General features: G+C 38.0%; 2 protein-coding genes across 9 annotated transcripts in view; both read left to right on the forward strand.

Moving 5' to 3' along the window:
* Positions 1–3,686, forward strand: part of NUDT12 (nudix hydrolase 12) — a 10,214-nt gene extending 6,528 nt beyond the window's left edge. For all 4 annotated transcript variants that reach the window (XM_058828054.1, XM_058828053.1, XM_058828056.1 and 1 more), the window contains 3 exons: positions 499–612; positions 1,983–2,182; positions 3,550–3,686. In XM_058828054.1, coding sequence (XP_058684037.1) covers positions 499–612; positions 1,983–2,182; positions 3,550–3,660 — 425 coding nt within the window. In that variant the 3' untranslated portion in view covers positions 3,661–3,686. The remainder of the gene's footprint in view (positions 1–498; positions 613–1,982; positions 2,183–3,549) is intronic.
* Positions 3,687–6,877: 3,191 nt separating this feature from the next.
* On the forward strand, positions 6,878–46,590 carry LOC131573793 (uncharacterized). Of its 5 annotated transcripts, none has more exons than XM_058828052.1 (15): positions 6,878–6,960; positions 7,325–7,434; positions 14,170–14,211; positions 14,817–14,908; positions 15,904–17,658; positions 20,856–21,038; positions 24,250–24,417; positions 26,110–26,211; positions 28,971–29,081; positions 30,660–30,838; positions 38,853–39,010; positions 40,236–40,278; positions 42,905–43,091; positions 44,946–45,081; positions 45,881–46,587. In XM_058828052.1, exons 2-15 carry the CDS (start codon positions 7,346–7,348, stop codon positions 45,978–45,980), a joined length of 3,345 nt encoding a protein of 1,114 aa, XP_058684035.1. In that variant the 5' UTR covers positions 6,878–6,960; positions 7,325–7,345; the 3' UTR covers positions 45,981–46,587. The 5 variants fall into 5 exon arrangements, with proteins under 5 accessions (XP_058684035.1, XP_058684031.1, XP_058684033.1 ...); XM_058828048.1 differs by having other exon boundaries at positions 15,904–18,411; positions 45,881–46,586; XM_058828050.1 differs by lacking the exon at positions 14,170–14,211 and adding an exon at positions 13,739–13,824 and having other exon boundaries at positions 15,904–18,411; positions 45,881–46,584.
* The last annotated feature ends 25,499 nt before the right edge of the window (positions 46,591–72,089 follow it).

The following is a 72,089-nucleotide window of genomic DNA, read 5'->3' on the forward strand; positions in this document are numbered from 1 at the left end:
AAGTCAAAGGTGGAAAGTAGTTAGTATTTAGTCAGTGTTTGCATTGTCAGCAAAGTGTCTCCTTATTTGGTGTTTAGTCAAAAATACATTCTTCAGACCTCTGTGGTGAAGAGAATGCTCTAATAAATGAGTTTGCTGCAGAAACTGCTGGTTTATCCTGGATGCAAAGCTAGGTCAGTACTGCTGATAATCTTAGTAGATTGTGTGCTTTGGTTACAGATAATTTCTGTCCTGCATTTCAAACCTTGGTTAGTAAACTGCTTCTACTAGGGTTGTATGTTGCACAACCAAATAAAGAAGTATCTTGCATGGAGAGAAACCCCAAAGTGAAATGAAATAATCAACGTGAATGAAATAATGTTTGCTCTGTGCATGCACACAATTATGATTTCAGTATAATTTTTGTCTTTATATGCATTGGCATGGAATAGACTGGAAGTTTTTACTGCATTGAAGTCCCTCAAATGTTGAAATACATTTGCTTCATGTTCTTTGCAGATCCAGTTGTGATAATGCAAGTCATCCATCCAGATGGGAACCACTGCCTTTTAGGTAGGCAGAAGAGGTTTCCCCCAGGAATGTTTTCCTGCCTTGCTGGATTTGTAGAACCTGGTGAGTAATTAAATTTTTCTTTATCAAATGTATTTTCTCAATAACAGTATCATGCCTTTACAATTACAGAGAAATATCTTTTATGTTGTCTCAAATTGAAGTTTTTTGCTTCCTGAGAAAGGAGTTGTTATAATAAATATGCTTATTCTGTACTTTGCAGCTGCTGATTTATAGAAAAAGAAACAACTTGAGTAAATAAAAATATTAAATAGTTTTCACATCATCAAATCACTATTTAAATGGAAAAAAATAATTAAAAAAAATGTCACATTGGCTGATGATACTGAGTAAAGGATTTTAGCATAGGAAAAGTAAGTATTAAAGTGTAAGTTAAAATTACCATGAAGTTAAGCATATGCTTATGTTTACAGTCTGATTAATTCTATGGAATATGAGTAGAAATTAAAAAATTCTGAAAGAAAGACAAACAGATATTTCAATAACTATGTCAAGCAATAATAGTTGAAATTAGTTACAATTATAAGTACCTGCTGAACAACTTGTAAAACTTATATTGGGAATAGATCTTTATCACCAGTGAAAACATAGTGAATAAATATATTCAGTAAATGAGTGCAAGTTGACATACAGTGACAGCATAAACAAGTTTATTCAGGTATCATTCAAAAGAAGTCAAGATATTTATTTCTGATGATATACTTGTCCTTTAATTAGCCTTTAATCAGTGGTTACAGCACAGTGCACGTGTGCATATGTAGGCCAGTGACCATCAGCATTCCAAGCACATACATCCATACATCCACAGTTTTTTGTGGATCTGGAAGCAAAGCTTTCCATTGCAGTTTCAATTTAGTATTGTCTGCATGTGTTAAGACAACGAAGAATGAGTCAGGCAAAGGGAATTGTACAACAGAGAAATGTGAGCAAGTATTCTAAATCTCTGTTTTCTTACTATTGTAATTCTAAATACTGATTTTTCAAGTTGTAGTACATGCTGTTGCAATCATACTGAAAATCCAGAAATTAACACTAGTTAATTTCTAGCACTAGCTACAATGAACAGATCAATGTTTCAATAATTATAGGAATAATGCATTTTCTGCCTAATATTTGACATTTTAGGTATAGTGATAATGGTTTGTGTGTATGGTGAGTTATCAATTCAGGAAATAAATACTATTATGGAGAAATTACTACATTTTCTTTTCAAAGTTTCATTTTGCTTTGGTGGCTGTTTTACCTTATTAGACTTCTGTGTCATGTGCTGACGTCTTTGCCCTGTTCCATGAACTAGATCTTTATAAATAATTGCCTTGGGCAGTTTCAAATCTTTTGAGTCAGTTCAAAGTACAGCATGTGATGTTTGGAGTATTTTAATGAGCTGCTTGTTCTTTGCCCTTTTTGATTAGGCGAAACCATAGGAGATGCTGTTAGAAGAGAAGTAGAGGAGGAGACTGGAGTCAAAGTTTCCCATGTTCAGTATGTCTCTTGTCAGCCATGGCCAATGCCCTCCTCCCTAATGATTGGCTGCTTAGCTGTTGCAGTGTCTACAGAAATTGAAGTCGACAAAAATGAAATAGAGGATGCCCGCTGGTTCACTAGAGAACAGGTAAAGTTCAATTTCATTTTCTTCTTCTATTGATTAGTCTGTGCCTATATTGGTTCTGGCATACAATAGATACTTGCTTTTTCAGCAAGTGAAATGAGCATGTGTACTCTTTGTTTTATCATACTACAGTTGCATTATATTGTGTTTGTAGTTAAGACACAATCAGAGAAAGACAGCTATTCTATTTTGGGGGTACAAACACATAGCTAATTTGTTGGCTAATGTGAAAGGTATTCAGAAACCTAGTTTTTTGTCAAATTATGTGAAAGAATATGAAAATTATTTTGGCATGACACTTCAGGCATTACTCAGTAATGCCTGAGTTACTTGCAAGTTCATTTTATAATATTTTTGCCAGTTTGCTCTTCACCTTTCCCTTCTGTGAGAGAGCCAAATTATTTTAACCCATTTCCATAGCAAGCCTCTGCTTTTCATGCAGAAGTAGTATTTAATAGCAGCATTCATCACAGTTTCTCCAAACAAGCATGCTACCAGTGTGAGGGTGGAAGTTAAAGTAAAGACACTGGGAATTCATTAGACTGAACAACTATTTTCATGCAGTACTATTTTAATATTCTGATATTAAATGCAGCTTACTGTGCATTAATAAGAAATCCTGCACTTAGCTTCCATCAGTAGTTAAAATATAGTTAAATAAAAGAGAGGCAGAAAAGACTTTCACAGAAGTATGCCAATTCATGAGTAGAAGAAAAGATTGTTTCACAGGTTTTCCCATAGGCAACTTAGGAGTTAAGCTTTTAATAGCACTGGACATCTGCCTAGCACAGTTCCAAGTGTTTTGACTGTACGTTACCTTGAAGGCAAAGTACCTACAATCTCAGTGTGTTTCTGTTAACACTGCGAACATTATTTTAAATGAATATCAGTTCTGAATACAACTAGTCACATGCAGATTGGTGTACAGCCAGAAATAAATATACTTCAAAAATGTACTTAAAGTATATTCTCATAATACTTGCAACTGCTTCAGAAGACAATGAAAACACGTCGCCTTTGGCACTACATATAAAAACTAAAATTATTTTTGTCACAGTGTAGAGCACCATCTGGTGGTCCTTGCCATAAAAAGGCTTCACGAAAACCTTAAACAGTATACTAGCAGTCTCCACAGTTCTGTTAGGAAGAAGGTTTCCTTTGGGGCACATTAAGCTCAAAAAGTCATAATTTGCACAACGTGGGCTTTCTCTGTATCTACCTTGGAGAATCTCTTAGTATCTCTTTAATAGATACAGCAATGGTAGACTGATGGATCATTACAGGAAGTTAATTTCTGCATTAATACAGTGTCAGATTTTATATAGTTTATAATGCTATCTTCTAAAGATAAAAATCTGTTTTTATTGCAGGTTGTGGAAGTTCTCATTAAAGGAAACCAGCATTCTTTCTTTGTACCACCAAGCCGAGCTATTGCACACCAGTTGATAAAACATTGGATTGGAATGAATGCTAATCTTTAATTAAAATAATTGATTTATTGAAGTTACTTCTTCTATTATGAATTATGAATAATTATGAATAAATTAGAACTGTTTGTCTAGTGAATATGTAACCAAGTAGTTTTCTGAGCCTTTACACTGCTTCCAGAGCTAAACTATGCAAATCTTTGTATGTGTTTCAGACCTAAATTGGATTTGGACAAAACCAAATAATTATCCCAAGCAAGCAAGCAACAACTAAGTAGAACTGGTACCTTGTTAAGTACAGGCTATGGTTTTTGTTCTAGAATGAAATGATTATGCCTTTTGCTGCTATACTTTTTATGTTTGATTTGGTCTTCCCCCACTGGAAGGAGTCACAGCATTACAAAGAGGGCTGTCTGACTTTGACTGCTGTTTGAATTCTCACATCCTCCTATTTGGCCTTAATTATATCTTTCTAATTTTTGCCTATCTCCATTCTTTAATTTTGACATGTCACAAAAGTCTACATTCAGTGCTAAAAGCCTTACCTGCTATGGTTATTTTAAAGTTAATAGCATACGTAAATAGTGAATATATGGTACTTATATCTTTTACATTAACAACCTAATTTATATTAATGCTCTAGGCAGAGCATTTACTTGTCCATTCTGACTTGGCCTGCACTTCCCCAGTTGTATGTCAGCCTGAATTTAAAGGTATAACACAATGCTTTGTTTTGGAAAAAGGTGTTGGAGAACCATTCCCAAAAGCCTAAGTATTAGTGTTTTTATAAGATTATGATTTACTTATTGATGCTAGGCAGTGAGTCATTTCATTCTCTGATAACTAGAAATGAAATTTTAAAGTAATGGATAAGGAAGAACAAGACATATCTCAAAATATGCACAAAATTATTTAGTGAAATAGAGATGCTGAGATTGTTACTGCTATTAAGAATCTTACAGTTGAAAGAAGTATATTAACTGCAGCTATAAGACTGGGATAGCAATGTTAGTTTAAATATTTATGTGTTTTTAATGCCACAGTTCAGATTTGTGCCTTAATTTATCAAGTTATTGAAGATAATGGTGATATTCTAAAAAGAAAAGTATACTAGTTTGTTATTAATTTCATTATGTAATGGTTCGTAGTCTATCATTCTGCAGTCATTGCAATGAAACCAAAAGAAACGCAAATGACCTGAGGAAAATGCAGTTATAGTGGCAAATGTAAACTTAATATTATGTGTTTATTTGAAGTAACTTAAATTGTTTTGAACAGTGAATGGTGTAATATTTTTTCCAAAATTCTCAGCAACCTGGAATCTGTAAAACTGTTGTACAAAACCTGATTGTTCTTTTTTTTTCCCCATCCATGTCATATGATCAGCAGTTTTCATGTTTATTTGGTAGGGCAGTACCTAAGAAACTTTAAAGCAAGAAGCATTCCTGACAGACTTGGATTATTTGACATATTATGTTGCTTCATTCTCTCCCTTGTTTCAGCCATTCATACAAATAAAGACAATTAGGTTATCTCTTGAGTAGTCTGGCAAGGAGAAGGAAACAGTAACACTGCTTCCCTTAAAATATACTTTTACAGAGAAGGCAAGTTGTGGAAAGCTGTCATAGGCAACATGTACCAGCAGGACTGCAGGGTAACAATGGCAGTAGTTGCAGATTGCTCATAGAGTAAAGGAGAATATTGGAGAGTATACAAAAAGTTGTGGAAGCTAAGCAATGCAAGGAAGTTTCAACCAGTACTGTGGTGATTACGTTTAGAGAAATGAACAACAAAGGAGTGAGGAGCAGACGGAAGAGGGAGAATAAAGCATAGAGCAAATATAGGTAGCATAAAAGTAAGTAGTTTATCACTTTGAGCTAACTAAATGCAGATGACTAAGACCCATTGGAATACTATTTTTTTGAGTAGAAAATTATGGTGAGTTGCTATAGAGATGTTCTTCTAAGAGTGAAATTCCAAACACAGTTTCCCTGATCAATACTGATGTTAATAATCTGCCTAATTTTTTTGAAAATCTGTATAACAGTACGTATTTGCAATTACAATGCTAATAAGTAAATTGAAAATTTTCACTTTCCTGCATGAAGAAAAACAGAAAAATAATTGTATGACAAAGGGAACAACCCTTAAAAAAAATCTCTGCTTTTGAGAGTAATATTTTAATGATCTTTCAAATCTAATAACTCCAGTGTGTCAATAATTTTTATTCTTTATATATTTTCAAAATCTAAGACAGCCTTTTGAAAAAGCTTTTGAAGCTTTCATTTCCTTTTCCCCTCACCAACAGAAGAACCATTCACAGGGAAGAAGGCAAATCTTTATTGCTTAAGAAAACTACTTAGATAAATTTAATCTATTTATTGAAAGGTTTTTCCTGGCTTTTTATTGCCCTTAATTTGCCTTGTTTGTAGGTCAGGGTTCGAATTTTAATTTGAAAATACCTATACATTTTCTGAATGACAGTTACTGTTTGCAGTTTAAAAAGGAAATATCAAATTGAAGAGCCAAATGCTGTGGTTGTCTGTCAACTACAGCATTTTAGGAAAGTACCAAATTAAATGTAGAAGCAATTGAACAGAGTGTAGTGATTCTGACTGGAGTATTGTATGGGCAATACCTCCAGAAGATCTCAGTAGTTCAACTTACCCAAAAGAGGGCAGCAGCTTTGGAAGCAGGCTGTTTCTTGCCTCAGAGTAAATGCGGTACATTAAGAGAATAGTGTTACTTAAAAAACTAAAAAGAGTGTTTTTTTTCTGTGCTGTAGATAACGATCTCTCTCTTTACTCCCTTGCTTGTACAAGAGTATCAGACCAAAAGGAGTACACATGACATCAGATAGTACAAGGCAGATAATTCCGGAGGTGTCTTTTTATCCCAGTTTGCCTAAAGAGAATTACCTTCTATTCAGTACATAATTTGAAAATATTACATATTCTACCTATTTTTATAATGACTTACAGATAATAGAAATAGTAGCTTAATAAAGCAGAAAAATATAATTATATTATGTATTAATAATTAATAATTAGAGAACAGACCAAAATTTATACTTCTACTGAAACTGTAATTTCATGCAATATAACGACATTTTATGTAAATATAACGCTGGTTATGATATTTTTACTTTGCATTTGTCTCAATAAACATACTTCTTTTAACTCACTTTTCATTCTGGATATATGTAAATGTGTGAAAAGTAGAATCATTCCAGTGTTGATTCTATAATTTGAACATTATATTTGCTCTAGGAATGTTGGCAAGTCAGTAAATGATTACGTTGAAGTCTGGAACATGTGAGGGAAAAATGGGTGGATGTCAACAGGCTGATTAAAGGTAGACCAGTCATGATGCCTCATGGAATTAAATATACTAATCAGATTCTGAGCTTAGCAGACAGAAATAGAAAACGAAGTGGAATAAGACTGTGAACATTGCTCCCTCTTTTATCTTTAATTTTAATTAGGTAATCTAATTCATTAAGACTTTTCAGACAAAGCTGACATTTTGTATCCGCTGGGTAATTTAGTTGTTATTTTTATTATCTGCTTTAGCTCTGAAGAGTAATAAACTGGTAGTCCTTTATTGCTTTAGTGATTTGAAGAATATGTATATACGGCATATAGTTGCTGACTGAATTTGATAGTACAGAAGGCGGTAAGTCTAAAGAAAAAAAAAATTAACTTTTTATCCTATTAAGCCTTAGCAAGACAACCAACCCATGCTTCATGCGCTTAGAAAAGCAAACTGTTCACAGACAGTCCATAACAGCAAGCATCTGAGGAAAATGAATATTGGCTCATGGCAGTGGTAAGTATAAAACTTTTTTCTTTAAATTAGACTCTATTAGGTAATATTCTGTAGCTACTAATTGTTACAATTCATCATGGTTTTTATAAAATATGGGAATTCTGGAGATTTTTTTCACAGTGAGAAAATATGATTGTTTTCCTAAATGATAGATTTTTAAGATGGATATTTGATTCCTAAGACTGTATTGATTATCTTATTTTAGCATATAAATACTATACCTTTAGTGGTATATAATTTTGGAAATTACAGCCTACCTGAATGAACTTCTCTTTGTTAGAAATATTGCCTTTCAGCAACCAGTATTTCACATTTGAATATGAGGAGTGCTATGATGAGACAACAGAATTAGTAGTCAAGAATAAATATTACATGTTGTTGAGTAGAGAAGCTTACTTTTTCATTTTTCATCACTTAAATAAGCCTGGATATTAATTTTTTTCCTTCTACCATGTCATCATCCTACAAACTAAGCTAGCTTTGTTAAAGTACATTCTTATTTCTTTATAAGGAGAGAAGCATTCTAACATTCAGCTGTAGATATTTTCTCAAGACCTCTGCCAAAGCTAAAAAGGAGTACATGAAATAAGCATCTCAAATTCTTTTGTCATTCTAAATCTAAATTATTCCTTACTTATTTGGTGTAAATTGCTCCTCTGGAGAAAGTGACCCTGGAAACTGTGTGATCAGAAAACACCGTGTCTTAGTTTTCCCACTTTAAATGCCAGAAATCAAATCCTAGAAGTTAGGGTGACAGATTTTGCCCTTATTGTATTCTATGAACAATGGAAGATTTTCCATGCATAATTGTAATTTATATTTTATAGTCACAGATATTTTGAAAACAAAAAAACTACCTAATTTTCAAAGAAAATTTTTATAGTGTAACTACTGTGCAGGGTTTTTTTGGTGGGCTGAGTTTCAAGTATAAGCAAATACTTGGAATTTACCTGATTTATGTTGAGATGGATGAGCAGTTCTGAAACTCAAATAAATCAGAGTAATTCAGAGACTGAGAAAGAATTATAGTATTATGCTGACAGTAAAATATTTGACTATAGAAACTACATTTCATTATTGGAAATGGTTGTTAATGTATGTTATAGTGAGATTTCTACTAATTTCATGATAAATTGCTGCAAAATATTGGGAGGGTATTTCCCATACCTGCTGTCATTTTTGGTACTGAGAAAGCATGAATTCCATAGATAGCACTCTAAATATCAGATGACAGACTCACTGACATGAACAGGCTAATCCAGCTGATACTCAGTTTAGGAGGTTTTCCTTTGGTCTGTAAAATAGGAATAGCAGAGGTCCAACAATGTAAACAGAAATGACAATTTATGTGATTTTTGAAACATTTTCAGAGCTTTTGATGAAGAAAAGTTATTTTATGCAGTAGAAAAGAGATGTCATACCCAACAAATTCTGTTCTCTATTTATAAATATGTTTTTACTTATATAATAATTAAATACATGAACATCCATTGTAATAAATTTGAATTATTCATTATTTAGTAATTGTGGTAAAATCATGATGGAATGTTTTATGGATCATTTACAGCACAAAGGCTACCTACTAGTCTTTTGCAGTGTAAGGCAGTGCACATTTTTAAATGAAAGTAAAAATGAAAAATGTTGGCGCAGAAATTAAATTTTTCCAACATCTAAAATAAATGCTTATCTTTATTTTTACATTTATTTTGTCTTTTATTGCAAAAGCTGAAAATAATTGGCCAAAAAGTAAGATTACTTAATAAGTAGACAGCTTTAAAGGAAATGAGTTTTACATATGATTTTGCAGAATTTAAGAGCTGAAACCTGTTAACTTCTCCCTAAAAAGGTAGAAATGGCTGTGTATATACAGCTCATGATTTCTGATCTGTATTTCACTACAACTTTGCTGGCACTTGCATTCTCAGTGCTGAGTTAAAACAGTCTTGAAAACATTTGACTGACTGCTATTTTAGTAACATTTTCTAAATCTTAAGTGAAGAGAACCCTACCTGCAGGGAGTCAGCTTTAATGTATTGGAAAGAATAATATACCTGTTATTTCTTTTCTAAAGATTGGTCAAAATCTATTTAACACTTCCTGTTGTGTCAATTTCTGCTTGTAGAAAAGTCAAAAATAATGCAAAATCTAATTACATGGGTTTCGGGCTTCCTAAATATGCTGATTTATGGCTTATGTGATGTTCTTAGTTGTTTAGACAGTAACCTTCCTTCTGAATCAGAATTGAAGAAATACTGATTGGTGTTTGCAATATTTTTGTGGTCTGAAAAAAGAGGATCCTGATTTGATGTGCTCTTTAAAAGTGCCACAGCACAATTCATGAAATTAAATGGTCGATCAGTGAGTCCCAGTACATCACCTGTTGCAGATTGATTTCACAGACCCATGCTTTTTCTGTTTCATTTGGATGTTCAGAGTTAAATGGATACTGCCGTATATCCACTGACTTCATTTGATTTGAATCTGATTATTTGTAGACATAGAGTTCACGTTTTTATTGATTTTGCAAAGTGCTATATGGTACTGTTACAGTCCCTGTAAATGACTGCCTGCTTCGTTTTTTTCTAGACATTTTGTAGACACCTTTTTAAAGACCAGTCTTTTCAGGAAAATTTATAGGTGGACCTGTAAGCAAGTGAAAATAGCATCCATTCCAGCTGAGGAAGAGTTTCAGAAACACTGCTAATACAGGCATTTTTGATGACATATTTTGTATGTGTTTGACATAAAAAACATTCTTTGACATGAAATATGTTCTTCAGTTATTCAGAAATGTGTGTTAAGAAATTATTCAAATAAAATCATAGTGGCAGCTTGATAAGGAGAAAAGGGCAAAAACTAGAAGGTACTTCAGTAAGATGTACTTCAATGAGATAAGTAAAAGGTAAATCAGTGATGAGCCCTTTTTGCCTGCTGTCTGTGGAACTCAAGGTTCTCCCAATACAACTCATACTAATGACATTGTAAATTATCTGTGGGGCATCTACCCCAGTGTATGAAGTCTAAAGTAGGAAATATGCCACCAACCACAGTCAGTACAGAGAATAAAAAGAAGAAATCAAGCAGTAAACTTTAGCATTTGCCTAGAGATATTTGAGAATCTGAGATGGTTTTGGATAATTCTATTTGAGTCTCTATGGTTCTAACTGGGTCAGTTGTTTCACTGTGAGGCACTGAAACAGGTCATTCAGAGAAGCTGGAGATGCCCCATTCCTGGAGGTGTTCAAGGCCAAGCTGGATGGAGCTTTGAGCAACCTGGTCTAGTGGAAAGTGTCCCTGTCCATCGCAGGGGTGTTGGGATGAGATCATATTTAAGCTGTCTTCCAGCCTAAACCATTCTATGACTGTATAATTCACATGGAAAATTCAAACTTTCATGATTAGAGGAGAGGACTGGACCACACATAGCTTGTAACTTGAGAAGCAAAGTCAAAGCAATGATAAGTATGAAATACAAGCATATTGTGAAATACAAAGAGACACAATGGAAATAAACAAGAATAAAATTCAATGTAATTAAGTTCATCTAGGAAAATGGGGACAAAAAGTAGTATTCTGAATCAAAAGATCAACAGATCAGAATGATTTAATATTGAAACACAGAAGGCAAGAGAAGTAAAATAATCTTGCTTGAGAAAGGCTTGTTTTGGTATTTTGTGACAACATTGTTCTGTGGACTGTGAGCACTGTAGAATTCAGTAGGGAAGTATTCAGTAAGGTACCACTGAATATGTTCATAGCAAAACCTTCTACAGCATAGGATACTGAATTGTAAGTAGACTTACAGTCTAAAAGGATAGTTTATATTATCCTGATAGAACTTAAAATATTTTACAAAGTTATTGTGTCATCACACCATTCCAATTCAGCAGCAGCAAATATATTCTCCATATTTTCCTTTCCTATTTTTTTTTTCCTTTGTCTTTTCTGACAGTCTTGTCTTTATAGGTTCACTGAACATGTTGGTTGTTTTTTTTTTATTTTCACATAAAGTCTCCACAATTTAAGTATATAAACATAAAGTAAAATAACTCCTGTATTTTCAAATTTATGTCCAGTCAGTGTTTTTAGGGCAGCTTTTCCTACATAACAAGATGAACTCAAAGGCATTCATTACAAAAGTGTTTTGGGGTTTTTTTTGCTTTTATTGTCACAGAGCTTGTCATCATCTGGATGAACCTGAAGGAAACAGCATTACAGATGTTACCCACAATGAGAATAAACACATTCTAGACTCAGTGCTTTACCTGTATTTACAGTGTGATATAAATCGGAACATTTCTAGTGTGATCTTTTACTCAAAATTAGGATATTGTTATTCTGAGCTAACCAGAGCACTAATCTATGTAGTAAGAATAACCTGTCATGTAAGGAACTATGTCAACAGACCTTGGCTTCCATCCAAGCAAATGCTGAATGCCTCTATTCCCAGCTAAGCTAATTTGGCTCATATTCATCTAAGTGTCCAGCAGTGGACAAAATAGTTCCTAAGGCAAGTTTTATCATGCAGTCCTGATTCTTACAACTAATCCTTGCTCAAGTCAATTGGTGTGCTTCTGAGTAAGACTGAAGGTGATGAGATTCCTAATTCTCTTATTGCATGTCAGCCCCAGGACCAATGAAACAAGAGTAGACAAAGACAATGTATGGGTAACATAAACAAAAAAGCAAATAACTGGTGCCTCTTCTGATATGGTAGACCTTAGAGAAGAAAGGATAAATTAACATGTGTAAATGTTAGGCATTTACATATGGGCAGCAAAACTATTTGCATCATTAAGTTGTTTCCAATGCTTTTTGAAATTTAAGGTATCAACAATTAGACACACTGCAGGTACAATAAAAGTAATATGTAAATACTATAATTAATATCCAAGAGCTGATAAACTTAATCATGAAAACATTAGAGCTGGTAAAATTAATCACAAGTGGACAACACGAATAATAATTATAATTTTAATCTACTTACTACCAATTACAGAAATTATTTTTAAAAATGCAGCCCAATCATCCTGTTAAACTATATTGTAAATCTCACCTTCTTCAATTAAGCAAAATCTGTAACCCTACCTCTGTAAACAACTGTGACCTGTGGCTATTTCTACTGATGGTTTCATAGCTGCTTGCTCAGGGTTTTAAATTTTAGACGGTATTAGATCATTTCCCAAAACCCTGTCATGCAGAGAATCAACACTATCTACCTTCAGTACTTTCAGTGTCCCATGATACCAAGTACACATAAATTTGAATAGTAATAGAACTATTGATCATCTCAGACACAGAATTCCTTCTGCAAAGTCAAGTTATATTCTACCATTAAGAAACCTGACGATACTGGTCATTTCAACTGTGAAGAGAAACTGAAATTAATATGGTTTTCTTTATAACTGATCTACAATCCTTTCTATCTCCTTAATATTCAAGCATCTTTCTTGCAGTAATTCTTTCTGGTATTTTAGGTACTTTTTTATTCTTCAATCTATCTTCAACCAAGCAAACCTTATCCCCAAAGCCATCATAATTCAAATCCACTGCTAACTGATTACAGATATGCCTATTATTCTTTCCTAAAAGTTAGGCTTTAAACACTTAATGTAAAAAATGTGTCTCTGGCCTTATCCTGCATTCAGTAAAATTCGGAATTTGTTTAAAGAGTATTCTGTGGTGCATACAACCTTAAAAGTAACCATCAAATGTAAAGAGAAACTAAAGTAAAACAGGCAGCTGTTCTTGATCTGCAGATAGTTTTTAACGGCATTTTAGCAGTGACAATTTGAAATCATATTTCCTATATTGAGGTTAACAATTTAATTACTGACTACAGAATAGGGGGGAAAAAAACATGAAAATGGAATTCCCAGAGAATAATTAAAAGCAGTATAGCTAATGCAAGTATTTTGGAAATACAACATGAAGGTCAGGAAGGTGAAGGGAAGGAATTGAATGTATAGCATCTTCCTTAAGCTGAATTGAGGGAATTCCTAGAAGTAAAAGCATTTTCTCAGTTGCACCTTAGTGAAATATAACTGAAACCTCAACTGTAACAGTCACATTAGGGTTCTCTTAGTTCCTAAAGTCATGAATACCTGCATCAATCTGCAGACCTTATATATGACACCTGAAATATGAGGTTGCTACTCATGGCATACTTGCATACGTAACTCTTTAAGAGAATATTGACCTTTATCTGGAACTGATGGGCCCTCCCTCATTCCCTACACTACAAATAGGTACCAGTCCTAGTACTTGCCTCTGTGTCCTTTAAAACCTTGTATTTCATTTTAAGCTCATTCTTCCTACTGAAAAAAGAGTTCAGTTGGTGGGCTTGGCTGTCTGTCAAGCTTTGACTGAAGCCTCCTGGAAAAAGTAGAAGTATATCTTCATACTGAAACTGAGAGTGTAAACATTCCAAAATTCCTGCTATGAAATAAGTACATGAATTTCCCAGTCTCCCTGTAGTGTCTTCCAAAAAGACAGAGGAGAATTGCCTGCATTTTGCAACCAGATAGTGAATGTACACTGGCATATTCATTCAGGCCTCAAAGGAAAAAAAAATTCAGACACAGAAATTACTGTGTCTTGAAAAAATTTCTTCCCAGTTGTTTGGCATGTATGTATCATGTATCATCTGTCATGTACGTATCATGTATCTATGTATCATGGCATACAGCAATGTGTAATATTAGTCTTAAAATGTCAATACAATTATTTTAACAGCTTTATCCTTATAACAAGGTTCACATATCCTCATCATACCAGGTAAGTTTGTGGCCTTAAAAATTCACTCACACTCCTTCCACAGTGATATATTTCATGTTCTGATAAACACACATCAGAAGACTATTACGACAAATAACACTTGTAATTAGTTGATTTTTCCCAGCAATAACTCTATTGATCTCCAAGACCATGCCTGTAATGTATTAGGTGTTCCAATAGTTCTCACTTCAAAGAATCCTGTCTGAGGAGAAAAAAACTATTATTATTAAGTATTTTATTACACATATAAATAAGACTGAATATAAAATTAATGCTTAAAGTATTCATCTCTAAAAATCTGAATCAGATAAAATCATAGACTGTAAAAGGTCACCCACCACTCAAAGCTTCCATAGACTTTAAAGGGTTTTAGTTCAGGCCCTATAACTGAGACCATGAGATCTTGATTTGAAGCTATTTTTTAAAAATCTTTAGAAGTTGTTCCTAAACAACCAAAGGAAGAAATAAATGCATTAGTACCTGCTCTAGAACTTTTTCATTTTTTATTATAACAAGTTATAATAAAACAAGTGGGGAAACCTGACAGAGAGCAAAACTATTCCAGAGAAGCTTTCTCATTATCCAATGTTTTCTCTTCCACACAGAAAACTAGAACACCGATGCCCTCGGTTCTTAGAAATGAGTAGAAAGAAAAGAAAAAGCTGCAAGAGCAGAAAGAGCTCTGATTCCAGAGAATGTAAGTTTACAGAAATATTTAATACAAAGTAAAATCAACAGAAACATATGTGGCTGTCCTTAACTTACTCATCAAGATAGAAATTCACCTTTGTGCTCAAAGCTGTTTGTCAGATTGGAAATATTTACACTTAAGTGTGGGTACATTTAGGCAATGTCTTGTTTTTTTATTTTAGTTGAGCTGCTATCCTGGCTATTTCTGGTAAAGGCTTTCTGAATATATTATTGTTATATTGCTTCAAAATCTCATCTTTCTTGGTGTAAATCCCAGTGTTGTCTTAGTTTAATAGTTTGTTCTAATCCTGTTTATGCAGATGTCATTATGAAACTGTTACCCTGTAATGCACATGACCTGTGATAAAAAATGAACGAAGCAAGACAGAATTTTACAAAATCTTGTCTAGTACAGCCAGGAAACATTTTATTCCACTTAGATCAGGTAGCTGTGAATCACATCTCCTGGAAATGTGCCACTGACCTGCTGTGTGATTGTGATCATATTAATTAATCCCTTTGTTTGCTCATCTGTGAAGGGATTATAAAAGTCAACTTGGGTAGAATTTACCCAAATTGCAAGGAGGCAGTGGGATGTTAATTGATCCAGTGTGTTCACCTAAACAAAGTAAATACTAGGAGAGGTAATACAATTTAAAATGTAGTTCTTATTATAAGCAAATAGAATACCTTATGCCCTAAAAAAAGCAAAAATTTATTTTTAAAAAGTACAAATATATTGAATTTCTCAAACCAGAGTGAATTCATGTGGCCCTCCTTGTTTATCTGATTTCACATTACTTAGCAGATCACTTGATACATCAGATGACTTGACAAAGCAAGTTAATACTGAAATTAAAAAAAATAATGTGGAAAATACACTAGATCTTAAAGATAGTATAGGCATTTTCTATGAAAACTGTCTCAAAGTTAATCACACATTTATGAAACTGCATACCAAATCACAGGAAATTTTTTTCTTCTTTTTTTACCTTAAATTAGGTGCACAGTTGTCACCCATTTGTAAATGCCAACAAAGTGTAGGAAGCCTTGAAAATAAAGCACATGAGGCTCTTTCTCACTGCACAGAGCCACTGGATATAAAGGGTGCTGAAGAAGATGGAAAAGATAATGAAAACAAGAATCAGAGTAGCTCAGATGTTTCTGAAAATAGACACCTTGATAATGTATCAGACAGTGAAAGAGAAGGGAAGAAGAAGAACTGCCCTCCTAAAATTTTCTCACCTCAGCAAGAGGAAATCCTAGCTACAGTAACTTTTAGTGAGTCAGACAGCTCATCCAAAGGAAAAATTACACTGTGGGGCAAGCCAGATTCTTCAGATGCCATCAGCTTTGCCACTGGAAAAATTTCTGCAGAAGTAAGACATGGCTCTTTTAATGTGAAAGTAGAGATTAAGAATATTTCTTTGTTTGATTCTGGAACAAAAGTTGTGGATAAAAAAAGGAAAAGTTCAAAGAACAAGAAATGTCATGAAAGACAATGCCAGAAAAGTCAGTGTTCAAAATGTTCAAAATACCAGTGCCCTTCAAGTGATCACTCAGCAGAACACAGTGGGAAATATAAGGCATCGTCTAAGCATAAAATTCAAACTGCCATCAATGAAAGTGTCTCCCTGGAAATGAACATTGAAACAAAGGACATTCAGGTGGAATATACCAGCAGAAAGAAAAATATGAAGGTTAACCTCAAAGCTGGTGAGCAGGCACAGAGTAAACCACTCAACAGGGAACAGGAAGATATGTATTGGAGTGAAACAGATTATTCTTTAACAGAGGCACTGTGTAATACAGACTGTAAGTCATCATTTAGCTATCGTGAAGAAGCAGATTATGCATTCCCAGATGGATATACGCTTCTCCCTCCACCTAAAGAATTTGCTGACTGTGACAAAATGCACCTGGATACAATTGCAGAAGGCGTATCTTTGTACCCTGTTAACAGCAGAAAGGAATCTGACGATCTCACTACAGCATTGAGTATTTGGGGGAAAGAAAGTTATTTCTGTAAACTTAACACAGAGGACTATGAAGACCACACCAATGAAAAGGAAGATTTTTCAAAGGATAAAATACTTTTCTCAAAAATAAATAATACTAATTGTCTTGTAGCTATTAATACCTTGCATAATCTAAACAATGGGAAAGAATGTGTTAGCAATGTGTTAGGTCAAGAAAGAGATAACTGTGACAAACACAGAGACATGGGGCCAAAAACAGCAAGAAGGAAGTCTTTCCCGGATACTACCCTGGAGGTACCATCACCAGTTCACCCTAGAAGGGATTCTGGCTTTTACTCACTGCCATCCTTAAACGTATTGCTTAAGGAGACCAAAGCAGATGTCCATAACAGGAACTCACATATTCCTGCCAAATGTAAGGAACTTTGTAAGTGTCCTGACTTGACCTCCTCTCTGACAGAGCTTTGCAAGTCTCCCAACTTGACCTCCTCACTAAGAAATTTGAGAAGTCTTAAGTCTTCATATCAGTATGCTTTCACATCATTTGACCGTAATATTACCATTTATCCATCCGAGCCTGAAGATGTCTGTCTAGATGGAACTTTTTTACTGAATGACTATGCAGACTGTGTGGGAGAAGATGAAGAAACAGAAGAAACGTTAATGGAAAGTCTTAATTCCAGTGGTACTATATATGACAAAAAAGAAAATGGCCATGAAGAGCCTCTGGGAAACCTATCCATGTGGGAAGAAGATTTTGAGTCTACTGAAGCTTTAGGTAAAGAGAAGTCAGAGTATAACTCTGTAGAAAAACATGTTGTTTGGCAAAACAAAGCTCGCCTGGTACGAGCCTCTCCACTTTCTACAAGCCCTTCAGTTGAATTTGTTAATGACAAAGAAAGTACTAATTATGCCTCTACAGAAAGCATCCCAAAACAAAGTTCAGTTTTACAGTTAAATGTTCACCCACCTTATGCAGAGTCTGAGGTAACATATAAAAGGAGAGAGTCAGTACTGACTGACCCTCCACTGATAACTGGAGAAGTAGAAGGAAGACTTGTCCAAGGTGACACTACATTCATACCTGAATGTTTTGGCTCTGCAGTAAGGAGAGAACCTAACCTTACTTGCAGTGTACAAGAAAGATCCTTTCTGTCATCCTCGTTGTTAGATCACAAAGAGCATGACATGAATAAAACATTGGAAAGCCTTTCTGAGGTACAGGACATATCTGGAGATGTCTTTGTTGAATCTGATTCCCATAACAATTCGGCACTGCCTTCCATATTATCTACCCCTTCAGTACGCACAGAAAAGAAAGAGAATTTGACAGAACATTCAAACATTAAGCAAAGATTGGAGAACTTTTGCAGTAAACAGTCAGTTGATGACGGTTTAAGGAGAGAGCCTGGAGCAAATCAACTATCTCTGTTAGTCAAGTCCAATTTTGAAGAAATTGAGTCAAATTTTGAAATGAAAGATTATTATGAGAATGCAGATATCTCATCATCAGTAAAACAGATTAGTAAAGGTAGGTGCTACAAGACTTTTCAAGTTAATATCACACACCTTTTGCATTGGAGTTTTTGTGACATCTGTTTCCTTGAAAAATAAATGTATATTGAAAGTTTACAATGATGTTGGTGATACATATTTGCCCGTGAGGTTATGCATATAACTCCATATGCAGTTATTCTGCTGAGAATTCTAGGGACCATCTTGCAGAGCCAAGAAACCTAAATTTGAAAAAATAATAATAAATTAATGCAGCTTTGATCAAGAAGCAGTTTTACATTAAACTCTCCATCTGTCCTATACATCTAGTGAGAGAAGCAACTACCATTGCAGGAAGTAATAGTAAAAGCAGTTGCCATGTGATATGAACTCAGAGCACTCAAATATGAACTGAAAGTCAGTGTTTAAAACCACATGGCTTTCAAATCCATTATCAATATGAATACTGAATATATATGAATACTAAGTACATCTCAGTCTTAATTCTGGCTGAATATTTTCATGGAATGACCATAAAGGATCCTTTAACCTGCTTTTCTCCTCTCCCTTATATGTTTGAAAAAACTGCATACAAAAAAGGCTTATTTTTAATAGCTAATATTTTACAAAATTTCTTGTCTTCCTTTTTATAATCTATCTACCTGTATGCATAACCGGTCATTTAAAATGAGTGTTTTGAACTATAAAATTATTAAGCTATCCTGCGACATACAATGTGAGCCTTTTACATTATGAGTATGTACACACATATATGTTGTTGTAATATCATTCCAAACACTTTAATTTTATTTTTATAATATTAATCTGTTTATATGCAAATATATCTCAGATTTACCTCTCCAGGAGATTTGGAGGTTAAGAGGTTTATACTGTTGAAAAATATGCATTTTATTATGGAAAATAGCTTATATAATCCCAGTTCAAAACAGCTGAAGTTTTTTAGTTCTTGTAGTTCACCATACCTGCAAAAAAGACTGGTATGACCTCTGTGGCTGTCTTGTTTGGCATTGGTAATGGAAATTTTAAAAAATAATTAGTCTATATAAACTACATAGATATACTACATAGATAAATATTGCTATATAGACCAATATCTCAATATCAGTATCTCAATACCAATATCTCAGTATCAATATATAAAATAGAGAATTGATGAAATGGAAATCTCTATAAAATGAGGTATAGAACTAAGATACTAAAGATATTTTGCATGCCAAAATCCTTGACTTCCTGGACATTAGACCTAAATGGCTAAGGACACAGAACAGAAGTAAGGTGTAGCTATGTCTTTCATCTTTATTTTATTTTCTCTTATTTTATTCTCTCTTGCCTTTTGCCTCTTGGTAAGAATTATCTGTGTGGGTTCTTTCTCATACCTATCATCTCACTTTGGCCCTCTTTTGGTCCAGGGTCATATTTTGATTTTTCTTCATTCCTAGCAATGCTGTGGAGGTCCTACATTAAACGAATAAATGTGTACATCAAGAATAAATTTTACTCATTAATATGAATTTAAATCCACTTTTAGTTTGAGACTAGCAGCCTACTTTGCCAAGACACTGGGCAGTGTAGGATTTCTGGAGTTTAGTAATCCAGTGACACTTGAAAGGAAATGCGTCATTTTTCAGCAAAGAGTGAGAATATCTAGAGCAGGGGAGAAGAGACGCCTCTATGATAAACAGAATGGGGGAAAGGTGATCAAGAAGTCTCTTGGTGTTCTGAGGGCTTCATAATTGTACCAGAGAGAAAAGGACCCATGCAAAGGGCGTTACAAGGGCACTGCAAGAGATAGGTTTCCTAACTCTCAGCAATGGTCTGGAATAGTGCCCTGGAATGCCCTTGCCCATTCCAGATGTCTGTGATGAATATCTGGCTGAAGCCAGAAAAGGGCTGTACAGTCGTGAGTGTACAATCATCGCAATCCTCCAGTGAGCCTGTGAAGGTTGGACTTTCTCCATGTCTGCCCTTGCCAGTGGCTACAGTCACATTTTCAGAACAGAATATAACACAAGATCTGTTTTACAATTGTATATTAAATAATAATACAACAAGTAAGTTTATTCTGCCTTAACTAGAAGGAAATCTAAACCACAAAAATATTCATGCATGTCTTGCAAGATTATTAGTGTTCAAATAGGAGTTTGTATATCTACTGGCCACTTCAAAAACGTAAGATGTTAAACAAGATCCATGAGTAATTTACAAGTTTCTGCATTAAAATAGTGATGTACAAATGACTACATAGGTATTAAACTAGAGATACTTCTACTTCTTGCTGCATAAAGGCCTTAAGCAGTCTAAAATATATACTTTCTGAATATTTTCAGTATTATTTGGTATTTTCATATATGTGTTGGTTAGATTATTCTTGTATTTAGAATGTAGAAATATTAAACAGTAAAATTACTTGTACAAGTCGGGTTGCATATTTCTCACAAACAACATCTGGTTATTACTTAGACTTGAAATCAGAAATTAATAAAACCAGAAAGTTACCTTTGAAGAAAGATACCAGAGCAAGTGACAGTTCCCAGGAAGATGCAATAGACCAGTGGGCCAGAAGACGGAAGCAGTTCAAAGACAGCAAAAAATGCAGTTCAACTGGAGGAAGCTCCATAAACAGCACAATCACTGAGGGATCAAGTGAGTACTTTATTATTACACTTGGGATCTTTCCCCTTTTTGTGATTGACACTATGGCAAGGTTTTCAACTAAGGAAATTAGCTCCAGTTTACTATCTGAGTGTTTGTGTTAGTCATTATCATGAGTAACATGAAGCATCCTTTCCCCTTGGTTAAGCAAACAATCTGACTAAAAAAACCCACTTGATTCCACCCTGCATGTTCATGGTAGAACATGCTCAAATAATATGCTCAGATAATATTAAGACAAACTCTAGGCACAAACATGTAATCACATGGCAGCAGGTTTGAGGTTGTAACAAAAATTGTAATCCTGATATCTACTTATGTCGAACCTGTGCTGAGCTGGGAGTCTTTTCTCTCCTCACAAAGGTAACCACCTGCTCCAACTTTAATCTAGGCTTGTTGCCTGGATTGTTATTCACTGTGACTCATAACTGTCTCTAAGAAATCTGTCACCTTGCCACATGCAAATTCATCAGCTTAAACTTAATGGGAAGGAAATCTAAGACGATCTTCTCAGTGAATTTACATTTCATGCAGGTGGAGCCATCAAGCAAACATTGCACAGCCTAGGGGGAGCATTTGTAGTACTTCTTGACACTGCCTCACCTCTTGTTTTGTTATTTTAGTAATACAAGACCTACTTTGTAGTGATGAAGAAATGTGCACTTCCCTGTGGAAATATTTTGTGTTACAATGACTACTTTTGGTACAGGAAATTTTATTTGTAGATATATAACTTCGTCTTTGAAGAAGAGAAAATACAGCCTATAGAAGACTCTGAACTCTAAGACTTCAGTGCAGGTCCAATAGATGATAAACTATAACTATGTCCCATGCCTGTACCAAAGAGGTAAATCCTACATCAACAGAGCCTCAGTTCACTGCCCAAACGCAGATTTCAGTTGCCAGCTGGGATACCAAGAGGGGCCTGAGATATGTGAACCAACAGGGAAGCCAAGCCTTTTTGAAGTATTAATTGAACAGCAAGCAGGATACCCTGAGGTGTCTGATATGGTACAGACTGCCTATGTTCAGGTAACTGAGCCAGTTCCTAAAGTTTAAGTGCCTATTACCAAAGAAGCAGGCATGACTGACATTTCACATGAAAATAAAGATCTTTATTGGTAGCAGTTTTCATTACTTGTCCCTGAAACAGATTCTAGGCCATTGCATAAGGACTAGAAAGTTACCATGTCAAACCACCTGAGCACAAAAAAACCTACCAGAAGCTATACACACCACAGTAAACTGTTCCTTGATTTCAACAGTAATGTCTCTTGAATATAAAGCTGGACCATAAATTTTACTAAGTCAGGCACATATTGGTTTCATAGAGAAAGAATATATATATATATATATTCAAGAAATCAAAGAAGTCAAAAAAGAGCAAGTTACAAGAGTTAGAATTGCTTTCCTTGAGACAAAGTTTTGGGTGGCACAATGCATAAACCCAGGGTGGTGTCCAGAACAGGTGACTGAGCAGACAATTCTGTGACAGATTCTTACATTTTGGATACTATGCTGTAGGACTGAGACTTTTGTCCCTTTTGGTTTATTAGCTTGACTGTTCCACTGTGTTGGCAGACCCGAGAAAACTCTGACATATGGAAGAAGCAGCTCCTTACATTCTTACTTCCAGCATCTGGGGGGGAAGAATTTAAATGCACTTGTTTTTGACACACCAGTTTGACGTCCGTTCTGAAAATTCAAGGAGAAAAGATAAATGTTTTGGCATAATTCCATAATGTCAGTATGTCAGTGTGTATATTTTGCCCATTTGTCACATTTTAACCTACTCTAACTCTATTACAATTATAAAAAATCAGCATTAAACTGGCAAAATACTGTGCTGTACTGAGTTGTTTGGTGCTAGTCTAGGTTTTAATTTATGCATTCATGGTAGCAAGGTAAAATGAGCTTTAAACATATCAGCATAGTAATATTTATTTATTTGTCTGCTAGTAGCTCTTATACAGTTAAGCATGTCATCTCATATTTTCTACATAAGGGAGCAGCCAGTGGATGTGGAGTATTTGTCTAGATAGACACAACTGAGCACATTTTCTAAGTGATGAAAGGATTGCCACTTAGATGTGTTCAGGAAGTGACTTCCCAAACAAATATAACTTTAAATAAAGGCAAATTTTTATCTTCTCGGTTTTTAAACTGGAAATAATTTTACATCAAACAAAGGATAAACAAAGCAAACAGATCCTTCCTCCAGCTGCATTAAATCTAGCTGCATTATACCAGGCATTTCATACTGAAATTTCATACTGAAATGTGGTTTTTCCACTCAGAAAACTTATCTTTTCAGTCTATTTGTTAGCACAGCATCTGATGATGTATTCTTATATATGACTTTCACCATCTAGTCTTAACTTTGAAGTTCCAACTTCTGATCTACTTGGGATGTTATCAGACTATTACACCACCTTTTCATTCACATTCAACTTGCTGTTTATAATCTGTCACAGGCCACAGCTGCCTGACATCCTATTGCCTTGATAGCCTCAACTTTAGCAGAGAACTAGAACTGTCATCCATCTCCATGTGAACTCATTCCAAGACACTATGAATATAAATTATTATAAAAGATGAATCTGAAAATCCTCATAACACATAACACATCATATAAATATTCAGCAGCCTATGAAGAAACTAACAAAGAGTTCTATGGTAAAAGGAAAAAAAAACATTACCACCAAACTGTTATTTCCTCAACTTCTTTTTTTGAAAAAAAGGTCTTAGGTCTGAAAGAGCTAAGATTAAGCAAACATAAAATATGGTCATCAATGCCCCCATCATGGAAGATACTTTTCATCTTCTCTTTTGTCTTCTGATATGCACTGAATTCATACTAAATTTCTAGAAGATTTGTTTGATTTCCTAATCAAATGGGTCACATAAGATAGCTTAAGAACTAACTAAAGCCAGATTTGTCCTAAAGAGTTGCAGCTCCTGTTTTGACTTCACTTCTTACTCAAGTCCAACATGCATTAGCCTCCAGTATTGTGATATTATATTTGGAAATCCTTGCAGACTTATCCTTTAACAGCAGCAAAATTGAGGAACTCTATAAAAACATTACCAACAGTACATTAAGAAGTTTGTGGCACTTCTTCATGCTGGGTGTCTCAGGTCTCTTATTCTTCATAAATTTTCTCTCCTGACATAACTTTTACTTGTTTTATCATCATGACAGTAAATTCAGAGGATGCTCGATCAGTAGATCTGGGACTATATTCTGAAAATGAGGACAGAGGTTTTTATACAGAAAACTTTCATTCTGCTTCCTGGGTTTTCAGAGGAGATGATGTCTCTCCAGATAACAGTCCTAGATGTCTCAGCAAAAGACCTAGACCAGTGGCAAGTAAGTTGGCTAAAGCAACAGGTAATAAATGGTATAAAAATGGGCACTCTGAGGATTTCAGGAGAACAACATTTTGGAGAAGATACTGGTCACTTATGCTAAAAATGGGAAAAGGAGCAACCCAAGAATCTAAAAGAGTATAAAAAATGAATAGTTCTTATTTAGCTATTGTCTTGCAAAATACCATCATTACTTGATAAACTGGTAAAGGTACATAACTAAACCTCATGAGATAAGGGTAGAGGCAATGTAATTCCATGACTTCTTATATTCTTCTTCATAGAGATATTTATGGTCAAAAAGTGGATATAAAATCTGTTTTACATCAAACTTTCAGAAGTAGTTGATCCAGAAAGTAGTTATTCGTTATGAGTATGGAGGGTTGTTCTATTCATAGTTTAAATCTGTGCAAACAGATATAGTGAGCAACTTTTTCTGGGGGATGGGAGATTTCTCAGAGGTTAAGTTACTCAAAAGTAACACAGTTCAAAGAACTAAGACAAATACCTCTATAGCTACCCCTATAGCTTTCTAGGGAATTGTTCATTATTGGAGCTTATAAATCATTCAGAATATGAAAGAAAACAAATGTCTTCTATAAATCTTCTGATATGAAAAATTTCTTTCTGACTGAAAAATTTCATCTTAACACACATGAGAATATTCTGGAAAACCATTTTGGTTGCTTCTTCTCCCAGGGGCAAGCTCAGAACTACAGCAAGATAATGAAAGTCAGTATTGAAGTATCTCTTTTGGACAGGTAGCATCAATTGGCCTGCTAGTAAAATAACCTTTAAAGCATTTTCTGTCTTCCAAATATTACACAATCTGAAGACAAAATAGTTGTCATAAATTACTATTGAATTGGCCTCCATTAAAAAAACAAAAAAAAACCAAAAACTATGCAGTAAGGTAGTCAAATTATCAAAACCAGATGCTCCAAGAAATCAAATTTACACTGAAGCTCTTCTCAAGCATAATATTTGCTAAAGAACCAGGACATTTAAGTCAGAATAATAATACTATTGGACTCTAAGAAAAAGATGGAAGTAGGCAATTAGACCCTATTCTTCCTTTTTACTGGGGCTGATCCCTTTAAGTGTTAAATTCTGCTGAGTTGAAAGAGAATTCAGCCCCACCTTGGCAGAAGATGCCACTGTGGCTGGGGAGTTTGGACTACAGGAATGGAAGGCAGTGTGGGAGTGTGGAGTGGCAGGATAAACAAAAGAAGAAACTATCCAAAAGATAGAGGCATTTTGAAATATAAAAAGAATGAAACTACAATAAACAGATTTAAACCCATATGAGAAATTAGAGTATATTTTGTATTTTCAGCATAGAGGCACAGAGACCACAAGGGTTTTTCTCTCCCAGAATACCGTCAGTAGAGTGGAATACCTGAATACTTCAGCTTTTCATTACAAGGTCCAGCAGCTTAATTTAAACTGCTGTCTGCCTATGCCCTAACATGAATGATATTTGATCTGTTGCAGTGTGAAGGGTGTCTGTGTCTGAGGACCAGCACTAAATAGCCAGGAGTGATACTGAAAGACCCCAACCATTTGTAGAATCAGTACACTGATCCGTTACACTGGGTAACACTCAGTGCCTACAAAAAGTTTTAAAAACAGACTGCAGCATATTAAATTGAATGTGTAGAGGAAAAAAAGGTATCTTTCTTCCTATCTCCAGTTCGAGAAAGAACAGTGAAGATTGCTAAAGGAACTGGCAGTTACCCCTGGGGTTTCAGGATTCAGTTCTCCAAGCCTATCCTTGTGACTGAAGTTGACACAAGTAAGTTAACAACTGGTTAATTTCTCCTGTGGAAATATATACAAAATGAATGCATAATGTTATGATATACACTGATATAATTATATATATGTGTACATTATATACTATTATCTAAATAGTACAGAACATGTGTTTTATAATAATTTATAATATAGATGTACACAATAACTTCCATAATTCCTGGGTGCAAGGTGTTTAATAGCATGAAATGCTCATGAACAAGTGTCTTAGAGCCCCACTATCCCTAGGGGTAAATCAGACTCCACTGCCCTGTCTTCTTCCATGTCAATTCATACCTTGTGGAAGTGCTTGCATTCAGTTTCCCTTGAGATGCAAAGTCTAAAACTTTTGTAGGCTGACATCCATGAATGGCAATAAGCCTTTAGAAATGAAAATGAGGATGCAGTGATCCTTCTAATATTTCTAAAAATCTTATTGGCTAGGGACGCTTCTGATTGGATCCATTTAGCCACCTGTCAGTCTTGACAGGTGGGGTGTTAACTTATTCCAGGAATTATGGTAATTGTAAGGAACCCCAAAAGAAAGTCCAAAATCCAAGTGACTGAGCAAAAAATGGAAGATGGTTTTCAGCAAAAAGGAAATGTAAGATACTGCCTCTAGAAAAGAATGAGCTAGTTGAACTGTGCCTTAATAATAGTTGGCACTGTTCACTCAGGAATGACATCTTGGGAGTCACCAATGAAAAGTCTGAAATTGTTGGCTCTGTGAATTACGCTATCTTAGAAATCTGGCTAAAAGCTGAATCAGTCAGTAACACCAGAGAGAATGAGACACAGTCTGTCATTTTACTGCTGCCTATGACCTTGGCTCATCCAAATTTAGAGCACTGCTTGCTCTACTGCTCTGCATCTCAGGACAGGCATAGTAGAATTAGAAAAAGAGGAGAAGGTACAGGAGGCTGGGATAGATTCTTACTAAAAAAAGCAGATACTGTGAAAAATGTCATTCCACACAGAGAAGGCTAGTGCATGCCTTCTGGCATGGCGTCTGAGAATAGCTGTCACTATTACCAGCCTTAGGTATTAGATTGTACATCATTCTGACAACACTTGGAAAGCCTGTGAATTCAGCAGCCTGTGAGTTCATAAGTTCTTCATGTAAGTACAAATAAAATCATACATCATGCATACAATAGCTGACACTTATCAATTTATCTCAACTAGTTAAAATTAAGTATATTTAATACATATTAAGTACATTTTATATCACATTTTTCTTTGTAGTTTTCAAATGCAGTTGCTTTAAAACAATGACAACATAAAAAAAAATGGGGTTATTTTCAGACAAGCTTGTTATTGTATTTTATCAAAATATAACTTATTTCATTGGGAAGAAATTCTTTCCTGTGAGAGTGGTGAGGCACTGGCACAGGTTATCCAGGCAGTGTGTGGATGCCCCATGCCTTCAAAAGCTCAAAGCAGAGTTAAATGAGGCTTTGAGCAACCTAAGATAGTAGAAGGATATTGGAACTAGATGATCTTTATGGCCCCTTTCAGCTGAAACCATTCTATGATTCTATAATGAATATTTTATTAATATTTTATAGACCACTTATAGTTAAAAAGTCTGGTATGGTATGCTCAAGGCCAGCACAACCCAAAATGTTCTGACATTTACAAATTATTTGTAACACACATGAGGGTGGACCAGGTCTTTATTGTGCCTGTTTATTATTAAGCTTTTATTAATCTTTTCCCTACAATTTCTAAACATTCTCAGAAATACACTGAAGGATCACATTTTCTGCATCATAGGGTATAAAATCTTTAAAAGCATACATTAAATGTTAAGAATATGGAATAATATTTTCCAGAATTATTCTTTCACAGTACATTAGGAATGTTTATTTATAAATGAGAAGACAAAGAGAAATTTGTAACTGTATTTGAGTATCTGCGAAATTTGTAACTGGAATTTCAGTAACCATGTATTGGTGTCCATTAATAGAGCATATTTATCACCTCCCTAGTTTGCTTTCACTCTTGGCTGGCATGTGTCTGAGCACTGTTTTGTTAGGAATGCTTGTGCTTTGCAATGGTTAACAAATAAACAAAGGGTGATGCATTAAAAATCTGACTCAGTTCTTCCTTCACTGTCATTTTTTAGCTTACTTTGTAAATTATTCCTAAAGCAAAAAATCCTCAAAATGCTATATCCAAATTCTATTAACCATAAAGATAAATATCAGTACCAAATCTCTTTTGGGATTAAATTCAAAGCTTATCAGAATAATAGATTTTAGTTATTTTTCTACTCACTCTACAGAGCTTTGCATCAGATCTTTCTCCGCACTTCAGGCCAAAACTCTCAAATTCTCATAGTCAAATGTCTATTTGCATCTTAGAAGCATTTAAATCCTAATGGCATTTTAAATTAAATTTCTGCACTGACAGTGCACAGACACTACACTGAGTGCAGGGCTGCACCAGTATCCAGATCCTGAAGCTTCATTTAGAAATGTGTAACAGGCTGGTCAGTAAAATCTGTTCTACCTCCAAGCTGAAATCATGAAGGCCATAAAACATAATCTTTGACTGGTTGAACAGACACTTGTTTTCTAGAAAAGTGTGATCATATAGATATGCTTTATATTTTAGCACTAAATAAATTTTTGTGTTTGTTTTTTTGTTTTGGAGGGCTTTTTTTGTTTAGTTGGTTGGTTTCCTTTTCCTTTTTTCCTTTTTTCTTTTTTTTCTTTTTCTTTTTCTTTTTTTCTTTTTCTATTCTTTACATTCCAGATAGTGCGGCTGAAGAAGCAGGACTTCAAGTTGGGGATATTCTGATAGCAGTCAATGGAACTGATGTCACCAGCATGCCACATTCAGAAGCTGCCAATCTGGCAAGGAAAGGTAATTCTGAGATAATAATAAATTAAATAAATGGGTCAAGTTTCCTGTTTAAAGCTCCAAATACATCCAGACAAATGGGGTGATGTATGCAACAGAAATCTCAATTAATAGTTTAATGTGTTACTATTTCATACAGTAGTATTGCCAAGATCACCTTTTATCTAGACCTTGTTCTCTAGACACTTTAGAAAATAATTCCCCAAAGAGCATGTGACAGTAATGGTTTTGCCTCTCCTGTTATAAAGTGACTCAGAAAGCATTGAAAGTGACTGCAGAGACACAAATGCCTTATTTAGGCCTTATACATCCTCAGGGAGTGACTTCACATCTTTCTTCTGTTTCTCTGCCTCCAAATCCTGAAGTCTACTCGAGAGATCAGAGTTTATTTAGTGAGACATCCTTTTGCACCACCACTGAAACAGAGTCAGGGACATTACTTGTGTATATTCTTCCTAGGATTGTGATGATTAAAACCCAAAGATAACCACATTTTTATGCTGAAATTTCATTTGCTGCTATTCCCTTATTTATCCCAGATAAAGTTTTGACAAAGGCTCTTGGGAAGTTCAATAAATTAAAATACATTTACAAGACAGTGACAAATTTATCTTGACACATACTGTGTTATTTAATTATAAAGGTGTCATTCACACTGTTGTATTTAAGACAATGTTGAGTGTCTTAGCAGATAAATCTCTGATTACTGGTATTTTTAACTCCTCAGAGAAAAATCCCAGGATTAAATCTTGGCACACTAACAGCATTCCGGTCCCAAAGAAGAAACCCAGCTATTGTTTTGCAGATGAAAGTGTGTCATAGTCACACTTCTCAGTCTGCCCTCAGGCATTGCCACCTGCTCTTTAGTGTTGATACAATTAGAATTTCAGGCCTTTAGGGTCAAAATCATAGATATATTGATATTGTCAACAAATATTGTGATGTTGCATCTCATTGATGAAGAAGATAATGTATTTTATTAAATCTTGCAATCTATCATCTCTTCTGAGTGTTACCTTTTGCAAATGATAAGCAGACGCTTTAGCACAGGTTAGCTTCCAACAGCCACCCTCCTCAGTGAGGGGCACAGAAAAGTTTAGAATACTCCAAGGCATGGAAAATAAAGAATTCTCAAGAGCATATGTAAGATGTCAGAGACTGAAGGTGCCCCTAAGAGCATTGTCAGCAATTTTTAGTTAAACCTCAATTTATGTACACACATTTGAGCAATGAAATTCAATTACGCCTCCTAACTGATAAAATAGACAAGTATCAAAGGTGCTGCTTGCAAAAAGAGGTCACCAAAAAAATTTTTAGAGGTATCTTCAGATAGCTGGCTCCATTACTAGTTCTCAACACAGAATTAGTTTCATTCCTGAATTTGTGTTAAAAGAAGGCCAAATAACACTTGATTTAATATGCTTCCTTGGCTGCTTTGCTCCTAGCTGCTTCCAAAAGCTACATTGGGAGGACATGGGTGTGGTATAGAATACCGCCTTCCTGCTCCTTACCCTACATGGGTATTCAGAAATGTCGACACATTTATAGTTTTGACTTATGTTTTCACATGTAATATTTTAGGTCCTGATATCCTGACTATGATAGTGGGATCAGACATCAGCCGTTACCCCAACACCCCCAAACCTACCTGCCGAGGATACCTGCACAAACGAACACAATCAGCAATACTGAAGGGCTGGAGAAAGAGGTGGTTTGTGCTGAAACATAACGGTTACCTACACTATTACAAACATAAGAAGGTAAGAAGAGTGGCTGGTGAGGAATCAAACCCTGCCCTGAAGTGCAGCAGCTCTGTATTCAAATTTACAGATTTTGTATCTTTCTTTATGGCATTTACAGCATTACATCAGTGCTACAGTGTTTTGCATGAGGCATAAAAAGGAGGCTTGTTGAGAGCTCTTCTACAGTTCTCTATCCATCTGATATTTTCAGCAGAATAGCTGGTAGTCTTGTTTCTCTGCACCTGTCATGGTACACACATGAGCCATCTAATCAGGAATATGCTGCAGAACCACTGGTTATGCAACAAAACAGTCTGGACAGTGCTTTGTTTCACCACTAGCTGTTCTGGTGTCAAAACAAAACCAAGTAAAAAGTTCAAGCTAAAAAGATACAAACATGTAGGAAGATTCTTTGGGAAAGATTTTATTTTATCATAACCATATCAGTCATCAAACTCCTGAAATGTAAAAAGGAATATCTAGTTAAACTTTTAAACACTTTCCAGGTTTTGATCAACTAAATATCACAAAGCCAGAGTGTTACATAAATTGGAATGAAGGTACCCCATAATCTTACATACACTAAGATATAATTATATTTTCACTTCTTTCTTTTAAATTGTAGGTTTCTTTTAATTCATTTGTTCCTCAACTATCTTATTTGTTGCACTTAGAAAATACATATTTCAATCATGCAAATTATCTACATTTGCTTTCTCTTAAAAAGAGTAAATAAATTTAAAGCACTGCATAAATGTTTTATAGCAAGAGCTAACTACTGCTTATTTTCTTGCATTACCCAAGATTAGTGCCCTTCAATTACTTTTTAAATTATTTCATGCCATTTTTTTGCTCTCTGTCTCTGGGCTCCAAAGAATACACTGAAATATTGAGGTGCTATTTTAGCAGATGAAAACACAAGGATTTTCTTCACTGCCTCATGTACAAAGTACTTGAAAGAGTCATTTAGTAAGAGAGAGAAAAAGATACTTAAATAGAGTTCTTCACTACTGAGAGATCTAATGCCCAAATGAAACAAGAGGCATCTCAAGCGTATTTACTTATTTCTTTTGGTATGATTTCTCCCAGGATGTAAAAATAGGACTGCTCATCCCACTTTTTTTTCTAAGGGAATTACAAATAATTTTTTTCGTTTAACACAGCTTTTATGTTATAAGCCAGCTGCATGATTGAATTGGCAAGATTATGTTCCAGGCCTTGCCTCATTCTGGAGGAAAATTTTTTTCACTTACTGTATCTAAGAAGTTCTTTGAAATAGTTAATCGAAGGCAAGAATAATTCAGGAAAGAAAACTAATCAGGATAAACTGGCACTATCCAGCAAAATAGTCAGGGTAATCAATTTACTCATCTTCATTCAGTAGTTAAGAACATCAGCTTACACTGGTGTATTTCCAGTGACTCCAGCAAGGCCATGCCTGATTTTCAGTTGTGTAAGAAGACAACTAGGCTTTTTATATAAGCCTGAAATATAGCATATAATGTTTTGTAGTGGAGAAAGGAAGGGGTGATTAATCTCTGCTTTAATCCATATCAACAAACACAGAGAGCTACTTTCCTCATCATTGCAATCTGCATCTGGAAATTATGCATCTTGAATTTTTCTCTTCCCACCTACCTTAAAAAGATTTCTAGCTTTTTCTAGCTTTTTACATTTGACTGTCCCATGTAATTGATTTTCTTTTTGAGTTATCTCTAGCCAATCACACAGTGGTAGAGTGATAGGTGTTGCAAAATATTCAGTCATTTCACATGCAAGGTTACTTACTGTTCCCTCAGATACTGCCAGCAGATGTCCTTGATTTTACAACCCATATAATTAGCTAAAACACATTTTTCACCTTACTGGTTGTAGCTATGTTTGCCACCTCAGAGCAGAGATATTTTTGTGCTAGAACCTTGGTTTTGGTAAATTGCTGAGATCATCAGAGAAAATGATTTATAATACTTTTGCCTACACTTGGCAACCATGGAATTCCACTATGTATTCTACAGGTCTGATTCCCTGCTATCCAGAACACTGAATCATTTCAAACATGCTATTTCATTATTTTTCAACATGCCCAGTTTTTCTCTTAAAGGAAAGATAGCTGGAAATTATGAGACAGACATGAATGTACACTTAAATCCTTCCCTAAGGCAAATATAAGCAGACAAGTTTCTTGTGCTTGAACTTCACACTTTTTTTCAGGGGTAGCTGAAAACACATCAACGTTGTCACACACTGATCCTTTCTTTACAGACAGCAATGTTTTCTCCTCTAAAAGTACCATTTGCTGCTCCTCACAGTAAAGGGGCTGCAAAGTCCCCACAAAATGTTTGTGGTGAAGACTTCAGTACAGGACAAATAAGTCTTAATCAGCTTTACATGAGACCAATAAGATTGGCACTACAATCTACTTCACAACAGCAGAGCATCACTTCAACATTTTAAATCTCTGAGCTGTCATCAGCAAGTCACTTTTAGAACATGACAGCTAACTTGAAAACCTTAATATAGGTTGTGGACTTCAGGATAAAAGAAAATTGGTCTTGTGGCTTCATTAAAGAAAAAGGAATATAACTTCTGAGACCCAGAAACATTAAGGAGTTTAAAGACTGTGTAGCATAGATTCATTTCTCCTGAGGACATACCTGCTAACATGCTAACAATATTCAAATCTGAATAGGAAAGGACAAGGATTATGAAGACATTATAGTCAGAAACTTGTTTCCCAAAATTCCTCACTACAAGTATCCAACAACAGAACAACAGAATTCAACAACAGAATTCAACGATAGAATACATCATGTAAGGAGTTCAATAAATTTAATGCAGGCTTTTACAAAACCACTAAAAGTGTCACTGAAGGCCAGAATTTGCTAGTTTTAATTCCTCATTGCTTTCTTGCTAAGTAAGACTGGATAAATAAAGAAGCATGTATAAGAAGCTCCTCTCTGTTTTTTATCTTGCAGTGTTTCTAGGAATTATTTCCAGTCTCTTGAACATAAGTAGACCCTGGTAAAGAGGATAGTGAGACAGATAACTAATCTAGTTCCTGAAAGGAAATTAAGAAATAAATATCATTGTGGTTATGGTCTGTCTCCAACAGGAAAGTGTTATCAATGCAAGCACAAGATACTGAACATGAGTCTGAACATGGCAGACTTCCTTTCCAGAAGTTAGAGAATGATTAATTCTAGTCAAACCAGCTCTATAAGGTCCTTGTACTACTTTTGTCACTTATTCAAATTTCACTGTCCAAATCCATGAGCTAAGAATGATGTAGAACTAGAGCAGTTAGAAATAAAGATCTAAAGAGTATGGGTTTGTTGCCAGCATTTTGTATGGACTCTAAGTAGGAAAGTCAAAAGAAAAAGCTGTAATAGGAAATAGGAACAGTTACTTTGGAAGGAGTAGTCAAGTTGGAAACTATTGTCCTGACAGTTGAAAAGAGCATGCTTTAGAGATTCAGCTGTAGTGAGAGACTGAACAGTGAATACAGAGAAAATTGACTTTCATGTGTAGTCCCAAGTCTCAGAGAAATGGCCTTCATGATAGTTCATGTTCATAATGCTATGAAACGTATTATAAGAAAACTGCAGTATATACTCTTGAGAAGCACTCTTCCTATGGCAGCACTGAAGGACAGAAATGTACACTTTTTCAGTCTTCATTGTAATCATATATAATAATGCCACTTTTAGAAAGATAATTATGATTTTCATTTCTTAAGCTTACAAGTTTAATGCCTCTATGAAGCCCTTAGGCATAGTGTGAGTGACTAAGACAAAATATCTCTAAGCTGAGGAGAGGGCAGTGAGAACAAAGACATGAATTTCTTATCATCCAAGACAATTAGACCCCAACCTGGTAAGTAGCTATTACATCACCTAAATCATTAGACGTTAGGTCATATTCCTGTTTCCATTAGAATAGAAGAGAGAAGGAAAAAATGCTTTTAAATTATTTTAATTTCTGTGGTATATAGAGTACAATTATTACACCAAGAAAGAAATCCCCTTCTTGCCATGTGCAGAGCCTTCACAGCATTTCAATCTATGACAAATATTCAGTCCTTTGTTCTCTTGAACAAGCCTGTGTGTTCATTGCTAAGCCTAATCACTTTCTATAAGAGGCTTAGCCAGAAATAGATTTAGGTCTGAGCCATTGCTCTTAGAGATATGACTTCTATTTGTTCTTCATTCTTGCTTGGAGCTGTATCACCACAGTCTGGAAGCTGCCACATGTAGAGCCTGTGTATAATCTGATTTCTTTATGTTCTTCATTACTCCCATCACTCCAGAATATATTTTTCAGTTTACACTTGAAAAACTGCTGATTCCACTGTCTCAAATACATCTTCTGTACTATTTCTATTGAGAAATGAGAAATAACACTAGCTGATGATATGTATGTTAATTTTAGCTTAAAAGATTGCATACCCTGACCCAGAGAAAGTGATACACAGATACATTACTTGATCTGAGTCAAGTTGTTCAAAATTTTATCTCAGTCAATAGTTCTTCCTGTGAGACTTGGTCCTGCAAACTATTCATTACCTTTTGTGCAATTAATTGCAGCAAATTACTCAACATCAAGAAAATAACCAGCTAGACCAACTAGAATGTGAAGATTAATTATTCCATTGGACTATTTGATTGTACTTCATCTGGCAGCCAGTACTCTTTGGTGTAGGATAATTAGATTCTTCAAATCAGAGAAGCTTTTAAATCTTCAACCCATATTGTTTTGTTCTTCAGTTTGTTTCTACACTCTCTAGTTTATATGTAAATTATTTAAAGCAAAACGAAATGAAAAACTAAGTAAATTCATCTCTACTGGCAAAAAATGTCGTACAAGCTATTCTGGACTGTAGAGCTCCCTCCTCACTGATATATATAAGCTCTTTCCCCAAGGGCAAAGGTAATAGGTGTAAGAGAAAAGATATAAAAAGCCTTAGTCTTTTCTCTGCATCGATGTGCCCAGCTCAAAGAAGGATTAAATGTAAACAGGCTTTATCTGTGATTTCCTTAAAGAACCAAAAAATGAGCCTACCACAAAATAGAGTGATTAGGAAAAAAAATATATGGGGAGAAGAACATTTTAGTGATATACTAAGCAAACAGCACCAGACTTTTCAAGGAGAATCTGGTCAGAGAAAATAATAGAAGGTGAAAATGCCAGGGAGGGTTGTGGACACATCAGCGATGATGGAGAAAGGTAGGCAAATGAGAAACTGGAAAAAAGAAAAAAAAGTTGTTTCCTGTCTCAATTAAGAAATGTCTATTTTAAGAACACTTGGGCATATCCAGGAAGATATTTTTGAAAGAAAGTAAAAAATTCGGTCATGCCACTACTGACCTGAAACCAATCTGAGCCAGTGACCTCAGGGCAACTGCCTCACACTTCCTACTGCCAGTCTCCCAAGCTAGCCAGACTTCATTTCTGCTTTCTAGCGCTGCTAGTTTTCACATTGTCTTTTAGATTACTTCTAGGATTTGATATTGTTTTCTGTGGTTACTTTCATTCCCTCTTACTGGTAGTTGCAGACTCTTGTATCTTTCATAGTTATTCCTCTTGTTACTTTTTTTTACTGGTAATAGCATGAACTGTGCGTATATTTCTTCAGCTGCTTCTTAATGATTCATGAAGAAAAAATTTGTATATCAAATTAATTTGTATAGCAAATAAAACTGTGCTTGAACAAAATTTGAATACAGTGAATTACTTAGGAAATACTATGAATGGCATTACTGGAATTCTGGAATTGCTTGCTCCAAATTAAATAGGGCTACAAGCACTACCTTAATGAGCATTTGGTACAGTATAGGAAGGAAACAACTAATTTTCTATGTTTATTTCTTTCTAATTTCAGTTTCTCATCATTATACATTGTTTAATACACTAAATTTTTTTACAGAAACATTTAACCTAAAACTCAGGTCCTGTTAGGAAAAGCAGCAATCTAGGAATGATTACTTCAGATGTTTCTCCTGTTCATAGAACAGCATTTACCAAAGAAGCACCTGCTTCCTGCCTTCTACCTAGAGAACTTCATCCATATTTGATACTGAAGACTGCCTAGAATTCATGAAGTAAATGATCACAACCTTGAGAAAAGAATTTTTTTTTTTTTTTAGTTTAGCATAGAATGGAACAGTAGTACCTAATATCTGAGTTAGTTCATTTAAAATCTGTATTAAACATATGATCATCTCAAGCAGCATCACATTGGTATGTCAGGTTCCATAATGGCGGTATCATCAATGGGTTGCACTTCAGTCTCAGGCATAAGAAATTACTTTTATAATTACTTTTTTTTTGCAATATACCTTTGACACTTTTTGTAGCAAAGGGATATTTGCCAAAGGAATGTTCTCTTATTCGTGAAAGCCACATGAGTAAAAAGACACCCCTTACAAACATGTCTTTTCCAACCCTAACAATTCTATGATTCTCTGGTCTAGGTTATCAGAATTAGGAGAGCACAGCTCTCTATCATTCTGTGAAGGGCATTTGGTCTCATCGTAGATGTATTTGAAACACAGTGGATAAAAATAATTCTTGGTGCCACAGAACTGCTATTTACATCCATTTTAGACACCACAGAAAGTGTTTACAAAATAAGTTTATAGGGATGTGCAATAATAGTGGTCAGCCATTTCAGTTTCTGAAGTGACCATTGCCTTCAGGACCATGGACAGGATCCTACTGAATACCTCCTTGGCAAAGCACTGACCATACTTAGCTCTAGGAATGGGATTTGGACCAGAATACATGTTTTGGTTATGCTGTCTGCAATGGTTTTTTTGTGTCTGAAGGCATTATAAGTAAGAAGTCACACAACACTGACACTTTCCAGGTTTGCCTTCATCTTCTTCAGTTCTGCATTAAAAAACTTCAGCTTAGCATTAAAAAAAAAAGGAAGACAAAAATGTGTAAAAATCGAAGAAACGTGTTAAGGAATGTTTATTTATACTATTGTAATTATTAGAGATTATTTTGTTGCTACAGAAGAATTATGTATAACAAAGAGATAATTACATGTGCCAGTGAGAATACAATCAAGAATTTAACTATTTAATTCCCACAAGTGCATTTTTTTTGTGGAAGGCTCTATATATTTATTTTTAGGCTAAGAAAAAATGACATGAGGCAATTATAGCTCAGCTCCTACTCAAAATTTAATTAATTCCCAACAATCAACCAAGTTTATTCTATGAGATTTCACCACCTGTGTATTTTGCAAGCTGCATTCATGCTCTTCACAGGCCCCAGCACTAACTTTCTTTTTTCATTTTATTCTCACCAAATTTGATGCAATTGTTAAAGCTCCAGTCACAGATCTTCAAGGAAAAGGGGCTGAGAATATTTTTTAAAGCGTAGCTAGAGTTCACTGTTCAGATTTAAAACACGTATTTTTGGGGAGCTGAGCTGGAAAAGTGTGGGGATAAACTGCTTCACCTACTCATGTGCATAAAGGAGCTTAATGGCTCTTTATTACTAACCACAGGGAAAGACTTTGGCAGTGCCCTTCAGTCCAGAAGAGCTTTGACACAATCAGAAACAAGCAAAAGGGTCTTGAAGTGCTCTCCATTGAAGGTTGTCTGAATTGTTGGGAAGGTTTATGAACATAATTATATTTACAGCAACTTTGCAAAGGAACTGAAATTATGCTCGCTGTTTTCAAGTTTAAGCCTTTTTTTGCCTTTATCTATATATATGGTGAGAGTTTCAGCATAAACCGAACTGCAAACGTTGCATTGATTATCAGAGAGTCCCAGGATCCTAAATTCTTCAGTGCACGTTGAAAATCCTGGTATCATTCAGCAGCACCCTCAATGTCTAGAATATTTATGCATACCTAGAAAGTTTTTTTGTGTGCAGATAAGGCTTCCAATGAACCAAAAACAATTAAGAGAACAAAAGCAGAGATTCAAGTTTAGAGGGCGTTTGATTAGTTTGTCTCTCACAGGGATCAATTTTATATTAGTTCTGAACTTTGGGCACTCTTTTTTTCTAATTGCAGGATGAAGGGAAATGCAGACCCCTGGAAGTAACAAACCTGGAAGGAGCAGAAATTGGTGTCGACACCAGTCTGGGTAAACCATTTGTTTTTAAATGTATACCTCAAGCTGGAAATAGGATTTTCTACTTCTGTGCAACTTCCAACCAAGAAATGAAGAGGTAAGTGATCTTTCATTTTATCAGCATCTGTTTTGTTATTCCAGTATGGGAAGAAGGTTGTTAAATCTTTGGAGAATGTTCAAAATACCTGCCTTGATCCTTAGGGAAAAAAATTAAAATCTATCAGCAACTAAAGAGAAGATAACATTTCTATTTTTCAATTGCAGAAGCTTCCAAAATTATTTTTCAGTTTCATAGCCTTTTTCTTTAAATAAAATCTTTATGTTCATGTTTTGTTGCCCCCCTGAATTCTTGATTTATCCTGAGAACAAAAACTTCACCTCTATTCTCATGCCTTCTCTCCACTGTTATATCAAATGGAAGTGTAAATTTTCCTGTGGATGTAAACTTGCTTATCAGTCTCTCTTCTGCCCAATAAGGACAGTGCTAGTAATAAATACAATCTCATCTTCATCTGCTTTTCTGTCGTTCAGCCACATTTTCGTTTTAGTATTTTAAAATGCAAATGTGCCACAACAGCACATTGGTTCTGATAAGAGGCAATGTCTTTGGGTTTGACATAGAGTTAAAATTCAAAAATACGGTTTTGCATTTCCCAAAGAAAACAGCAGAGAAAACACAGACTAAAATCACCCATAATATGAGCAATGGAGTAATAACTTTCAAAAAGTACTAAAATCAAGTATTTTTGAAATTTTCCTCTTTGTTCTATTGGGAATTGTCAGACAAATAAAGCTGTGAATTAAGTTGACTGTTTAGTATTCATACACCCATTTTTTAATACAAACTTACTACTTAACATTACCCACCTTTGTAATTGCAGAGCATTTTCCATTTCCAAATTTTGTATCATCCATAGCACAAAAGAATAACTTTGCCAACAAATAGCTTGTAGTTTCCAGTTTAAGGGGTTTTTACATTTCCCACAAATTCATTATCTGCATTGTGACAAAGACAAGGAGAGTAACCATTTAGCCTGACAAGCTGAACTATATTTTGAACCATATTTTTTGATATATAGATTCCCTGTTCTGCAATATTGTCTTTATTTATCACAATGTGTTATTTTGAGCAAGCTTTTGAGAGTCAGCAGTATTTATTTAGGTTCAATCCACTACTTTCCTGATTTAAAGCCTTGAATATGTCCTGAAAATTGTGCATCCCTTTAGATGCTGCATATGTTGGCAAGAATTAGAAGAAGCAGTGAAGCATATTTGTTCTGCTCTACCAAACTAATCTATTCTTATTTTTCATCATATTATAGGTGGCTGGAGGCTATGGCTAAAGCAGTGCATCCCATCCTTCAGGTAATGCTGTATTTAGGTGAGAAGCATGCATACAGCAGATTGTGCAGAAGACTGAGAGAGTAACTGTGTTTGTACATGGTCAGGTGTAGACATGGAAGCTGCACTTTTGTTCTGTTGGGCTGTGAATCACTCCCAGTCTAAGAGCCATATACAGAATTATGGCTCAGTTTATATGCATTGCTGCCATATGGTGGAATTCATCTCTCCAGCTATCAGCAACTTTAGGCTGGTTTGGAAACATAACATGCAATTAGTCTAGCAGGCAGAAAGTGAGGGTTGAGATGACTCTCACAAGTATGTGCTAAGCCTTAGGTAATACTGTTTGGGATAAAAAAAAGAGAAGGGCCATATCTTCCTAAGTATTTCCCACAGTTCTGCCTTGATTGCAGGCAACCCACTTTTTCCGACAGAATACTGGGCAGTGATGAGGCATGATTCTTATTTTCTGTGTTCTCAGAGATAAAGATAAGAATGTTGATAAAAATTGACTTATCCATCTCATATGCTCTCTGCTGGCCCCTGTAGCTGGGAAAAATACAGCCATAATTGATCTTGAGCTACTACTGGGAGACGTTACTCAGCCCAGCATAATTCAGTATCAATAGTCTCTGGCTGACCTCTGAACTAGGAATTGAGAAGCTAATTTTAGTATTTCACAACTTGGAACCATAGAGGTCAAAGACATTTTAGCCTGCTTTTCCTGGCCCCATGAGGCCTACTCTTTCCTGCTATAGACAGACCACCTTTATAAAAATATGAAAATAGCAAGGTACAAATTAAAACCTGCATTAATGAGTGAAAGAAGAAGTGAGATGAGTGATGCCTTCAGCAGTGTCTAGCGACAGCTTTAAAAACAGTGAAAGGTGTTTGTTTGTTTGTTGCCTTAATACATTTTGCACTGAAGTAAAATTAATCAAACGTATATTTCTTTTGGCTTTAGCTTTCAGATGAGGTTATAAGTGAGAAACCAATCTTGTTTCCAAGTATATTCTTCCTGAGCATTCCTCAAAAGAATAGGAAGGAATCCACACTTGAAAACAGCAAAAGTAAATCAAGCACTTGAAATAGTGTGTCCTAACCTAAAGAAACAATAAAACAGCCAGAGCCAAAAAGGATAATAAAGGCTCACACAGACAAAACACATCAAAAGAGTCCATCTTTAGTGTAGTATGCATACATAATTCTTGTATAAAATTTCCAACATTAGACATACAGAAGCATCATTCGTGCATTCATCCATTAACAACATATTAAAAAAAAAAAAAAAAGAAGGGAAGGTGCGGGAAGGGAAGGTGCGGGAAGGTGCGGGAAGGTGCGGGAAGGGAAGGGAAGGGAAGGGAAGGGAAGGGAAGGGAAGGGAAGGGAAGGGAAGGGAAGGGAAGGGAAGGGAAGGGAAGGGAAGGGAAGGGAAGGGAAGGGAAGGAAGGGAAGGGAAGGGAAGGGAAGGGAAGGGAAGGGAAGGGAAGGGAAGGGAAGGGAAGGGAAGGGAAGGGAAGGGAAGGGAAGGGAAGGGAAGGGAAGGGAAGGGAAGGGAAGGGAAGGGAAGGGAAGGGAAGGGAAGATTTTACGTGTCGTAGTACTTCCACCCAAGTCTGAATGCAGTATCCCACTGACAGATACCATGACATTTTCTCTGAAATCCTGAGAGCAAATGGTGAATTTTGTCTTGCCAGATTATATACAGTAAAAAGTACTGAAGTCAAAGAATCAAGAAAACAATTTAAAAAAAAACAACCAAACTTCATACAGCTGTGAAGTAATCCTGTTGTTACCTACAAAACATGTACTGAAAAATAAAAAAAGACCGAGAAGACAAATCATTATTTTAAGAGAGTAGGCATCTGGATATTTTCTATCACACATATATTTATGTAATTTCATTTTCAGCATTGAAATCTGTTGTAACTTAACCCCAGTAGCAGCTCAGCCCCACCCAGCTGCCCACTCACTAACTCCCAGTGTGAGGAGGGGAGAGGATCAGCAGACTAAAAGTGAGAAGACTTGTGGGTTGAGATAAAGACATTTGAATAGGTAAAGGAAAACCCACAAAGAGAAGAAGAGCAAACCAAGGGATTCATTCACCTCTCCCCATGGCTGGGCAGGTGTTCAGCCATCCCCAAGAGAGCAGGACCCCATCATATGTAATGGGTACTCAGGCAGAGAAACACCATATTTCCCCCATTTCCTTCTTCCAAACTTTTACCCATTTCCTTCTTCTTCCCCAAATTTCATATGCTGAGCATGTTGCATGGTCTGAGATATCCTTGTGGTCTTTTAGGGTCACCTCTTCTGGCTGAGTTTCCTCCCAACTCCTTGGGCATCTCCAGCCTCCTCACTGGTGGGGTGGAAGGCAGAAAGCCCTTGGCTCAGATCAAGCCCTTCTCAGCAATAACTAAAACATCCCTGTGTTTTTAGCATTGTTTTCAACACAAAACCCAAACACAGCCCCATACTAGCTACTGTGAAGAAAATTAACTCTATTCTAGCCAAAGCCAGCACAACTTTTCAAAATATTTTTACAAAAAAAGCTAATTTCTTAGCAGAAGACTAGAGCTTGTGTCTTTTCATACCAGCATGTCCTCCTTAACTTTTCACCAGAACATTTCATTACATGCTTACTTTACAGAACCACGTATGGGTAGATGTCACACTGCATAACACTACACTCCCACCACTGGCTATCAAGAACCCTGAGTGCCTGGGGCTTCTCCACCAGCTGGACAGGAGCAAAGATGTCTGGATTCAGCACTATTGCATTCTGAAGGATGGCTGTTTGTACTTCTATGCCACTCTGCGGTCTACACCTGCCCAAGGTAGGGATGGCTGCTAGATTTTAATGTATTATTGAAGTAAAAATGTTTCACTGCAGTTTCCAAGAAGAACTTTACCATTAATGAGAGTTTCTTATTCGGAAATTCATGCTGTTCCATGAAGGTCAATGAATGAAAACCAGACTCAGTCTCTGTTTATTCACTAGCCATCTAATTCTTAACCCTAGTCTTTTCTCCTTTTCCTTCCACATTTTCATTTTTTCTTTCTGAAATGCAATTATTCTGCACACATTAGCTCAGAAGTAGTTACCAGAAACAAGATCCACCCTTCTAAAGCACTTTAGGATGGGTTGAGGCAGTCCCACTGATGGCAGTCTCCTGAAAGCTGTGAAATCCTGCATGTTAGGAAGCATTCACAGATATCATGAACTCTGACTGGTTGCCCTGAAGCTACCAGTTTTTCACATGACCTTTTTAAGCTATTCTACCCCTCAATATGCAGAACTTTCCTACTGCTGGAGAACCTGGTGGTCCAGGATGTGGTCGTTTGCAGCTAAAGCTACCATCTAGGAGCCCTCCCCATAGAAGGAGAGGGTGGCTGCCCACTCTCAAAGCAGCAGAAAGATGCTACTGGTCAATTGCAAGTAGAGCTCACTTCACACACAGAGGGGATGAGTGAGGACCTGCAAATGCTTTCTCCTTGTGCTAAAGAAACTGGCAGTCAGAAGAACCAGAAAGAAAATAATTTTCTTTTTGCTTACTAGCCAGTCTTTGGGTCAAAAGGGAAAAACTTTTCTTAGGGCTTATGCTATTATTATCAGGCAGAAGGTGCTGTGCTTCATATCATTTGCATAACATTCTTCATCTGCCAAAGGCCATACTTACGAAACGACCAGGGATTTCCTCTTTACATGAAACCAAAACTAAGGTTTGCGCAGAGAAATGCAGTGAATTAACAGAAAGCCAGAAATTAGGTTTTATGCATTTATGACACTGAAGCCTATGCCAAATACTTTGTTTTGGTGTTTAAATATCCTACTATATAAAAATTCTTCTATATGGTAGTGTTTTTTTCTCGTTATTGCATTTTTTTCAGTTTTCACCAGGTATTCCCATTCTGTTGTATCATTCTCAATACTAGAACATTAATTTGGTGCTGTTGTGCCTAAATGTGTGACTCCCCAAAAATAAAGATTCTGTTCTGCAGATCTTTCTGACTATTCACCATAATCATATACATACATATACATGTATGTATAAAGTGAATTTATACCTTGAGTTTCACTGAAATAAATTCTGGAGAAAAAAAAATAGATAAAAAGAAGAGACAAAAAAACTAGTTAAAATGAGAATGACCAGAAGATCAAGTTCTGTCTAATGCCTCTCCTTCACAGCTGGTTAATGTGGCCTGCATTTCAGTTACTAATCTCAGCAGGAGTAACCAAACCTGCTTTTAGGATTTTTTTTCATGTTGAAATTCATTTCCCTTTAGTTTTTAAAGGAAAGAAAAAGAAAATATCACCCACAAGAGCCTCGCTTCCAAAGAACTTTACAGTGGCTTGCGGCAGCCTCATTAATGGCAGTCAAATGCTAGGAAAAATATTTTGCCATGTGTTATTTAATGAAAAGCTAAATAAATTTATTGCTTATCATTTGATAGATAAGCAAGCCTATTTAGATAAGATAGATAAGGAAGCCTATTTAATACTGTTTTGAAATTTTTATAAAAGAAAAGCAAGCTGAACTTTCAGATTTTTAAGTGTAAAGTCTGTAAAACTGTGAATACACCAATCTGAAAACCCAATTTGCCAAATTTGTTGGTATGCTTGTAATTGGCAGAAATTCTATAGATGGTATCTGCAGTATACATAATGCATGCTATTTTATTCTATCCAGGTGGCCTTTACCTGCAGGGCTATATTGTGAGTGAACAGTCCCTGGGCTCCAAGAGATCTGTAATTGAACTCAAACCTCCATCTGAAGAATTTAAAACTTTCTACTTATGTGCAGAGAATGTAAATGAAAACAAAAGGTAAACCAAATATTTTTTGTTTGTCTTTTTTTCCAGTTTTTTTACCACACTGTAGGAGACCAGGAGCTCTGTAGCTTGGGAAGATCTAGTGACAACTTTGCAGTTTGTTTTCATTTTTCCCCCTAGATTTCCCTTTAGCAGTATCCTTAGTCAAACTACGGTAAAACATATCCTGCAACATGTAAGTCATCAGTTCTGTTCTTTTCAATGCTGGAACAGCAGCAAGGTTGGCTTGCAGAGGTTTGGAAGTAAACCTGGATTAGGTGCCTTTCACAATTATATGTGGGTGAATATACTGACCACAAAAGCTATGGCACTTCTCATTAGTGAGAATGGAGTGTATATCTTTCTCATTCCCAAGAATTAGTTACTTCCATCAATGACCATTAGAATTTAGAATTAGAATTTAATTAATTTAAGCAAATTGGACTTTATCCAAAAGGAAATTAGCCATTTCATTGGATATGAAATTACATTCTGAAGGTAAATTCCCTCACCATAATCCAGTCAAATTCCACATCTGTCAGTGGGAGATTTTACCTAAAGCCTATTAATTACACTACCTGGGCTTTAATTTAAGGAAAAAAAGACAAAGCTTTTCAGTATGTTGGAAAACTGCTGTTAAGACATATTTTTTTTTGTTGCCAATGCCTCCACCTTCTGCATCTCTCCAATCCACTGATTATGAGTACACATAGTAACAGAGTTGAACAAACCCCACTATTAGATGTGTGTTTCAAAGGACAATGTATACATAAGACTTGATCAGGGACTTTCATTGGTCTTTCATTTCTTCTAGGTGGATAACAGCTTTGAAAGCTTCAATTAATAAATGGTTACCCCTACACCAGGCAATCCAAGATTTCATGAACAGACCACTGGAGGAGACAAGGATGTGAGAAGAAAGCTCAGTTTTTTCCCTGTTTCTGTTTTGCATTTAAAATTTCATGCTATATCTTATGAGTCATCTCAAGAGATATTTAGCAGCAGCTAATCTTTAGCATTGCAATTCATTTAGAATTTTTGTAAGCATTAGTAAATAAATGCAAAGAAATGTTGCCTTCTTTGTCACTGTACTTTGTGTTTCTACTTCAACTCAGACCACACATAAGGTTTACTTTGCAGCTGTGACCTGACATATATTTCACATACATTTTGTACTGCTTGCTGGGGTTTTTTTGTGGGTTTGTTGGGTTTTTTGAGTTTTGGGGGATTTTTTGCAAACACAGTCTTTGCAAAGTGTTTTGCTTTTCCATCCAGATGATTCATACGTGGGTTTGCCTATAAGTTTCTTGGTTGTAGTGCTTAAGGTTTAGACAAGCTGGGTTACTGAATGGTTAGCAGCTACATACCATTTCATGGAATAAATGTATACATTTTTGTTGTGCTACTGTACATTCTATCTTAAGTTTTAATTTTATCATCATTTTGATTTAGTCATCTGCCATCACATCACAGCACATTTGTGAACAGAAATCAATTCAAGAATCAAAGGGTGCTGTTTCCTCCAAAGTTAGCAGTAAGAGACAGCAGCATAAAACTGTATCAGGGATATCAGGATTAGACTTCTGTGGTTATTACAGTGGATCATATACACAGTATTCCACATAACTGTCTAGCATGTAAATAACTCCTCCTATGAATAAAACTGAATATTCAGTTTCCAAGCTTATCAAAACACTTATTCAAGAAAAATTACAAAGGTTAGTTCAAAGATGCATCCAATACAAAAAAAAAATAAATACCAGTCTGTGAAATTTTAATTACAAAGGGTATACTTGTTTTTCTTATGATCTTTAGACCTTAAGATTGTTTGAACACACTAGAAACTCAGCTACTCACCTGCTGTTACCATTAGCCTAAAAAGCAAGTGGTGCTCCCCCAGCCACAGTAAACATATTTTTTTAGGAGACAGATTCATTACCTTTACATGCTTGAAGCAATAGTAATTCAAGTAATGCTGCTAAACTGTTCCAATTATTTGCTATAGTAACTTGAGTGTTTTATTTCAAAAATAAGAATGGTTAGCTAAACAGGGTAAGCAATTTTTTGAAAACAGGCACCCAACCCCAGATATGTTACCATGTTTGCTCTGTATAAATCTGTGCTCTGAGGTAAAATGCATGACTGTATTTGAAAAAAACAATCATCACAGCCATATTCTACATTCTACAGTATACTAAAATTTTTGTGTTCAGAAATTAAATTTACGTTTCTACTACTACTCTGAGAATAATTAATGAAATAGCTATGAATTGCTTCCTTTTTTTACTCTTTTTCACAATGAAGAAAACAACACTTACAGGTCAAGTACAAATGCTGTTTTCTTGAGAGTAATAACTTTCACTGGGGAATAGTTATCCAATTCAGAGTGACAGTTCAGAGCTAGGAAGCAGAAAAGCAAACAAAAAAAATAAGTAAAACAAATGTAAACAAAATTAAACACAGCAAATGTGTTTTGCATTAGAAACATTTTCTAGTCCTGCAAAAGGCAATGTAACTGTAGAAGGGTCTGGAGTACAAATCCTGTAAGGAGCATCTGAGGGAGCTGGGGGTGTTTAGCCTGGAAAAAAGGAGGCTCAGGAGGCCCTTGATGATTCTATGATTTAAAAATTCAGTGTAGTAAGGAAACTTAAGATGTCTCAAATGACCGTGAACTTTGAAAAATTATTGAAAAACAAAACCAAAACTATCAAGCTTTGGAATGATCTAGCTTTTTAACCCAGGGAATTTGAGAAGGCACTCAAGGCAAGCTTTCTACATTTCTGTGAGTCAAGGCTTGTTCCTTTCTGTCTGCTTGACAAGAGATCAGAGTAGACTATGTTTTGCTGTTTTCCTGGGAAGTAGCTACAGACCTACAGACAAGGGGTTGGGCTTCCATCTACTCCTTCTTGTACCACTTCATCTCCTTTTCTTGGTAGAAGAACCAAAGACATTCTGAAAAGTATACTGAGATTTTTCTCAACATGTATCAATAACATGAAAATTATCACCAGGGCAATTTGAAAATTCTCAAGCTTAGTTACCATAGCTGATTTTACTGTGATTTTTCACCAGGTATTCACACCATTTTTGGACAATATTTCTAGCATGAATTATAGCTTGCCTAATATATCTTTCATATGAACTACAGGACAAATGTTAGTCATGATTATCAAGTCAGCTATGCCTTTTAAAAAAAAACTAAAGTGTGAGGTTAGTTCTACATCCTTTCCATAACACAACCAGATGTTCTTTATTATAATGAAACAACAATGCATGCATGTCTTGTTGATAGTGAATAGACCTTCCCAAGGATTTCTCTTTAAGGTAGGAAAGAGAGTAACCAGAGAGTGCACAGACTTCTCACTTTACCCTTCACTAGCCTGAACATTTAATCCAAGTATATTTCATATCAGAGGATACGTTATTACCATGCTCCAAGTGCAAAGAGATGATGAAGAAGTCAGGGCTAAACTGAAAAAAGTAAAAAAAAAAAAACAAAAATGGATCTCTTAGGCAGGGAAAGGCTGAGAGATTGGATGAGATGGTTTGAATGAGAAATTGCAGTTGTTCAATAGCAAAAATGACCCTTCCACGTATTCAAGGGTAAATGTGGTACCTGTAACCCGAACTAAAGTCACTGGATGCATTTGTGGTGGAATGTGGAAGGAATTTCTAATTCTTTTAACAGATAAGATATTTATTACATAAGTAACCTTCAACACACACTACTTCAGTACTATGTAGTCTATGTTTAGTTATTTGCAATCTTTATAATGAAAAGTTTTAAGGCCAAATAAATAAACAACATGCCTTTACTGACAAGATAGGGCAAACCCATAAGCAGTACTGTCACATCCATTCCCTTCCTAGGTAACTGCACCACAGCATAAAGCTCACTGCAATGTCTACATTTTACCAGAAAAAAATACTTTTCCTCTAGTGTTTACAACATAATGCATGCAGTCTGAGGGCTAAGATATGAAATCTGCAAAATTCTCCAAGTCCAATCCTTACAGCCAAATAGATGGTTTAATTCCTCTCTCTGTTTAAAAATAAACATGATTACAAGTTAGGAGTATGCCTGTGGTGCTTAACAATTTAAACTCACATATCTCCTGCCACAATTTACATCCTGTTGATTACTTTGAGACTTTAATCCATAATGCAAGAGCTAGAGCACTAGGCTAGAGCTCAAGTAATTAGAAGTTGAAACAAAAAGTAAATATGTTCGTGCTTAAAATAGGTTAGAAATTATTCTGGATGCAAACAAATTGTTTTCTTATTATTTCATCTGTAGTTTATAAAAGATATTTTAAGCAACTCTCATGTTTAATAATTTTTCAGCATCAAAGTTCTCAATTTTCTCATATATATAGCAGTTATCCTGTAACAAATCTTTTATCACTATAATAATACTAAAATCAAAACCCAAAGTGTTTGGTTGTTTAAGAAAAAACAAATAAAAAACTGGAACTCTCCAGTAATACCTATAACACTAACAGAACACACTGAAGTGTACCAGTGTTTTGTTAATAAAAAATGTTCACACACTGGTCTTGCACCAAAATGTCATAATTTCTTATTTCTGCATTCTGTCTCCAGCTGCAGCAATAAATGGCAAAAACTGCTTTTACCCCCATGTGTTTGTTACCACCCTCAACTGAGCATTAAAATAACCCATTTTATGACTGTAAGAATTGTGCAATAATTCCTCATTTTCTCTAATAAAAAGTCAGCTGGCAGAATTCAAATGACCACTGACAGCTGCTTTACCTTTAAATGAAAAAGCTTTGGAGAACAGTGAGAAAAATCTGATCACAGCAAAAACCCTGTCTCCATCCTGGGAAAAGGAAGACTTTTTTGGCCTTCCCACTGAACTGAGAAAGAAATACACTCCTTTTCTGAAAGAACATGAAGTAAAACACTAGTTTTTCCTGTCTTCAAGTTATTTCAGTAATGTCAACAGATTGCTATTATCTTATAATTAATAATAATAATAATAATAATAATAATAATAATAATAATAATAATAATAATAATAATAATAATAATAATCGTAATGATAATAATAATCATAATCATAACCATAATCATAATACATAAATAATAATTAATACTTACAGTGCTTTAAATGGAAACTCAAGAGTGTAGATTGGAAAATTTTTGAAGAACCAGGAAAAGAAAGCCCCTGGAAATTAAACACATCTTAGATAATACAATTGAAGAAACAAAAAAAACACAAAAAACAAACAAGCAAAAAGAAAAAGAAAGACCAAAAAAAAATTCAAACCAGCCAACCAGGAAAAAGAAAAAAACAAAAAACATGATAAAACCCAACAGTGGTATATATTTTTCTATGAGACAGAACAGAATTTTGTGTTCGTCACTAAAGAAATAATAGTCAATCCAAATCTAGATTTCTACAAAGACTGAGGAAGTTTAGTTTTAAAATGTTATTTAAAGTTCCCTTTTGGAATCTAAGTTTTAGTTCCTTTCCAAGCTTTTGTTGTAATTCCTTCAAAAGAAGTGAAACAAGGATGACTTACTTCACTGCTGTCTCAGGGGTCAGCAAAGCTGTGCAATCACTTTACTGTCAGTATCTCACTTATGGCTCATTTGTTTGCAAAGAAGACTTTATAATTATTGCTAGATACATCTGCTTTCAAGGTTTTCTTTCCACTAACAGAGTATGATATTGTACCAAAAAGAAAAGGGGTTGTGTTCTTGAGGCATGTTTTATTCAGATGGTTTTCTGCCCTCCAAATTGAGCTATTTTTCTGCCCTATTCAGCAGAAAATATGTACAAGGTTCTGCAGCAGGAAAGCCTCAGAATGCCACCAAGGTATTCTTCAAGGGGATGAGTTATTTAGCTGGAAAGAGTTTAAGGGCATAAAAATATTTTGGGAAGTGTGTGATTCCATTTTGTAGCAGGGTTTTGAGGGATAAAGGCACTGGGGTTACATTTTTCTACCTTCTTTCTCTTGGACCCTAGAATCTGAACCACTAGAACCTGAAAGTCATGTTAGTGGGAAATTATTTTTAGTTTTTCACAGTTAATCCACTTTTCAAACACAGTAGTGATGAGATACACATTAGCAAAACTGAAACACTGCAGGACTCTGGGGCAGACATCTGACCCAGACTTTACTGGTTCATGAACACATGGCCATTCCCTCTGTCAGCACCACAACGACTCACAAGATGACACGCTAATTTTATCTAAATGAAGGGGAAGGATTTCAGCAATATGTAAAATGTGACAAATCTTATTCAGGATGATCTTCTCAAGGGCAATTTATGCCGACCAAGCCAGATATTTACTAATAAAAAACATGTTGACAGAGTCAGGAGAGACATTCATTTTTCTGGGTAAAAGATGCTGCTTTCATTTAAAGGCTTCGTCATTTAGGAGAAAGTGTCCTGTTAATGAAAATACACAAGAAAAAAAGACAAAAAGTAATGTCTTAATACAAAAATATTAAGTACAAGTAGGACAACTAAAAGTTTTGAAGATTATATTTTATAGATTATATTCATAAATCCATTTGCATATTAGATTAGATTAGCCGTAGTAAGGTATAATATATATATTTATCATTTGTAACAGTATTTTCTTAATTTTACATTGCTGAGAATATCTGTTATCTAGGACCATCTGAAAAGCATTGTTTTCATTACAGCAAGATACATTTACTGTGATTAGGAAAAATATCCGAAAAAATTATATAAGAGGATATATTTCAATAAAAAGTAAATGGTAAGAGATTTTTACATTCAAAAGGACAAAGTATTTAAATATAAATTAATTTCTACATTTCTAAATAAAACTTGGAAGGAAGAAAGACAACCTTCAAGAAATTTCAAATGTACTTTCTCTTGTCCCATTTGAAAATAGAAAACAAAATTCAAAATTACTGAGAAGGAAACACAATACTACAGGGTATACAATATACAATTAATTGCAGTTTCTTTTTTTTTTTTCTTTAAAACTTTTGTTGGATTTTGGCCTGGATCTTCCTGTAAATAACATCATTGTTCCACATTGTCTTGGTTCTAGAAGACAGGTGTCTGCTAGGGAGAGCAGGAGCCTCCCTTGGGATGAAAGAATGTAGACCCCCTCCCTCCGAATTATTATAATTTTGAAATCAAGGGGGCTTTCAGGCAGAGATCTGGGGATAGGAATAACAGTTCTTTACTAGTATAACCAGGTAAACAAACAAACAATAACTACAGCATTAACAAGAAAACAGAACCCCGGGACAGCTTTCTCGGCTGAGACGGGATGGAGGAGAGGCTTTGTTTTCACAAACCCCTCGGGCAGTCAGTCCCGGTGCTCCTGCAGGGCTCCGAGGAACAGTCGGCTGAGACAGCAGGGACGAGCTGAGATCCTGGGCTGGTGGATGAGGTGTATCAGCAGCTCCACGGCGATGCCTGGCAGGACAGGGGGTGCGAGGCCACCAACAAAGAGGGGAGAAGGAGAAGAAAGCAGCTCCGTGACCCAGCGCACCAAAGTCCTTCCTCGAAGCCGAGGAAAAAGCCAGCTAAAAACTGTCCCCACCCTCCTTTTTCTGCCCCCTTCCACCCACACCCTGGGCCCGGCCACTCTTTGTCTTTTGTGAGCACCCCTAAGTACCGGTAGTTAGGTTGTCCCAGCACATAATGGGTAAAAATTCCCACCTAACCCTCAACACTATCCACCCCGAATTTTTTCCCATACCAAAATGTTACATCAAATATTAAACCTTTAAATTATACACTAACACATACTACTTTAACTATATACATATGTACATGCAGATACAGATACAAGCACAGTGTTATGGGTAGCTCACCCTAAAACCAGGTCCCCTTGGGGTATGCACCGGGTCTCTCCATCTTTTTGCATCACCCACCAAGTGCAACCCGGTCCTTGAGCAAAGACAACCCCATGGATTGGATTGTCTTTGCTGGAGGCAGAATTAACCCAAACAGTTTTTCTCAGCATACCTCTCATATGTACCACTGGAACCTTATCTCCATCTGTCGTTCTAAAGGGCTCAGATTGGGCTGGGCCTGCTCGGTTAGTGGAACCTCGGGTGTTCACTAACCATGTGGCTTTTGCTAAATTAATCTCCCAGTTCTTGAAAGTTCCCCCACCCAGTGCCTTCAAGCTGGTTTTTCCAGCCAATGGCCAAGCAGGCCATTGCACCGTTCAACTTTTCCAGCAGCGGGTGCATGGTAGGGGATATGATACACCCACTCAATGCCATGTTCCCTAGCCCAGCTGTTTATAAGGCTGTTCTTGAAATGAGTCCCATTGTCTGACTCAATTCTCTCAGGGGTGCCGTGCCTCCAAAGGACCTGCTTTTCAAGTCCCAGGATGGTGTTCCTGGCAGTGGCATGAGGCACAGGGTAGGTTTCCAACCATCCAGTGGTGGCTTCTACCATCGTGAGCACGTAGCGCTTGCCTTGGCGGGTTTGGGGCAGTGTGATGTAGTCGATCTGCCAGGCCTCCCCATACTTGTATCTGGACTACCGCCCACCGTACCAGAGGGGCTTTAACCGCTTGGCCTGCTTGATCGTGGCACACGTCTCACAGTCATGGATAACTTGAGAAATACTGTCCATGGTTAGATCCACCCCTCGGTCTCGTGCCCACTTATAGGTGGCATCTCTACCCTGATGACCTGAGGCGTCATGGGCCCATCGAGCTAGGAACAACTCTCCCTTGTGTTGCCAATCTAAGTCTGTCTTTGACACCTCTATCTTTGCAGCCTGATCTACCTGCTCATTGTTTCGGTGCTCTTCATTAGCTCTACTCTTGGGGACATGGGCATCTACATGACGGACCCTCACAGACAGTTTCTCTACCCTGGTGGCGATGTCTTTCCACTCATCAGCAGCCCAGATTGGCTTTCCTCTGCGTTGCCAGTTGGCCCTTTTCCACCTTTCCAGCCATCCCCACAGAGCATTGGCTACCATCCATGAATCAGTGTAGAGGTAGAGCTTTGGCCACTTCTCTCTTTCAGCAATGTCCAGGGCCAGTTGAACAGCTTTGAGTTCAGCAAGTTGGCTTGATCCACCTTCTCCTTCAGTGGCCTCTGCGACCTGTCGTGTGGGGCTCCATACGGCTGCTTTCCACTTCCGGTTCATCCCTACGATGTGACAGGAACCATCAGTGAACAGAGCATAGCGTGTTTCTTCTGCTGGCAGTTGGTTGTACGGTGGAGCTTCTTCAGCTCGTGTCACTTGTTCCTGCTCCTCTTCATCAGTGAGACTAAAGTTTTCACCTTCAGGCCAGTTTGTAATTATCTCCAAAATCCCAGGGCGATTTGGGTTTCCAATACGGGCGCGCTGCGTGATGAGGGCGATCCACTTGCTCCATGTAGCATCGGTGGCGTGGTGGGTAGCAGGAACCTTTCCTTTGAACATCCACCCCAGCACTGGCAGGCGGGGTGCCAGGAGGAGTTGTGCTTCTGTGCCAATCACTTCTGAGGCGGCTTGAACTCCTTCATAGGCAGCTAAGATTTCCTTCTCTGTGGGAGTGTAGTTGGCTTCGGACCCTCTGTACCTTCGGCTCCAGAATCCCAGTGGTCGGCCTCGAGTCTCCCCAGGCACTTTCTGCCAAAGGCTCCAGGACAAACCATTGTTCCCGGCTGCAGAGTAGAGCACGTTCTTCATGTCTGGTCCTGTTCTGACTGGGCCAAGGGCTACTGCATGAGCAATCTCCTGTTTGATCTGAGCAAAGGCTTGCTGCTGTTCAGGGCCCAGTGGAAATCATTCTTTTTTCGGGTAACCAGGTACAGAGGGCTCACGATCTGGCTGTACTCAGGAATGTGCATCCTCCAAAAACCTATGGCACCTAGGAAAGCTTGTGTTTCCTTCTTGCTGGTGGGTGGAGACATTGCAGTGATCTTATTGACGACCTCAGTGGGAATCTGACGCCGTCCATCTTGCCACTTTACTCCCAGGAACTGGATCTCTCGAGCAGGTCCTTTGACTTTGTTCTTCTTGATGGCAAAGCTGGCTTCTAGCAGAATCTGGATGATCTTTTCTCCTTTCTCAAATACTTCCACTGCTGTGTTCCCCCACACAATGATGTCATCAATGTACTGCAGATGTTCTGGAGCCTCACCCTTTTCCAGGGCAGCCTGGATCAGTCCATGGCAGATGGTGGGGCTGTGCTTCCACCCCTGGGGCAGTCGGTTCCAGGTGTACTGCACTCCCCTCCACATGAAGGCAAACTGAGGCCTGCATTCTGCTGCCAAGGGAATGGAGAAAAATGCATTAGCAATGTCGATAGTGGCGTACGACTTCGCTGCTTTGGACTCCAGCTCATACTGGAGCTCCAGCATGTCCGGCACAGCAGCGCTCAGAGGTGGAGTCACTTCATTCAATGCACGATAGTCCACAGTCAGTCTCCATTCTCTGTCAGACTTGCGCACAGGCCAGATGGGGCTGTTGAAGGGTGAGTGGGTTTTGCTGACCACTCCTTGGCTCTCCAGTTCTCGGATCATCTTGTGGATGGGGATCACAGCATCTCGATTTGTCCTATACTGCCGGCGGTGCACGGTCGAGGTGGCAATTGGCACTCGCTGTTCTTCCACTTTTAGGAGTCCTACTGCAGATGGGTTCTCTGATAGTCCAGGCAAGGTGTTCAATTGCTTGATATCCTCTGCCTCCACAGCAGCTATTCCAAAAGCCCACCTGAGTCCCTTTGGGTCTTTGTAATAGCCATTTCGAAGGAAGTTCATGCCCAGAATACACGGGGCCTCTGGGCCAGTCACAATGGGATGTTTCTGCCACTCTCTCCCAGTCAGGCTCACCTCAGCTTCCAACAGAGTCAACTGCTGCGATCCCCCCGTCACCCCAGCAATGGAAACAGGTTCTGCCCCCACATGTCCTGATGGCATTAGGGTACACTGTGCACCAGTATCAACTAAAGCTTCGTATTTTTGTGGCTCCGATGTGCCAGGCCATCGGATCCACACCGTCCAAAAGACCAGGTTTTCCCGTGCCTCTTCCTGGCTAGAGGCAGGGCCCCTCTAGCACTGGTCATCCTCTCCTCCCTGGGCATACATGCTAGAGGTTCCTTCAAGGGGATCATCCTCTTTTCTGTAATATCTGGCAGTTTTGTCACGGGAGGCTGAGGCTACCTTCACTTTAGTGGAACCTTTCTGGTTACTGGTTCCCTGCCTGAGTTGACGCACTCGTGCTGCCAGGGCAGAAGTGGGTTTCCCATCCCACTTTCCCATGTCTTCCCCATGGTCACGTAGAAAGAACCACAGCTCAGTTCGTGAGGTGTACACTCTCTCTCTAGCTGGGGGACGTGGGGCTTGGAGTTTTGGGCTTGTGACCCGCACTGGTGCCATATGGGAACTGCTCTTCCTCATCTCTTCCCTCTTTTCCCTCATCTCCTCTTTGAGTTCCTTAATCACAGCAGAAATCTTAGCCTGATGTGGGCCATGGACCATACTGTCATAATTTCTAAGCCTGGTGGCAACAGAACCCACCGTCTCTCGGCTGTTATCGGCATTAATTGTTGCAATATAGGTGGTGTAGTCACGTGGCCCTAGATTTGCCAGACTCCACAACATCTGCTCAGTGCACCTGACTTTGTTGGGGTCATTATCATGCTGTCCACCCCTCCCAAAAAGGACCTCTAATATCGCCACTTCTCTCAGCTGTTGGATCCCTTCCTCAACGGTTTTCCATTCCCTTCTATGATAGTGCTCTTCCATTCTCTCACTATGGACAAACCTTTCTCTTACACTCATCAAAAGCCGCTCCCAGAGGGAAAGGGGCCCTTGCTCCCTGACAAATATCTGATTCACACCTGAGTCCTGAGTCAAGGGTCCCACATTCCTTGCCTCACCACCATCCAGCTGCACGCCTGTACCCATAAGGTCCCAGACCCGAAGTAACCAGGTGGTATAAGGCTCACGCCCCCGCCTCACAGTGTCTTTTTGTAACTTACGGAGACTGTCATATGTCAGAGACTCAGTGATGATTTCAACTTCTGGCTCCCCTGTGGGTTGTGAGGACCCTCCTTTCTTATCCTTATCAGCAGGGTGCTGTGATTTCATCTTAGACTTCCTCGTTTCCACAGGGGCAACAGCTGCTGGCTGTGACTGCCCTTGTGGTTCATCTGGAACCTGGATGGTTGTAACATCTGTGGATTCCACTGCAGCACCATCAGACTCTCCCTCTTTGGGGCAGGGGGAGGGTTTCCCAGCAGCTGAGTAAATGCACTCCTTTAGCATCTGGCCCATCTCATGCATCTCCTTCACCAGCACCCCCACCCACCCTGGGTGGTTCATTTCTGAGGCGGGCTGTGGGGCAGGGGCAGGTTCTGGAGCTGCACTCCCTGTCTCTGGGGCAGGGGCAGGCTCTGGAGCAGCACTCCCTGTCTCTGGTGCAGGGGCAGGCTCTGGAGCAGCACTCCCTGTCTTTGGGGCAGGGGCAGGCTCTGGAGCAGCACTCCCTGTCTTTGGGGCAGGGGCAGGCTCTGGAGCAGCACCCCCTGTCTCTGGTGCAGGGGCAGGCTCTGGGGCAGCACCCCCTGTCTCTGGGGCTGTGCCAGGTTCTGGAGCAGCACCTCCGGTCTCTTTCCCTTTGTCTCTGAAGGCTAAGTAGAACAGGCCTATCAGCAACACCAGCCACTGTATGATGTCATTAGCATCCAGAGAAGATTTTAACCCTTTGAAAACTGGCGGGGTAGGCCCAAGGAACTGGGTGAAAGGTTGGGAGAAAATTTCCCCAGCTGTCTTTTTCTCCCAGTAGGTACCATTATTAAAGTAACCTGAAAACCATCCAGTTAGTGTGTGACAGCTCTGAATCCATGAGCCCGCCGTCCAGAGGATGTTAAACATCCATGAATTCCTCACCTTATCAACCCACAAAACAAGCTGGATAATAGCCACAGTAGCTTTAGTTATAGGACCCATATTTAGGTAAGGTGCAGCAAATGGGAGAAATATAGCTGTGACCACATGGCCCACGAACCTGGGTAAGCTAAACAACATGGCTCTACCTAACAAGGTTTCTAAATCCAGCACACAAAAATTAGGTTATTTAAGAACTGTTATTCCTTTTTCTCTCAGTGCCCCACGTTGGGCGCCAAAATCTGTCTTGGTTCTAGAAGACAGGTGTCTGCTAGGGAGAGCAGGAGCCTCCCTTGGGATGAAAGAATGTAGACCCCCTCCCTCCGAATTATTATAATTTTGAAATCAAGGGGGCTTTCAGGCAGAGATCTGGGGATAGGAATAACAGTTCTTTACTAGTATAACCAGGTAAACAAACAAACAATAACTACAGCATTAACAAGAAAACAGAACCAGGGACCCCGGGACAGCTTTCTCGGCTGAGACGGGATGGAGGAGAGGCTTTGTTTTCACAAACCCCTCGGGCAGTCAGTCCCGGTGCTCCTGCAGGGCTCCGAGGAACAGTCGGCTGAGACAGCAGGGACGAGCTGAGATCCTGGGCTGGTGGATGAGGTGTATCAGCAGCTCCACGGCGATGCCTGGCAGGACAGGGGGTGCGAGGCCACCAACAAAGAGGGGAGAAGGAGAAGAAAGCAGCTCCGCGACCCAGCGCACCAACGTCCTTCCCCGAAGCCGAGGAAAAAGCCAGCTAAAAACTGTCCCCACCCTCCTTTTTCTGCCCCCTTCCACCCACACCCTGGGCCCGGCCACTCTTTGTCCTTTGTGAGCACCCCTAAGTACTGGTAGTTAGATTGTCCCAGCACATGATGGGTAAAAATTCCCACCTAACCCTCAACACACATTCTGAAATAAGATGACATACAACATTATTTGGGAACATTATGAAGTCTTTAGCCAAATATTCTTCCTTTAAAATTATTTCTTTGAATTCTCCTGTAATGAAATTTGGCATCATGCATGTGTTGATCAAATCACTAGGAGTGAAAAGACCATTTGCAGGTGGCCCAGTGCAGGTTATTTGAGTGCTGGCAGCAAGATCCAGCATGGTCTTGTGCAGCACCACAGGAAAGAGCCAGCAGATTAGCTTGTACCCTGTGTTCCTGTGTGAGAACAAGATACGATTCACAAACAAGTGTGAAAAACAAACTAGATTTTCACCAATTAAACAGACCTCTCTCTACATAATTAGCAAAGTAATCTGATGAAGGAAAGGATTGAAGCAATGAGAAACACCAGAAAGCAAATTTTTAAGCTCGGTCTGCAAGTATTTAAGAAGCAGCCCTAGACAACAATACTATATTATAACAACTTATTATAATCCATTGTCAAGGAGACACCATGAAAGCTAAAATAATATTAGTAAAAGCTATAGTGTAAATGTAGAAGAAGAAAAAATCAACATAAATAGTCACCAGTATCTAAATGAAGAGCAGCAGTACACACGGTGACTGACAATCCCATGGAAAAGGAGATTCTCAGAGAGAATTACAATAGATATACTAGGGGCAGGGAAATCTAATCGTAACTGTATTTTACCAGGCACAATACAAACTGGAATTGGAAATAAGTACACATAATCCCTGAGAAATTGAGTTTGAGCTCACTATAAAGCTAGAAAAAAACAAGGTAAATACCTGTGCTAGCAAAAAAAAAAAGTTTACATATATCTGCAACAGTCACTCTGTGCCATGCATTCAGGGCATGTTCACTGCTGCAAAGCCTCCTCATCTGCAGTTACTCTGTTCCATCACTAAGTCATTGCCAATTTCATCATGACTGCAAGACAAATACAGCATAATCTCAATATTGTCAACAAGTTGTAACAACAGAGTAGAGAATATGGCCAGATCCTTTTAAAAATCATTCCAAGGACAATCTGTGGGAATAAATGTAAGAAATAGGACAGGACTGATGCTTTGAGCTGATTGCAAGTGTGGATTTGAAGGAGTTCCACCCACAGCATGGCAGTGTAAGCAAGGTAATCCCACAAGATATATTCAATGCTTTAAAAAGAGTTAGAACAGTCATGTCTCTGCATCAAAACCAGGAAGATGCATCAAGGATCTTGATTTGAATCAAGGATTCTCAACAAGTGCATGGAGTGGGACCCTCTCAACAAATGTGCAGTTGTTTACTCCTTAACAAACTGACAGAAAAGGCAGCTTATGCAGATCCCTTACAGAGGATCCCTTACAGCTCTAAGTCCTGATTTGCTGAGATAACAATTCGTTGCTAGAATCAATAAGAAAAGTCTATTCTTGAAGACTTTTAAAAGCATGCTCTGACATTCAGATAAGAGCAGTGTACAGATGAATAGCAGCTGTATATCCTTTTTTACAGGGTGCTATGTAGCTTCCATAGGGAACTTATTATGACATCAGGTTTGGAGATGAAACCTCAATACTTGTTATCAGCTACTGAGATCTGTCAGGATCACAGCTCCAGCTTCAGAGACTTCAGATCAGAGGCAAAGAATAAAAAATAGAATTTAAAAAGTAATGTTTCCGTGTCATTGGCCTTTCTCCTAATTTCTTGGCTTTTAGTTGGTAGAATGAAACAGATATTGTATTGTTTTTTATATAACAGTGTTAGTTTCAGGTCCCCATAGCAATGACATAAAATATTTTTCTATTTTTATCTGCCATAATCTTGAGCTGTGAATTTTTTTCTTATACATATATATATAAAATGTATATTATATTATGTATATTATGTTATTATGTGTATTGTACTAGTAACCACAAAATGCAAGTTCTTTCCTATCAGTATATTAGCCTGGTACTTACTACTCAGAGCTGCCTCCTAAGAGTTAAACTGACTGTGATGCATTAAGAATAGCCAAGTATCAGCTCTGAGGAAGCAGTGATTCCTCAACTCTAGTGGTAAAAATAAAAATGCAAAAACTGTTAAATGTGCAAACAAGCCTGTGGGTCCACACTGCACAGCATGCTGCCATGCTGACTCCCAGGCTGCTCCAGACAAGCTGGCTCAGATCCCCAGAACAGCGTGGCTGGGGGTGTGCAGTGCTGTGGCTGGGCTATGACGTGACAAGCTCATTCAGGTATGTCTCAGTTGTGGTGTGTTGCACATGCAGGTTTTGCACCACATTATGAGAGGCTTAACAGTCATCTAAGGGACATCTAAGCCCCTGCTGATATTAAATGAAAGTTTGCAAACTTCCCCATGCAGTGCATTATAGCCATCATGTATGCAAAATATACTTCCTGTTAACAGAAAGCATGTTGGTTTCCTTTAAAAGTTTGAGTTGCTGCATCTAGAAATAAAAAAGAAGAAATATAGAAAGAAAAACTCTTCCAGAAGAAAAATTGAACACAGCACAGTTAGTAAGCCTGCTACTGGAGAACTGCAATGCCAACAGAGAGTAAAACAAAAACTTGTTGGCAAAAACAATTTCTTCAGCAGTCAACGTACACTAAGGTACGTGAGAAAAAAGTAAGCAGAAGAGTTGCTTGAGCTGTAGATGTTAATGCAGTATATGCATTACTGTCCCATTGTTTGGATCCTCAGGAGGAAGAAGAGATGAAGAGAAACACAAAGTATAAACAAAGTTAGAATTTATTTCTGGATTACAAAGTTGTCTTGTTGCTCTGACAACATTATTGAGAGAAAATAGGTGAAAAGAACACATTATTTAAAATCTTGGAAGGACTGATAAAGACATAGTCTGATGTATCTGTAGCCCAATTTATTTATCACGTAAGCTGTTTTGCTCAAGGTTGCACCAAGGTTAAAATAAAATATTCATAGTCAACATTACACATGCACATCTACACAGACACTCTGTGATTGTACTGCATGTCACTGCCTTTATTTTACCCAGATCAGCCTAGACCCTGTGGTAGTTGCTGTTTACTGACCAGAAGCTCAGACATGATTTTCTCTGGACATAACTGCTTAGAAAGAGCCTTTTGACCAAGTGAAAACTCTCTACTAAGAAACCCTTAAGGGAACAGCTTAAAGATCTCCATACTGCTGAGGATAAAAATTTATAATACAAAGCCAGGCCTCTCCTAATTAAAAGCATGAATTTTTTTTGGTTTCAAGCTTTTCTTCCCTCAGTTATTTGTTTAGAGTGCCAAACTGGCATTCATACAAAAGCATTGAACCCTAGAAATTTTGGTTCAGAGAGGGGCAACTGGGTAGACAGAATTGCTTAAGGGACGTTTTTCTTCTATTGTCCCTATGCAGCTTCAGTCTAGTTGCTGTATCAGTGGAAGAACAAAGACTCAGCAGAAATATCTATACATATCCAGAGTGCAGCTTCTTGACTTTAAAATCTGTAAGTGGCACTGCAATGAAAAAGAAAGCTCTTGCATAGTAGGAGGAAAAATAAAGCGATGCACAGGGGTTGGTCATCGAAGGAGTATTCAGTAGTGACAAATGATGCACTACAACTAATCAAGATCACATTAAGAGAAGTTTGAAAGCATTTCACATAAGAAATGACCTGTTGGAGGCATTACAGCATTTTCATATATGCCTCTGCTCACCTCAACAAAGTATAAAAGGTGTCCTAAAACATTAAAGGGACTCTCAAACAGCCTAACAGGAGGAGCAATTTCTTTCTCAAATTTGTAATAGATTATGTGTAAATAAAAATTCATAAAGATATAAATAAGATGTATATGTGTTGAAATAATAAAAATCCAAAGATGTATATATAAACCCTTCTTCCAAGCCTGGCCGGGAGTTTTTCTCCGAAGGCAAAGGATTGCAGCCAACACCCAGATAACGAACATTAGCTCGGAAAATAGACAGGACGAGAGCCATCAAGAAAACAAAAGGACTAGCTCGGAGGAGGAACCCAACCCCGGACCTGACCAACGTCCCTGCAGATCTCGGTTGGGAAACAATCAAGGTCGACAAAGACGAGCCTCAGAAAAAGTATCCGTTGCTAGTCCTGAATCCCCCACCTGTCAGACCGGTGTTGGAGATGCAATCACTGGAAACAAAAGGGAAGACTCTGCCGAGATTTCCATCGGCACCAACCCCGGATCACACCACTTCTGCCTTGATAACCCAAAATTAAAATACATACAGAGTCTCTTTACATATGAGGAGACTCCGTCCGGACACTGGTTAGGTCTATTTTTCCAAGCCAGGAAATCCATTCACCGAACAATCAAGAACACTTGGTGAATGGAGCCTGCTTGGAATTTTAGCCTGAGGACTTAAAATCCCTATAAAACCCCAAGCCTGAGAGCGCTCAGACGTGGATTTGGGAACCCTACACCTCCGGTGTAGACCCTGTCCATCCAGCGCTGCGCTGACCATTTTTATTGTGGTTTTTTTCTCTCATTGTTATTCTTTGCTGTTTATTAATAAATTTCTCTCTTTGATTTTATCCCAAATTTGCCTTTGCATTTATAACAGATTGGTGCTGTGACTCGGATCAGAAAAACTGTGGGAGAACCTCGCTATCCAGGTCGGGTACCCCCGCTGATTTCGGCGGCCTGGAGAGCCGAGAGCCTCCGCAGTTCGCTCCGACATCCGAACCAAATTTAGGCTGGGGTAAAAACCACAATAAAAGAGAAAATGGATCCAGAGGAGCTCGGGAAGGCACGGAGCCTTCGAGAAAAGCTGCGGCTTGGTAGCTCATAAAAAGTCGACGGTGCACGAAGACATCCTCGCAAGAAAATTGCTGTAAGTATTGTGAGGTTGAGCGGGTGATTGGGCGTGTGTGAGACGTGATCTAATCACGGAGCGAGAGCGGACTCCAAAGCTGCGGTTCCATCCTCCCACGAGGGAATTGGCCGGCCACGGAGGAAGCAAGTCGGTGTGAGAAAGACTCTCTCTTCACGTTTCTAAAGCCTGGGACTAAAGGGAGTTCTGGGGGACCGATCACAAGGGGCTGAAAGGGGAAGAGGACGTCCAGTTGAGCTCGGGAATTAGTAAACCCTTTCAGCCACAAGGACCTAAGGGAAGGTCCGGAGGAAAATCGAGACAGAGGACCCCGGTGCAGCTAACCGAGAGGTGAGTATTGACGGTCTTTGATTTTCCTGGGTAAAGAAAAACGGAACGAACACAATGCGGGATAGGTAAGATTTTTGTTTAAAATATGGGACAGAGAAAAAGTAAATCACAAAAGAAAGACTAGGGAAAGGAGGAATCACCCACCGAATGGTTGGAGAGATTGCGACGAAGTCTGCAGATTTACTCTGGGACTGATCCTAGCTCTCCAGTGGGGGAAGTCTTGCTCAAAACCCAATTTGTGGCAAAATCATGGGAGGATATCCGAAGGAAATTAGAAAAGATTGATGGGTGGCAGGAGAAAGGTCTCCAAGAGCTTCTGAGGGAAGCTCAAAAGATTTACATGAGGAGAGAGGATGAGAAACAGAAACTCCAGGCCAAAATATTAGTGGCCGCAGTAAAGGAGGCCCAAAAACAAGAACAGGCACAGGGCAAATTTAAAACAGCGCCGAAAAAGCCGCAAGAGTCTCAAAAAGACGGTTCCGCCCCGCGAAAAGATCCTCCAGAGTGTTTTTACTGTAAGAAAGTAGGACACACTCAACGGAACTGTCGACAAAAATTAAAAGATGAAAAGGTATTTCAAGAAGACTAAGGAAGTCTTGGGCTTTTTCAGGTGGGGACGGTAACAGCAAAAGAGCCCTTGATAAAATTAAGAGTGGGTCCCCATCGCCAAGAAATAGAATTCTTGGTTGACACGGGAGCTGAAAGAAGCACCCTGCAGAAATTACCCAGGGGATGCTTGGCAAGTAAAGAAAAAGTAGTTGTAATTGGTGCTAAGGGAGATGCCTTCAAGGTCTCTGTGATCAAAGATGTGGAAATTGAATCTCAAAATAAAATATGCTTAGGAAATTTATTGTTAGTAGAAGAAGCTGATTACAATTTATTGGGAAGAGATATGATTGTTGCATTAGGTATAAATATTGTTGTGAAGAATTCCGAATTGGTAATAAAGATATTCCATTTGACTCCAAAAGATGAAAGGGAAATTGATCCCAGAGTGTGGCATTCGAAACGGGAGGTGGGGAAGTTAAATATTACTCCCATCAAAATTGAAATAGAAAACCCAGAGGATCAGATAAGGACCAAGCAATATCCCATCCCAATAGAAGGGAGAAGGGGTTTGAAATTAGTAATCGATGACCTCCTTAGAGGGGGTACCCTCGAACCCTGCATGTCCCAACATAACACCCCCATCCTGGCAGTAAAGAAAGCGGATGGGAGCTTCCGACTGGTTCAGGATCTTAGAGCAGTAAATGCCAGAACCCGAACCAGGTTTCCGGTGGTGGCAAATCCTTATACTTTACTGAATAGACTCTCACCGGAGGATATATGGTATAGTGTAATCGATTTGAAAGACGCTTTCTGGACCTGCCCGTTAAATGAAAAGAGTAGGAACTTCTTTGCCTTCCAGTGGGAAGATCCGGACACCAACAGAAAGCAACAACTAAGGTGGACTGTCCTCCCACAGGGGTTTGTAGAATCTCCAAACCTGTTTGGACAGGCTCTGGAGCAGCTACTCACCGAATTTATTCCAGAGGAGGGGACAAAACTACTGCAATATGTGGATGATTTATTGATTGCTGGGGCATTGGAAGAGAAGGTGAAAAAGAGTACGATTTCTTTATTGAATTTTTTGGGACAAAAGGGATTGAAGGTATCAAAATCCAAGCTGCAATTCACAGAGCCTGAGGTAAAATATCTTGGACATTGGATATTTCAGGGGAAAAAGAAATTAGACCCTGACAGAGTGGCGGGAATTCTCGTGCTCCCTGCCCCAAAAACAAAAAGACAGATTAGGCAATTTTTAGGGCTCCTGGGATATTGCAGACAGTGGATTGAAGGATTCAGTGAGAAGGTAAAATTTCTGTATGAAAGATTAAACACTGACAGATTGAAATGGACAATGCAAGATGAAACTAAATTTCAAGAATTAAAGAATGCCCTCATAACCGCTCCGGTACTGACCTTACCGGACACAAATAAAGAGTTTCAGCTGTTTGTGGACGTAAGCGGACAAACAGCACAGGGAGTTCTGACCCAGGAATGGGCAGGAAAGAAAAAGCCTATAGGATTTTTGTCAAAAATCCTAGATCCAGTCAATCGAGGCTGGCCTACTTGCCTGCAGGCAATTGTGGCAGTAGCCTTGCTGGTTGGAGAAGCTAAAAAGGTAACTTTTGGAGCTCCTTTGATAGTTTTCACCCCACATGATGTAAGAAATATCTTACAACAAAAAGCAGAAAAATGGTTAACTGATTCAAGGCTTCTGAAGTACGAAGCCATGTTAATCAGCTCACCAGACTTGGAACTAAAAACAACTGCTGCGCAAAATCCAGCGCAGTTTTTGTTTGGAGAACCAACAGGTGAGCTGCTTCATAATTGCATTGAGACAGTAGAACTGCAAATGAAGGTAAGGCCTGACCTGGAGGATCAGGAATTGGAAGGAGGAGAAAAATGGTTCGTTGATGGCTCCTCGAGAATGGTGGAAGGGAAACGAAAATTAGGATATGCTATTATAGATGGCATGACTGGACAAATCATAGAATCGGGCCCCCTGAAAGCAAGTTGGTCGGCCCAGGCTTGCGAGCTGTTTGCTCTCCTAAGGGCACTTCAGGGCTTGAAAGGGAAAAGGGGAACCATTTTCACCGACTCAAGGTATGCATTTGGAGTAGTGCATACTTTTGGAAAAATATGGGAAGAGAGGGGTTTGATTAACACGAAAGGAAAAGATTTAATACACGAAGAAATAATCAGGCAAATTTTAGAAGCAGTCAGAGAGCCACAAGAGATATCTGTTGTTCATGTAAGGGGACACCAAACGGGGTGGCAGTTCCACACAAGGGGGAACAATCTAGCAGACAAAGAAGCTAAACGAGCGGCTTTGTTGACGGTAAGTATTCCTGAGATAGTTCCGAGGGAACCACCAGAAGTCTCCTTGCTTCCGTCGGAGAAGGAGCTGGAAGATTTCAAAAAGGTAGGAGGTTACCTGAAAGAAGGAAAATGGTGGTTACCTGACAGGAGGGAGCTAGTCCCAAAGGGGATAGCAAAGGGAATACTCAAAAGGTTACATGAACAGACGCATTGGGGAACCAGGGCATTGGCTGAGCAATTTTTAAAATTCTTTGGGTGTAAAGGAATCTTCGAGCTTGCAAAACAAGAGGTGCAAGGCTGTGTGATATGCCAAAAAGTGAATCGATCAAATTTTAAACAATCAAACTGGGGAGGTCGGCCCCTCTCGTACCGACCGTTTGAAAGAATTCAAGTAGATTTCACGGAATTACCAAAAATTGGTAGAAATAAATTTTTATTAGTAATAGTGGATAAACTGACATATTGGGTAGAAGCTTTTCCCAGAGCAAAAGCGACGGCCCAAACAGTATCTAAGATTCTACTTGCAGAAATAATTCCAAGATATGGGATAGTGGACCATATTGATTCGGATCAAGGCACTCATTTCACTTCAAAAATTATTAGACAATTATCGGAAGCATTAGGGATAAGATGGCAATATCACACTCCCTGGCATCCTCAGAGCTCGGGACAGGTGGAAAGGATGAATCAGACTTTAAAATCGCAACTGTCCAAACTAATAATTAAAACAAAAATGTCTTGGATCAAATGTCTCCCCTTGGCACTGTTGAATATTAGAACCATGCCACATTCTGAAACCGGCTTGTCCCCATTTGAAATGCTATATGGAATGCCATATAAGCATGGAATGCCGGTGGCACATCCCCAAATTGAGGATGTGCAACTGCAACCATATCTCATTTCTATAAATAAAAACTTACAGGAACTGAGGAGAAGAGGATTGATTCCTCAGAGTACCCCTCTCGGATTTCCCATTCATCAAATTCGACCAGGAGATAAAGTCCTGATCAAAGTGTGGAAAGAGCTTCCCCTGAGCCCCCACTGGGAAGGCCCGTTCCTCGTCCTCCTGACCACAGATACAGCGGTTCGGACTGCAGAGAAAGGCTGGACACACTCCTCCCGAGTGAAGAAAATTACAAACTACAGTTCATCAGAGTGGAAAGTTACTACTCCCCCAGGAGAGTTGAAGATCAAACTCCGGCGGCAACACAAATGAGTGAAGATCGGATAAGTTGTATAAATTTTGATTGTTATTGCTTTCCTTTTATTCACTTCAAATGTGCTTATTGTAAGCAAATTTGGGTAACTCACTGTTTGAGGGGGCGTAAACCAAGGGGTTTATGTACAAAATGTTTTGAGAAAGAATTACAACAGACCGATCGATTCCTAATACTTGCTACCCGGACTGGCCTGTTGGAACTTGACTCTCCTGAGTGGTTCCTGTTTTATCGAAACGGATTGAGGGGTCAGCTTGACTGCAAGGCAGAACCCTTGGTAGTCGAGTGCCGGTGAACAATAAAAGTACCGTGCAGATTTGACACGGTTAAAGCGTCTCGGTGGGCGACCTTTAAGCGAAGGTTTGCCATCAGGACCTCAAGGGCCCCTGAAGACAGTCCCTGCTGCCGAGAAGATGGCTTACCCCGCCGTATACTTATATACGGGCGAAGGGCAAGGCAGAGGGATGAAGTGGTGGGGAATCCTGATGTTCCTGAGCCTAGCCATGTGCTCGACCAAGGGGATGAACCCCGAGGTGCCCCCGGGGGCGGACCCCACGGGGAAGTGTGAGCAGTGTCAAACTGCCACAAAGACCGAGACATTAATCGTTTGTCCCCAAGAACTGCACGCAGGGGTATGCTGGTTAAATGATACCCAACTAAATTTGTGCAAATTAAGGGGAAAGATTTGGTGTTCCAACCTGGGAGCAAGTATTACGGAAAAACAAATTCGTAACTTGGGGGAACAAAAGGGTCAAATAAATCACCTCTGAACCAAAAGAGAACTGAAGGGAGTTCCCCCAATTTCGGTCTGCGGACAGTGTAATAAGACTGTCTGGTTTGGGGGAAGGAGACAATCCACTTTTTTAGCATATCACCGAGTTAACCCTATTTGTTACAATAAAGCAACCTTAAAGCCGTGCACCATGGGTGGAAAAATGTATTGGGAGGGAAGAAACTTAAAACACGAAACTAATATGACATTGAATAATGAACCTATAATTTTAGACTTACTAGAGAATAATGATGATCGAGTGTGCCTGCAATTTGATCAAGTGTTCTGTTTCTCGAAAGACAGTGAAGGGTTAGACCCAGAGAGTAAAATAAAACAACTAACCCTGGAATTAAAGAAACGAGAAATGGAAACCAGGAAAAGGAGATTGGAACAGGAAAGGCTAAGTTCCCTCAGTGAGCAATACGAGCAGTTAGAAAAACAATACAACAGCTGGAATTTGCCCAGCCCCAATCAAAACCTATTTATAGATCTAATGCAAGAAATTGCCATAGAATTAGGCTTGTCCAACTGTTGGATATGTGGTGGTCTGAAATCGGCCGAAAGATGGCCATGGAAGGGAGAGGGATTGACCCCGGAACAATTACTAAAATGGACTGGATTAAAACTATCTAAAACAACACAGAGACCCGAAGGTTGGGTAATTGACGAAAGAATAATTGGAACATTTTGCATTAGCCGGGAGGGAAAAGAATTTACCGATTTAGTAGGATACACCCCATGTGTAAACACTCTCACGGTAAATTCAGATAAAAAAACGAAGGTCTGGCAACCAGAACCACCCGAGGGTTATTGGAGCTACTCTCGGGAAAATAACTGTGAATGGGTAGACATAATTGGTCTTTGCTGGAATAAAGTCCAGGGGGCAAATCCCTTCCATGCCTTTGTAGGCCTGAGGGACTATTGGGAGGACCCGGCAAAATCAAACAAAGGTTGGGAGGCACCGGACGGGATTTACTGGATATGCGGAAAAAAAGCATACAGTGAATTGCCAAGGAGATGGAAAGGGTCTTGCATACTCGGGATAATTCGGCCGTTTTTCTTTACATTACCTAAAGACGAAAGTAAGTCTTTAGGTGCCCCCCTCTTTGAAACATTGGCCCGACAAAAGAGGGACTTGAGACGAGAACTACCGATGGCTGGAGGTAACCAAAAGTGGAAAGAGGAGGAGTGGCCTGCTGAACGAATCATTCAGTATTATGGGCCCGCTACCTGGGCAAATGACGGCAGCTGGGGTTACCGAACCCCCATTTACCTCCTCAATCGGCTTATTAGGTTACAAGCTGTTGTAGAGGTAGTCTCAAACCACACTTCGGAAGCCCTAGAACTCCTAGCGAAACAGCATTCACAGATGAGAGCTTTTGTCTACCAAAATAGATTAGCTCTCGACTATTTGCTAGCTGAGGAGGGAAGAGTGTGCGGGAGATATAATGAGTCCGAGTGTTGCATGGAAATTGACGATTATGGAGAAACTATAAAGGGACTAGCTGCCGAAATAAAAAAGGTGGCACATGTGCCAGTCCAAAAGTGGAATTCCATTTTACAGGCTTCCTGGTGGGATCAAATTTTTGGACAGGGGGCGTGGTGGAAAAAGCTAGTCTTCTTTATCGGATGTTCGGTTGCCGGAGTAGTTTTCCTACCTTGTTTGATTCCTTGTTTGATCAGGTTAATACATTCAGTAGTACAAGGAATGCAGATTGCCACCCTCCCAATAGACCCAGAAAAAGTGCAAGGACAGACCACACTTCTTTCTAAAATAATGAAATTAGAAGAAGAAAAAGAAAGCAGAAATGCAATCAAAGCATTAGAGGAATTCAAAACCAAACACATGTTAACTCTGAAAACTAAAGAAGATACAGAGGAATACTAGTATTCCTCTCCAAATAGTAGTTGAATACGAATTTTTAATTGGATGAATTATTAGGCGGGGGACTGTAATAAATTATGTGTAAATAAAAATTCATAAAGATATAAATAAGATGTATATGTGTTGAAATAATAAAAATCCAAAGATGTATATATAAACCCTTCTTCCAAGCCTGGCCGGGAGTTTTTCTCCGAAGGCAAAGGATTGCAGCCAACACCCAGATAACGAACATTAGCTCGGAAAATAGACAGGACGAGAGCCATCAAGAAAACAAAAGGACTAGCTCGGAGGAGGAACCCAACCCCGGACCTGACCAACGTCCCTGCAGATCTCGGTTGGGAAACAATCAAGGTCGACAAAGACGAGCCTCAGAAAAAGTATCCGTTGCTAGTCCTGAATCCCCCACCTGTCAGACCGGTGTTGGAGATGCAATCACTGGAAACAAAAGGGAAGACTCTGCCGAGATTTCCATCGGCACCAACCCCGGATCACACCACTTCTGCCTTGATAACCCAAAATTAAAATACATACAGAGTCTCTTTACATATGAGGAGACTCTGTCCGGACACTGGTTAGGTCTATTTTTCCAAGCCAGGAAATCCATTCACCGAACAATCAAGAACACTTGGTGAATGGAGCCTGCTTGGAATTTTAGCCTGAGGACTTAAAATCCCTATAAAACCCCAAGCCTGAGAGCGCTCAGACGTGGATTTGGGAACCCTACACCTCCGGTGTAGACCCTGTCCACCCAGCGCTGCACTGACCATTTTTATTGTGGTTTTTTTCTCTCATTGTTATTCTTTGCTGTTTATTAATAAATTTCTCTCTTTGATTTTATCCCAAATTTGCCTTTGCATTTATAACAAATTGATTTATTGATGTTATTCATAACCAACAGAATTTTGATAATTTAATAGTTTATTTAACATTTTAATGCTTGCAAAAGTCTCTCACACTAAGGAAGTGTAGAGTGGGAAAACACAGTGTGACTTGACTTATTAGCTGTGAAACAATCTCATGCCTCCAGGGTTTTTTCCTCAGATTCACTATTCACAATATGGTCATACTTTTTCTGACCCCATGATATTCACTAAAACCGCACTTTTTTCTGCATTACCCTCTGGGGTAGGTTTTTGTTGCTGTTATTTTAACTGTGCAAAGAGACACACTACTTCTGCTGATTCTTTCCCCTCCACATAAACATTGTTCCTATTACTTTTTCTCCTGTAAGGGAGAACTAGAAAGCAATAAGTACTAAATCACACCGTAAAATCATTTATTCCTAAACAAATAAAGCACCTCTACGGAATTTTTTTTGCAGAAGTTCTAACAAGCAGCCTCTAACATTCTTCCCTTAAGGTTCAGGA

This window comes from Poecile atricapillus, chromosome Z (genome assembly GCF_030490865.1).
Source record: "Poecile atricapillus isolate bPoeAtr1 chromosome Z, bPoeAtr1.hap1, whole genome shotgun sequence".
NCBI classification, from domain to species: Eukaryota; Metazoa; Chordata; class Aves; order Passeriformes; family Paridae; genus Poecile; species Poecile atricapillus.

Bases quoted from the DNA above. Each gene is read 5' to 3' on its own strand.
- LOC131573793 (XM_058828048.1), top strand. From the start codon at position 7,346: ATGCTTCATGCGCTTAGAAAAGCAAACTGTTCACAGACAGTCCATAAC. The intron at 21,039-24,249 runs GTGAGTACTTTA...TCATCATGACAG, and splicing joins CACAATCACTGAGGGATCAA to TAAATTCAGAGGATGCTCGA. The intron at 43,092-44,945 runs GTAGGGATGGCT...TATTCTATCCAG, and splicing joins GCGGTCTACACCTGCCCAAG to GTGGCCTTTACCTGCAGGGC.